This window comes from Scaptodrosophila lebanonensis, unplaced genomic scaffold (assembly GCF_003285725.1).
Source record: "Scaptodrosophila lebanonensis strain 11010-0011.00,11010-0021.00 unplaced genomic scaffold, SlebRS2 tig00001418-arrow-arrow-pilon, whole genome shotgun sequence".
NCBI classification, from domain to species: domain Eukaryota; kingdom Metazoa; phylum Arthropoda; class Insecta; order Diptera; family Drosophilidae; genus Scaptodrosophila; species Scaptodrosophila lebanonensis.
Window position 1 is genome coordinate 591,691 of NW_022060744.1, and position 71,875 is coordinate 663,565.

Genomic DNA, 71,875 nt, shown 5'->3' on the forward strand with positions numbered 1-71,875 from the left:
CATAAAACAGTCGTAAAATTTATTAAGTGACATTTTGTGAAATTTGCTGGTAAAAATAAAAAAATAAAACAGCAGAAATGCTCTGTACGAGTATGTGCGTGCGTTACCCACACACATAGATACGCACACTCAGACATTTACAGAAACTCATTTCAAGTTAATTAGACGCTTGGGCACAAAAACAGCAGAAGCACAAATATGAAAATTAGGAAAAAAAAAAGGAATAACAAAAAACACGTTACTTGTACAAGCATTTGCCAGCAGGCAATTAAATGGACAAAAAATATTAATAATGAATAGAGAAGGAGGAGCATACATACATACTATATACTCGTATAGTACATAGGGAGAGGCAAACAGCATAATAAAATTGTTGGCGCAATAACTCAAGTTTTAACTTAAATATTAATTAATTTGACGCGCTATCTGACAACAACGATGAATGGCCCACTCTCTCTCTCTCTCTCTCTCTCTCTCTCTCTCCCTCTTTCCACTGACGCCGCACAGCCCAAGGTCATCAACGACTTTCACGATTTTCACGTTTCCCGCATTTCTGTTTTCTTTTCCATTTTTGTTCACTGCTGGCGCTAATTTTGCATTTTGTAATTGCTCATCAGCCGCTTGATTGTTACTCTCAGCACGACCTCCCCCCGAACCCCAGCTGCCAGCTGCCAGCTCCCAGCCGCCCGCCCCCACCATCCACTGAACCACTCGGCAGGCCCACCAATCCCACCAAGTCCAAGCAAATTATCACCTGAGCTACAGGGACGCCCATTCCGCTTGTTTAGTTGTTTAATTGCATTTCATTTAATTTTTGCTTTTTCCTTTTTTGTTTTTGCCTTATTGGCAATATTTAGTTGTCGTGACGATTTGGCTGCGAAACTTCTGAAAGTTTGTCCTTCATTAGTGGGGAAGTGTCAAGCGACAAGGGCCGGGAGCTTGATTTTATAGTCGAGGCGCTGATTTGCAAGAAGAATGGCAAGCATGTTGAACTTTTTAGCTGTTCCATGAGGAGTCTATCAGCACTAAGACGACGCAATGCATTAACCACGAATCCCGATTTTATTTTAGAGCCTATGTATTTCCTTTTCAGATACTAATGGTTGCTCGATCATATTCTAATAAGGTATTGTTCTATTTCATTTACTTACAGTACCTGCCATGGCTGGTGATGATTTGTCAACAGCAGTTATTACAAGTCTCACACTTCTCTTGCAATTAGCCTTCCTCTAACATAATATTATTTTAGGTTATATTTAAAAAAGAAAGAGTAAAGTGAGAGTGTTCCCCACTTGATGCGCTTCCTTCAAAGCACTTCCCTCAATAAGGAGAGCTGTTCCCTCATCGAAGAGTGCACAACTTGCGCGAAAGCTAACATCTCCATACCATATAATAAGCACATTTATTTATCATCGTGTCTTTATTGAATCTTTGCAAGTTCACTTAACTCCGAAATTTGGGCTAGAAATATGTGTGGCATTTGTGGTTCAGATTCAAACATTTTTACAGATCCATTTAATACAGCGACCAACCTTCACTGTAGCTCTGCGTAGCCTCCACTTGTTCGTTCTTCACTTCCAGCTCGGACTCCGGCTCTGCGCCCGACCCCTGCCCTACAATATGCTCGACAAGGGTTTCATTTGATGGAGCACTGCCAGCATTTTGCAGCTCGGGGTCTTCCTTTTTCGAAGCCAAAGACATTCTCAGCTGCTCGATCTCGGATCTAAGGTCCCAAGGATAGATGCCGCCCTTTCGCTGCATGAGGCCACCCTTTGGTGTGGGACGCTGTGGCATGACCCAGTTCTGCTTGAGAAAAGTGGCCCGCTTCATTTCGCTATTAAGAGCGTTGTAGAGCTCGATCTTTTTGCGAACAACCGACTCTGTCGTCGGCAATTCGAGAGCCAGACGTGCCCAAGTGGCTCGCCACTCATCAAACTCTTTCGGTAGGAAGGCGAGGTTGGAGAGGGCATTGATCTCGTATTGTGCTATGGCATCATCGAGACGCACCAGCAGCACAATATTGGTGGGGGTGGTGTCCACGTAGTAACCAACCATAAGCTCCGCAACCCCCATTACCTCAGCCACATGGAACTCAGGCCTCTCGCCCTCGCCTTTGATGTTCAGCCGGACAAAGCAGCCGCGAACTGCCTGCTCGAAAAGCGGATGCATGAGCAGCTGTTGGGCACGATGTCGTGTGAGCCGCAGCTCTTGCAGCTGATCGAGGCTTGTCAAGGGACGAGGTCGGTGTGATGTCTTGGTTTGACCCGACCAGCGGTCATCTTCATCGACTTGAGGCGACTGGGAATGCAAGCGCTTCAGGGCCTGCAGAATGCGACTGGTTTCCTCTGGAACACACCCACCCAGTTAGGACTGATGCTACTCGCTGACAGCGCTACTTACGTCGGCTCTTCTTCGGACTGGGACTGCGTCCATGCACGTTAATATTATGCATCGTATTCACAATTGGAAACTGTTCAATGGTCTCACGCCCCAACTCTTGGTGTTGTCTTTAAAATACGATAAATTTCTAAGCAAACTTTGTGGTACCTTTTGCCTCGCCTTGCTTCATGAACTAAACAATTTTTTTATTCCCGACAACTACGAATAAAATCAAACATATTTTGTGTTTTCTAACTACGAACGGCCCGACTACTAAGATAGGGCCTCCAACAGGCTGATCCAAATTCAAAGTAGATAGAACGTTCTACTTGTATTAGAGCATTTTATTCCAAGTCCGAGTTTGTCTATAAAGAATTATATTTTCTGATGCTTAGGAGTGGCGCTGTCAGTCAAAGAAGGGAAGAGGCATTGCTGTCAATTGTTACAAAATTCCAAACACGTGCTAATGGGATAAAAAGAAAACTTGATGGTCTAAGAGGAGGGCAGAAACCTGTGAGGTACACCCATAAGATTTGATACTCTTATACCAAACTGTTATGACGCAATTCTCAACCGAACGCTATAAGTACTTGTATATATAAGACCCAAAGGAGAAACGAACGAAAAGGTCGTAGACACAATTCGCTAAGTGTAATAAAAGAAAGGAATAACAATACGACTAGAAATTATGGTGGGTGGGGAAGGCGACTGTTGGAATTATTAATTTGGCATTTTCAATTGCCTTTGAATGGCAGCCAAGAATGGCAAATGTTGGGAGCGTTTAGAGTTTGGAGTCTGGAGTCTGGAGTGCACGCCTCTGAGGTAATTAAATAGTTTGAAACCTTTTTTGGCAATTGCGACGCAACCTTTTGCGAGACACATACTCGTAAGTTTGCCAATGCATGGAGGAGGCAGAGGAGTGCTTTTTACGACTGCCACATCTATGTGTGTGTGTGTGTGTGTGTGTGTGTGTGTGTGGGTGGGTGCCATAAGCGAGGGCAACTATAAATGTATATTAATTTGACATTTTTGGCTACAATCACTTGGCAGAGCGCACAACCAACCGCACCCTTGTCCCCTGTGGACGATGCCAGATGCTCTGCCACTGCCAATGCCATGGCTCCACATCTGCCTCTGTCTCCATTCTCTGCCAATCCGTGCAACCATTAAATTGTCAAAGAGATTTATTGCACAATAACTTTAATTACTGTCGAAATTAATTGTATGCGACCGACCCTCAAGAAAAACTCATTAGATAATTGAGGGCGCTCGCATACCTCAAACTATTGGCAGCAAATTACTAGAAGTTCATCCAAAGTTCTCAATTTTCTGGCGATTTTGATCATTTTTGATGAGGCGGCACATATCGAATATAGGAGAGAGTCTGATACGAAATATGAATCGATATATGTATGTATGCATACTATGTACACAAGATTCTGTTTCTGATTTCTTAATTGAAGTGCAGCCTAACTTGGAAGCCCCGTTGATCTACCCTCGCAGATCTAGCCTCGTCATCTATGGCCATCCCGTCATCGTCACGTTCATAGATCGATCACCTTTTTAGGAAAGGAACATTCTGGCCAAATATTTACAAACATATGAGGACATTTTGATCTGTCTAGCTGTCAACCCTAGAGTAAGCTAGTTCTTGAGTAGCAGCAGCTCAGGAGTCGAAGGTGTTCAACTGTAGAGGAGGATCGGGAGAGTGAACTGTAGTTTCAAAAGTTTTCAGTTGGTATCCGATTGTTATTCAGCTAATAATTTAACGATGCACTTACACGTTTATTCTAATAAAAAACTTGACTTACTCGTACATGGTCTGGCTTTTAAATTGCTTCATTTCAGCGATTTTCAGTCCACAATTCTACCTTAAATAACCCCGCTAAAGCTGAAACAAAACTTCTAAAAGTTAATCAGTCCAACTGTTATAAAATTGTTGCAAACAAAAAATATGTATATATATGTACTATTATATATGAGTATTAAAATGTCCATTTCAGGCTGTGATTGATGGCTGAGTCAGTTCAGATTTCAAATTTAAATTAAAGGGACGTTAAAACTGCAAAAAAGCAGCTCTAATAGCTCCGCCCGAAATCCCTTTGCCGACCGTTTTACGGACAATGCCCGCAAAGATTTGGCAGTGCAGTCGACAGGACAGGGCTGGGGAAAAGTTTGGAATTGCAGCAACAATCAGAACGGGCAGCCAGGACATGCACACTTTTCTGTCAGACGGGCCGCAGCGGCCGTCATGGCAACTCCAGCCTACAACAACAACAACAACAATCCTAGCGACACAGCAACAACAGCATTACATTACAACAATTATGCTGCCTACAACCATGTCAGAGGGAAATAATAAGCGTTGCATTCTAAAGTTGTACAGGCAAGCCAACAACTGCGAACCGTGCAAATGATGAGCCAGCCAGCATTGGCAGAGGCAACACAGTTGGCAGAGGCAGCGACGCCGACGGCAACGGCGACAGAGTGCGTGTTGTTGCCTTGGACGACCGATGAATAAAAAGTATATACACAAAAAATTGAATCTGTGACGCAATCATCAAACACCTTTAAAGGGGAGTTCAAAAGCAACTGCCGCCTAGCCTTTGCAGTATGCCTCTGCAGTCTTCTCGCATCCCACTTCTCGCCTCTCGCCTCTCGCCTTTCTCTGTCTTGCCTCGCCTCGCCTCGCCTTGACGTTGACAGCCACAGCCGTGCAGAAAAGTTTTGTACGCTTAGAGGGCAACACAACATGCAACGGCCCTGGCACCCTCATCTGGCTGACATGCCAGGGCTCTGCTTGGCGGGGAAGGGCAGTGCGAGGGCAAGAGGGTCGAAATTATAATGTACATATAAGTATTTAGCAGTGGGGCTAAGCGAAAAATAAAAACTAATAGAACAGCCCGCCACCTAACTGAAACACAAGTAAATAGGCATGCTCTGACACTGACGCTGGCGCCGACGACGACGCCGACGACGCCGAGGCCGGCGCAGTTCGCTGCAGCAACTTGAAAATGAATCTCGGATACCCATGTCAAAAAATAAAAGTCGTGCATGGGAGGGGCCGTCGGACACAGTTGGACTAGGCCAGGGGCAGTTGAAGCGGCTCGTCGTCGTCGTCATCCTCGTCCTCGTCCTCGTCCTCCGCGTCCTCGTCAGTTGCTTTGGTGGTCTAAGGAAACTTGTTTGTTGCACAGAAACAAAAGCGCTTCCGCTTTTCATGTAAAATGACAGAAACAAGTGTTAATGGTTTTGGGCTTAGGTAAAGAAATGAAACTCGATGGGAAAAAGGCAACAAAACAGCTATGAGAGAGTTAACTCGTAGAATGGCATGCTAAACGAAGCAGCAGCTTCATCAGCGAGAAGGCGGCAGCAGGGAGGGGAAACACAGGCGACTGCAGCAGGAAACTACAGATAGTTGGGCCATAGACGATCCAATTGGCACGCTGTAATGCGTACACAGAATAAAAGTACCGCATAGTCTGAATGAGAAAAAAGGGCAAATATGATTCAAGGGGATATTTCAAAAGTAATTGCCTGTACTTTTTGTTTACATTGAACACATTGTTGTTGCCTGCCTAATCATTAGTTTACACAATAAAGCCAATTTTGAGGTAATAGGAGAATCACTTATCACCAATTAATGCCAACGTGTAGCTCTGCGCAATTTTTTCCCATTTTTCAACTTTTTATTTTTTAAACAGTTTGAAAATATTTTTTTTACAAATTTTGAATGGGTTCCATTTTCAATCTGTTTATTTCCTTTTATGTGCATGCACTTTTAAAGCAGCGAACAAATGCCATAGCCTCAGACATGGAATTGATTTGCAGCGCAGTCAGGTGACTGGAAAGCTGAGACCCCGATGTCAGCAGCATTGCATTTATACCTTCAGCCCTTTCCCGCCACCTCCTGGTATCGCCTAATTTTTGAGCAGAGTTTTTTACAGTTTGCCACAATTTTTTGTACGAGTATGAATGCGCCCCATGCATATGCAAATGCAGCCTACATGCAGGGTAGCAAGCGACTCTCCTCTGTCTGTCTCCCCTGCCCCAGCTCCAGCCCCTGCCCCTGCCCCGACCCCAAGTCATCTAGCTTACCACTAAGAGTCACAGCCGAGCATGGCGGCCATGGCATATGTAAAACTTTGGCAGAGCATTGCCTACTTTTTTGCGCTGCCTGACTTTTCACATGTGTGCATGTGTTGGTGTGTGGTGTGCATGTTTGTGTGTGCGAAATTACAATAATGAAAATATATTTGCAAAGCTCGGCTAATTAGTTGAATATGAGGCATGATGGCCTTAGTATAGGGGCGCCCACAGAAAAGAGGTCAGATAAGAAAAGAACAGAAAAGCAAAATACGAAGAAAAAAAACCGGAAAAGAAGGAAAAGGCAAAAGGATATGGGGGGGTAGTCTATAAAGATGTGACAGTGCACATTCCAAGCAATCCAAACATTCTCACAGCCCGCTAATTGTTTTCCTATTAACCTTTTTGTTTACGCACAGCATTAACATTAAACGTTGCTCAATCATGCCGCAGGCGGCAACTTCTTTTCCCACTTCGGCCTACGCCTGTTACATGCAAATGAGCGTGCCCCGAAAAGTTGCGACACGCTGTCAGCCAACACCGAAAGCAATGGCAGCGTGATGGGGACGGGACTGTTGGCGGGTGATCAAAGAGCGAGGAGCCCAGCTGTTTCAATTGTTTTTGCCACTTTTGGCTTGACTGATTCGGACTGATTCGCGGCCTCAAGAATAGCAGCAAACAAAATGCAAACAAAAGAAAGAACTCGCAAACTTTTTGGCTTCAAGGTCCAGAAACGTATATACCCTTGAAATATTAGCTACTCTCAATATATTGATGTTTTTGGCATTTTGAATGCATTTCATCAGAACATTCGCAATCAATAACCAGTCTATATAGCAGCCTTAATCAATCTGAAGTTGAAGTTTCTATATTTCAGTTTTCAATATACCCGTACATATATTAATCTGTGAACATAAGCCACTCAAGCAATTTATTGTCTATAGTGATGGAAGAATGTTTTGCAATTTGAATAAAAGTATGTATATAGTATATTATAGATTCCTCTAGATTTATGATTTAATGTTCCTAATGAGAGTTCCTCAAGTACTTAGCATCCCTGCACCTGAGTTCCAAATGAGAACTTCTTCAAGAGTATTGGGGCTAACGTGCATGGATGGCAAAGGCACAATGTACGAGTAAGTAAATAAACTCGTCTATTCGTTTCCGGAGAGTATGAAGGAAAACCAGAGGGAAAGAAAGGCAAGGGCGTTTGTGAGTAGAGCACAATTTCTCAATTACTTAGAAACGCAATAAATTTTTACGCTTTACGCAACGTCGCACAAAAGCGACGGGAGATCGCAGAGGGTGGGCGGTGGGCGGGGAACGGTGTGAGCGATGCGGGGCACTCATTTCAATTGGCAAGTGTTAAAGTTGCCGAGCTGCTAGAACACACCTGCTGTCTGCTGGCTGCTACCTTCTCCCTACCTCCTGCCTCCAACCTCCCGCCTTCTGCCTGCTGCTAACTCCGGACTCCTGACTCCTGATTCCTGATTCCAGTTTGCTGGCTGCTGCTCGCTTGCTTGCCACTGCTAAGCTCATTTGACTGTTGCTAAAAACTTTTCCCAAAAACAAAAACAACAAATACAAAAAAGGGAAAACGTCGCTAAGGTTGTTGTTTGGTTTTGGCAGCAAATTAGGGGCGCAACAGCAGGTGAGGGCATAAATTTGCTCGAGGGCATGGGCCAAGAATTAAAATTAGGCAGGCCAGCAGACTTATTGTAATTGCAGGCGGGCCACACGACGTATACTCAATGCGGTAACATGCAAAACGAAAGCAAAAAAAAAACAACAACAACAAACTAATAATAAAGCCAATAATAAAGAATATGGGCAAGCCACGGAGCCAGCCTGTCGAACATTAACAAACATAATCGACCGCATTTGACAAGCAAATTTACACAAATTACCACATCAGCATTCAGTAAACAGGGAGACAGGGAGGACAAGGAGGACAGGGAGGACAGTAGGCGGCAACACAGCAGGTCCTACGCGTGGGTTTGGGTGTGGGTGTGGCTACGAGCATGTGAGATGAATGTAAACACATCCACACACGCACTCCCTAGCATATCATAATCACAACACATCAAGTGACAATCAAAACCACAAACAGACAAACTGCATGATAAATGCCCGGAGACGCCAAAGTCCGTGTCAACGCTGACAGCTGCCGCTCCTCTCCAACAGACGTTACTTGTCTGCTATTGCCAGGCACAAGAGATAGACTTGCCTTGTGCTTTTATTTTTGTTTTTCTCTTGTATTATTATTAGTCGCAGGCTGGGGCGTTTCAGACTTCAGACTTCACGAATGTTCCACGAGAACAGCACAATTCACGCCGCCACAAAAGTTCACAAAACCACAAAAATATTACGAAAATTATTCAACCCCAAAAAGTTTCGCCCCCGCCCGACTGCAATGATCGCATGTTGATTAAAAGACTTCAGATGTAAATATAGTACATAAAAATATATACAAGTATGTATCGGCAATATTGTATATCTAAGAGTAACGGCTTAAGAAATAATTGCCTGCCTATACAATTTTGGGAATTCTTTTTTTTTATATATACATTATATTATTTTATTATTACCTCTCGAGAATATCTGTACAACAATTATGAAATGCTTGAAGAGAATAATACCATCAAGTTATCTGTTAAAGACTGACACGCCAGTTTAATGAACAGCGTCCCCGACCAATTATTAAACGACACAACCTCATAATAATTATTTAATGAAGGGCCCAGTTCTAATCACTCTTTCTATGCGGCATTATTTTAAAAAGCTATTAAAATGTTGGTTCTGTTGTGAAGAAATTAAATAAAGCTTTTGGAACCAGTTAGATCTGATAAAGGTGACAAAACATTTGACAGTTTTATATTGCAAGAATACCTCAATAATATATGTAGGTTACATTATGGATTTTAAGGCGTAAGTGCGCACAAGGAGCAATCATTTCTTTAAATGATGTCAATTTTAAAGTACTTAGAGCGCATTAAATAGATGTATTATTAAACGAATAAATAATTCACTTCTAACTCGTTAGCTCCACCCAACCTTCACACCCTCAATAGGCCAAGTAGGCAGACTTAAGGACTTATTGACTGCACTTTTCACAGGAGAAGTCACTCAGGTGCTAGGAATTGATTGCAACTGAATGCGTTTGCTTACTTTCAAATAATTCAGTTCTTACCTCATCACAGCCTTCTACAAGTTTTAGTTGTCTTGGAGAGTCGACAGAATAATGACAAATGATTAATACACAACAATGGCTTAGCACACACACACTCACAAACACGCACACGCACATACAACACATGCCTGTGCAGACACTTCTAACTACTTCTGGTGTGTGAGGGCAACTAACAAATGTGCAAATAAATTGCGAAAATCCAAATGACAGCTAAGCACGGCGGTCATGTATTGTGGCCACCTATCCATCTATTTCCCAGCCGCTGTCTGGTGTCTGATGTCTGTCTTCTGACGTCTGCTATCTGTCGTCTGCATAAGCACGCACTTGGTCCGTTTTGACAGCCCCAAAAGCCAAAAGCCAACAGCCAACAGGATGACAATTGCAGCGCATATCCGCTTCCGGTTTAAGCCACCCCTCACACTTCGAACCCACATCCCCACACCCACACCCACACACCCACACCTACAGCCGAAGCCTAAGCAACAGCAATGGGCTGAACACAAAAGAGAGTCACATCAATTTAGACGCGTGCACATTTATCCTAATCACACACACAACCAAACACAGCGGCACGCACACACACACACACACACACACACAGACACATAGGCAAAGCTTATTTATGTGCTTCCTTCTTTTGATGGCCTTTTATTATTTTGGCCAAGCAACCTGCCAGAGACTGTTTCTCCCCCGCACCGCGACACTCATTTTTGTCGCAATTTAGCTAAAAGCGTCGTCTAAAAGGAAGTCGTTTTTATATATTTTTTTTTCTTCTTCTTTCCCTGACATTCCCTTATAAAAATGAGATGCAGAAGTGTGCGACACAGCGCCCGCCCGTGCCAGGACTCGTCCCGCCGTGCACGCCTAACGATGTGCTCTAAAGCCAACAAGGGTCAGAGGGAATATTAGCATATCGGTTGTTTTTGTAACACCCAGAAGAAGCTGCCACAGATCTTACAAGCTATACAAGTAGGTGCCAATGCGACTGCTATGCAAGTTCACGTTCAGATATAAATCTCCCCTCTCTCCTCGTCTAATATGCCTCTTAATGACCTTTTAACACATTTGCTTTTCATTTGGTTTTAGCAAGAAGAAAAAACTAAAAACCAAAGCCCCTTCTGAGACCGGTCCCATAGGCTGGGCTAGTTCAGACGTATATCTACATCTAAAATGAACAAAAATAAATGCTTATCAATTACCATTAACTTACATACCGTTTTCTTTTTATTTGATTTACTGAGCACCGGGAAAGGACTCCAAAATCTTATCCATAGGGAGCTCATATCGCCGTTAAAGCTCGTTGCACTTTCTTTTAAGACCACCATTGCAATTTTGAATTCATTTTCTGTGAATTCATTGACTTTAGGCTCTGTTTTTAGAAATACTCTAAAGTAATCAGTTACGCACATGGGTGCCTGCTAGCTGTCTGTGTTTTCTATTCTAAATAAATTGCTCAAAAAAGTCAAGGATCTGGAACGCATGTCTATTTCTTTTAACAAGCGGAGAAATAACTTTTTGCAAGAACAAAAGAAGGTTCTTTGATAAAAACAGGGACTGCAAATATTAATTATTGTGTTTTTTTTTTAAAGCGAAAAACTTATTCACTCATCGTAGCTTTAAAGGAGAATTATACCAAAATCCTTCTTTTAGGATTACCTATGCATATTCACCATCATTTAAAAATATACATTTTTATTCATTCTCTTACAATGTAATGATTAATTTTGAGTTTTATTTTAGAGCTCTACCAATATTCAATTTTTTTGAGCAACAAAAATAAAACTCATAAAAATGAATATTCTGTTTTAAAATGTAAAGAATCAGCTTAGCAATTACCTGAGTTGATGTTTTTAATCACCCCAAAGTGTAAAGAAATATTTGTTTGTCAGGAAGTTCGCGGCAGAAGCCCAACACCCATTTCTTGGAATACCTTCAGCCCGATATTATAGCTTGTTACACAAATACTCGAATATTCCACATTCATTCGAAATGCATCTGACTGGAGACTTGTCAATTAAAGTGTATACAGATGTTTAAATATATGTATGTATGTTTGTACACTTTTTTGTCGAAATATGTATTTAAGGGTATCCCATGATCGCAGCAGTGCGGCTCCAGACGCGGTTATGGGGTCTTCCTTTGTCTTAATCCCGACTTTTACGCATCCCCACATCAGACAGCGTCGAAACAACAACTGCCGAAAAAAAGTTGTGCGCTGTGTGAAGCTTCGGTTGTACTTGTGTACTCGTCTGTATGTTCTGTGTGTATGAAGCAACTACCGGGGTTGTGTGTCTGTGTGTGTGTGTGTGTGTGTGTGTGGGGGGGGGGGGGGGGAGGGGCAGCATGTGCACGTGTGACGACATGCTTTAGCCATATGTCGCCATTACGGTGGCTCAAAACCGCGCGTTGTCTCCAGTGAAAACAACTGTTGCTTTTGTCGTGAAGTTTACGGGCGGAAATGGTTGCAATGTCAAATTTGCTGCCATATATATATACTATACACTATATATGTAACGTATAGGTATTGCAGATGTGTGAGCGTGTGTGTGTGTGTGTGTGTGACTCTTTGCGTGTGTCCCCATGTGCGTTGAGGTTCTATAGCAGCACGTTTATGTCTATGGCTGGCTTCCACATGCTCGTTTACAGTCATTTATCATAAAAATATTTTGCACTCGCACTTTTATAAACTGTTTTGTTTCACACCCACACCCACACACACTCACACCCACACACACTCACACCCAGAAACGCCAATGACAACGCACAACGGTGACGTTTTTATGAAGCTAATTTGATGTTGTCATTCTTCATTTCTCATTTTTGTTGCGCCATTTCCTCTTTACAGCTCTGCTCTTCCCATATGAATTTCGAATGCATTGCATCTGCAGCCGCATAAAGCGACACCTAACGGGCCCATTGAGAAACTTAACGAGCATCTTACACAGCTCATTTCTATTCTATCAGCGAGAAATGGCCGCTCCAGCTGCTCAGAAAATCACTTTCATTGATGGATGTGCTTCCCCAGCCCCCAGCCCCCACCCCAACTACTCACTCACTCCTCAGCCAGTTTCTGTACACATACAAGTATACATACCTATACGTACATATAGTACTATATACTTGTAGTATGTGTGCAACGCCAATTCGCAGATGACTTCCAAGCACCCGAAAGCACTTGACGACTTGGGGAAAATTATAGCGAAGAAACCATTACAATTAATTGCTTCCCTTTTTGTATTTCACGTTTGAGAGCATTGAGAGCATTCTTCGTTCTCTAATTTGAGAGCAGGGCAAGAATTGAAAAAGAATTACCAAACAACCAAGCATCCCATCCATAGGGAAAATTACAAAAATTTGATTTAAAATATAAGAAATTAATTAATTGAAACCAGTGGACAAACTGATAGCCTGCACCTCCTTAGGAACTCGAAATGGGATTGCGTCAATGTGTGCAGATGTGTGCAGTACAGAGTTGCGCCAAAAGAGCAACAGCGTTCGTTTTTCTGCTACAATATATACTTGGATTATTTATTGCTGGAGTTTTTTCTCCCATTTTATAGAGTTGGGTTTTTGAAAAGGAAACTTTCTCTAAACTCTATCTATAACAGCCCAGTTTATAAACAACTGACTGAATATGTTTACGCCAACCCTATAGATCGCCTTATAACACCTGGAACCGCATTTCAAGTCTTTGGGACCTCTTATTTAACCTTTCAGAAAGGCCAAGCACGAATCGTACGCCTCCCCCCTTCCACAGTGGGCCGACTCGACGTTGAGTAGAACTGCTCCGGATGGCTTCAGGCTTTGGTTTGTTTGGCTGACCAGAGCTACAGCGCACACAGCAGGCCCCCAGTGTCTGCAGGGCCTGCTTCCTGTCTGCTTTCTGCTTTCTGCCTGCCAGCCGGCCAGTCGGCCAGCATAGCAGCCCGCCTTTGTTATTCGTTTAATTAGATTTCTCAAGCAACCACAAAAACCGCACATTTTCTTAAGAAGTCAGCAAAGTGAGGCGGACAGCAAGCGATCGGACAAGAGATGGGTCGGGCGGCCGACTAAACACGATTTACCAGCCGCCCGCAGAGGTGGCTGTGGTTTATGGGAATGTTTTGCTTAGCTGCCACAGGGTGGTGGATGCACATAACAAAAATGTCATGCAATTAAAACTCTGAGTCGAAAATCAAGGCATCCAAGTCCAAGAATCTGGTAAATGGCAACAATGTGCAATTCAATTCGAAACGAGCTCATACAGCCCACACAATTATTAATTTAATTATTATTCAATAATGTGGATATAAAGAAGAAGAAATTGTTTTTTTAATCAAATAATTTTGATATAAGCCATGAATTACATGTGTGTGCTTGATTTCATTCTTGTCACAAGATCGTCTTTAGATTCTTAAGACCCTACTTTAGAAATCTCCTACACTAATTCCTGCCTTCGCAAAGGAAATTATTCATTGAACTTATACAAATAGGAACCGCAAAAAACTGCACTCACCAGCTTATCGTTTATTGGAGGTCATTTTGGAAGTCATAACGGACTTTAAAAATTAGCTGGTACCCAAAATTTAAACTGAAGTATCACAGATTCATCTGGTCAGATGAAATACAATCGGTCTATGCAATTAATTTATAAACAAAATGTCTCTAATTTGTTTGCTTTAAATGTGAATTAATATTTCTGTTACATAGCTTAGGAGTCTATTCAACTTTTCTCACTCTTGTGGGACCAAAAAAGACGTGGAAGCTTTAGGTGACGAATATTATTCCTGTGCTGGTTTTCGCAGTGTAGACAATATCTTGGCCGGCCACACGGTTCACTTAGCTCGAGTGCAGGCAGACTGCAATTTTTGAGCTATTGGTTTGGCAGCAGCAACAACAACAACAACAACAACAATACCAGCCAACCAACAACCACAAGCTGAGCTCCCTATCTTATTTCGTTATTGGAGAATGGTTATTTTGGAGTAGAACGGAACAAAGTATATACAATATACTTGTATATAGTAAAGCGACCATTAGTTGTTGTTGTTGCTGCTGATGCTGATGCTGATGCTTTTGGCGACTCCTGCAGCGCTGTCTGGCTAGCCATCGTAAATTGCAGCACAAGTTTTCTCTTATGCGCTCGAAATTTGGCGTTCAGCACACAAGGACTGACCACATCAAAGGATCGGGAAATTTGGAGGCATTGCCTACAAAAGCTGTCTACTGTGGCACGCAAAAGGCGGCTGAGAAAACGTTGCATCTCTGGGCGTTTCCGACTGCAGCTGAGACAGACAGACAGACAGACAGCAGCAGCAGCAGACAGACAAACAGAAGGAAAGAAAATTGTTGTTTATTTTTAATTTTGCTGTCTTTGCCTTTTGCAGCTTTCTTTTCTTTCTTGTTTATTTGCCTATCGTTGGCTGGGTCCAAAGAAAAACTGACGCTAATGTTAACAAACTCAATTAAAAATTACTAAACGAAAGATAATAACTTTGTGAAAACTGCAGCACCAGCGACAGAAGGAAAAGAGGGGAAACGAAGAACTCGCTCCGCCAGGCGTAGCGGTGGTGTTGTTGTTTAATTTGTTCCTTGTTTTTTTGTACTGCTGGCATTGTCACAATTTTGGGCAGCACTTCGAAAACAACGCTACGGAAAGCTCAAGGAAAGGGGAAGGTATCTAAAAAGGGGCCGTCCCGCTGCCGCAAGCAACAACTAAAAACTGTAAATTATGCAAATTGAATAAAGCTCGCATATCCCCACAAAACCATTCAAACACAACACACACACACACACACACATAAATACACAACACCAACTAAAGCAAGAGAGAGAAGAAGGTAAGAAGTAAAAATATCAACTCCACAATGAAGTCCATATACTCTGCCCAATGGTGGTATGAAGACAAAGTGCTCCATTGAGGGCGAGTATGCCATGTCAGTGTATTATTAATTGTTAATTGTCTTGCGCAAAAATCAAGTTCTAAAATTCGGTTTTGTAAAATAAATAATATCTAGTATATACTGTTATAAATACATATCGATATATTGCTTGCTAGAAAACAGCCCTCACAAAAAACATACCAGAGTCGAACGTCGAAGGCTGTTGCTCAATGGGGAGAGCAGCGATAAAGATGATGCTAAGAAATTTGAATGTTGACCAACACAACTGAAGTGTAGGACCCTTTATCCATAAAGAGTACTTCAGCCAGTTGGCGGCCTGGCGAATGTTGTGGCTTTTATAGAGCCAGCAAAGCAAACGCGATTATTTTTAGCTGTTTTCCTGCCGTCCTTTCTTCTTCTTAAGCCGTACACATCTGCCCACCTTGGCCTGCCTGACTGACTGACTACATTGAATTGCCTTCGGCCCCATTGCTTGCCATCCCCCTCTCATTCCCCTCTCATGCTCCCATGCTCCCTCTCATGTTCCCAGAGCACCAACGCTAGCTAAGCTTACGTTACGTTATTATGTAGCATGTCTTTTTCTTTTACTTTGTTTCTTTGGCGCCTTTTTGTCATCTGCTCTGCTGGTATGCTTTAGTCATTAATCTTGTTTGACGCGCTTAAATCACATGAATATCAAATTAGTTGGCATATTAGTCGCAACCTCTGCAGAAAGGGCTGCGCAGCGACCAAAGGCGACCCTCACCATCACCATCACCATCATCATCTCCACCTCCATCTCCATCCACACTAACACATAAGACTGTGTGGGAGTGCGAGTGGGAGTGGGTGAAGGTAGGAAGAAGAGCTCCCCTTCATATGACAAAATGTCAAATGTGAAAAAAGTTCATAATAAAAACGCTTGTTGCCATTCTTGTTGGCATTTTGCATAATTCATTGCTGTGTCTAACGTTGCGTATGCTTAATATGCATATACGAGTACACACATACAGAAGAACAGACATTACTAACCGCACGCTCCTTGTCCGTTTCTGTATATGTACATATGAATGTTTGTGCATGTGTGTGTGTGTGTGTGTGTGTGTGTGTGTGTGTGTGTGTGTGGGAGAAAGAGAGAGAGAGAACTGCTAATTAGCTGCGCATTTTCACAGTTTAAGCTCGCTTTTCATATGCATATTTGCACACACTTTTTTAATACAATTCATTTATTTCATTTCAGAGCTATTGTCGTACGCAATTAACAAGCACACATGCACACGCACACGCACATGCACACGTGCACACATACACACACTCGTACAGGGCGAGTGTGTCGGTGAGGGTTGAAATACATTGCTTATGCCTTTTGGCTTTGCCATTGGCTTATGCCTGCTGACATATTGTAGCCCATTTTGATAAATTATATGCATTTTTAATCAAATTAAATTACAGGCAGCGGACCAGAAAATGTCACAAGTAGTTATATTCTTATTATAAATGTTGCTGTTGTTGTTGTTGTTGTTGTAATTGTTTTTGTGTGCATTATAGTTGCTTGCTTACCATGAATTATCGTTATTTCAATTATCTATAATGCATGCAATCAAATCAAAATTACACACATCGGCATTATCGGCAGCAAAAAGTTACAATTTTCAGTAATCGTAGTTTTTTGAACACATGTTTTTTAATTTCACCTTCAACTGCTATGGTTACAGAGAATATTTCTCTAAATTGGGGCGCGATGAGAAACCTATTGATTACTGTATTTAAGAATCTAAAGTGCCTTTTTTACTTAGGTATATTATTATATATAGTATGTAAGAGAAAAGTACAATAGGCAGACAAACTTTCTAGATTGAACAACATTTTTTGTTGTGAACCTTCCATTATTCAATTAATATACTTATATCGTGCATTTTAAAACTCAGGCACACTTGCAAAAGAATAGCTAAAGAAAGTAGCCTACATAGTGCAATATTAATACATTACACACAAATTCGTATATACATACTAGTAATAACAATAATAATAAAGAGCAAAAAACTTTAAAATACAAGTATATATAAATAAAAATGTAAACAATGATATGTTATGTTAAAATTAAAATATAGCAATAAAAAAATATATAATTAAATTAAAAATGAATAATATTTGTTCCTAAGGTATCAAAGGAAGAGTAGAAAGCAAATAAAGTAGAAAGCGAGTCCACATATCTCTATCGACCTAATGCCATTCCTATGATCAATTTTCGACCCAGAAATGTAGTCTCATTTTGTGGCATAGTACGGCAAAATTGAAGTAAAGTGGAAACCAATCCCCAATCGGAAAATTAAGTTCAACCACTTCTTAAGTTACTTTCCATTGCGACCGCCACTACTTCTCTTTATTGGACACTGCCGTCCCCAGACTTATGAACTCACTTCCGCTCTGTGTGCTGTGCCCGGCTGTGGGGCACTCTGTGGGGCGACTCTGACAACTTACTCTTGCAATTCATCATAATTAATTTTCTTTGGCTTGGACTAAGAACACTGTTACGTCAAAGTATATTACGGACAATTTCTTAATTGATAGACGGTACAAGCGACAGAAAGGCAATCAGGAATTTTCTTCAATTTAAATAGCGTGAAATACTTTTTATTACATTTCTATGAAATTAATTGTATTACAACCATATCGTCTCCCTGACTTAAATCAAAATTTAAGGCCAAACAAATTAACTTCAAAAATCTGTATAGATTTGAATTAATGTCTTCAAAGGCCCTCCTTCATTTCGATTTAATTTCTTCCCTTCAATTCGCACTTAATACTATTATATTTCTTTCAAACAGTTCAAAGAGAGGGAGAGAGAGAAATAAATCAATAACATATCGAAAATTAATCATATATCCAAAGAGTACATGGACTTCGGCACTTTATAACAAAGGCATTATATCCATATGTTGTCAGCTCTAACTGCCTCCGAGATACCAAAACGATGGGCTCAGAATTTGAATTGGAAATGGAGCATATTGTGGTATGACAGCCATAAGCACGATCTGCGCACATCTCTAACCTCATCTGGGCCTATGCCAAGTTTTAACGAGCAGCGGCGTCGACACGCCTTCTATCACACCAGACATCAGTGGCATCGCCATTTCGGAGGCCATACTCTAACTCGCATACTCATACGTACTCGTATAGCACGCGCGCGTCTCATAAAAACGTATCAAAAAATCCGCTGGGAGTCGTAAAAATTTTGTACTTTGGCCCGCAGACCGTGGCACGAAACTTTTGTCTAGCGGCAGACGCGGCGTATGTGTAATCTAATAAAATGCGCTGTTTATGTGGCAACAAGACGTTCTTCTGCCATCTGTATGTACGTGTATGTGTGTGTGTGTGAGTGTGTGTGTATAAGTGTCTGTGCATGGCAGTGTGTATTATATGCCTGCTAGTTAGCCGCAACTAGCTTCAAAGTGGCTATGAGTCAGCCCCAAAGGCGGGCTAAAGAGACAGAAAGACTGAAAGAGAGGCCACCGCCCTTCGAGCCACTGCCGTGCAACAGTTGCGCTGTTTTATGGGTCTTCGCTCTTAGCTCGCTGTGTCAGTGCAGCTGAATTGTTGGGCCACGCCCCCACGCCCACAATATGGCGCATGAAAGTTGTGCAGCCTATGAGTCTGAAGTTGAATTGTTTTAAACTGAGCCAAGCTAAAGTTAACAGCTTGAGCCTAAATTTGCTACCTAATCTCAGACCGCCACCACTTCCCCTGCCCCCTGCCCTGTGCCCCATTGCCCCTCATCTGCAATGAACAGAAACTTCAACAGCATACTTGAAGCAAACACACGCTTACTTTAGTCTACAGTAAGGCTTCCAACTTATAAAGCAAACTGATGCAGCCACTTATAACCCAAACTTTTCGTTTCTCGAATCTATAAGAATTGGGATGCCAAGTTTGGAACTTACCAATTTATGGCATTGCCGCTGCATCAAAACTAAACAAAATAAGAGTTGCGCAAGCTAAAATACTGAGAAAAATATGCAACGCTCCCGCTCCCCAAGGTTGGCGATGTCATTCAAGTGCACGCAAGCAATTACGAGAAGCGACTCGGCCCCAACGCACTAGCGAGGCGGCTCCTGTCCAAACCTAAGAAGAGAAGACTGAAGAAGTGCCATCCAAAGGATCTCCCCACAAGATCCCTTGTATAAAATATAATATATATCATAAAATATAATTTCATTTTTCATGTAAATCATTGTAAATATTGTATATACATAGATGTAAGTTCGTCCTATAGATGCTTACTATAGACAACTTTTGTATTCCCCAACTTTCAACTAGCTTAAGCTGCCATATTGGTAGTAGAAAACTAGTTTAATAAATTGTATATATGTAAATAAAAAATATACTTTCTGAAGTATACATACATACATACAGAGTCTTGTCATACTGAATAAGAATATAGTAGTATGTCCTTGGCTGACAAAAATTCTCTTATTTTCGTTCTCTTCCTAAGCCTGACTCAATCGACTGTAGCTGTGATAACCGAACTAATAATACATCCTATGTAAATAAAAATATGTAACCACTCACCATCTTTTGATTGTTAACAAATCAAGAAAAAAATGTGAACATACCAACCAACAATTTGACTCTTTTTTTTTCAAATATATTTAAGCAGTACTCTTATATACATAGTTTATCATTTAAACAGAAGAATGGGAATTGTAACACAAAAAGTATACTTCAGATAATTCCCTTGCCAGACAATACTCTCAACCCATCCCTCAGACAAAACTATTTTATTCAGTTTTTTATACACATAATCCATAATAGCTATTCTTTCCGATCGAGAGTTGTGCTTTCGAGTATGACTTTACTGTCGCAGCAAAGGCGCAGTTCGTGCTCCTTTTTCATAGCATACTTTTTGGCGCTGATTTACTTTGCAATTACTGGCAGCTGGCTACGGCGACGATGAGGGCGAGGGCGGCGGCGACGACGACGGCAATGGCAATGGCGTTGTGATGGGGCGATTCGCAGGAGAAGTGAGCAGATCGGTCAGACGCGCTATCCAATGAACTAGAAAGCTGGCTGATTAGCGTGCCTCTGGCATGAAGTTAGGCGTCGAGAGCGAAGTGCAGCAAAAAGTCAGCAAAAGTTGCTCCACTCAGACTCACAGATTTATTGGGCAGCTGTCCACGTCAATAATTTGCATTGTGGGTACAAGGACGACGGGTGGGGGTGTGCGTGCGTGTGTGTGTGTGTGTGTGTGTGTGTGTGTGTGTGTGTGTGTGTCTGTGTGTGTGTTGCACGCATTAGCAGACACACACACACGCATGCACGGGCACCAGCACACCCACGAAAGTTCCACAAAAGACAACTCGGCCAACTCTTAACTCGATTTCAAGTGTCAATGGCCGTTTGGCTGATGCCGTACCTGTGTGTGCGTATGTATGTATGTGTGCAAATAGAGTGTGAGTGTGTGCGAGTGCGAGTGTGTGTGTGTGTGTGTGTTTCTGTGCAAGTGTAAAAGCGTGTTAGCAAACTTTCAACATTTTTGCTCGAGTTACTTCTTTGCACTTTTTTCGTACTCTGCCGCTTGCTGCACAAACAACATCAACAACAACAACAAATCCTTTATGCAACTTTTGTTGCAGCCACGGCGAAGGCAGCGGCAGCGGCAACGACAACGACGTAAGCAGAGTGACAATAAATTGTTAAGTGTAAAAAGTTTATAGCATTTGAGTGAGTAAATGATGGCCATGCGTTGGTTTTTTTTGTGTGTGTGTGCATGTGTATGGGTGCTGTTCTTCTGAATGTGTGTGTAAGTGTGTGTGTGTGTGTGTGTGTGTGTGTGTGAGTGTGTTTGTGTTGGTGGATGTGTGCTCAACAAAAGTTCAAGACGGATTTAGTGTTAGGGTGCTTAGTTTTAGCTCAGCGCTTATAAAAACGCCAGCACACGCACAAATTTGTGACACTTGGCAGCGCCATTTGCAGTCACAACAACAACAACATCAGCAACAGCAAGAACAACAACAGCAACGGCAACAACCAAACGACCAGAACCGAGCGACAATAACAGCTTCGACTGCAACGCCAAGCGAAGCAAGAATAACTCTGATGCAGTTTGAGTTTGTTTGCAACAAATACTGGAAAATGTCAGAAGCGCTTTGAGCGAAGCGGTTGCCATCGAAACTCAAAACTCAGGCAGAAGCCGTAGAAATGCAGCAGCAATAATAACAGCAACAACAACAACACAGATAGCTGACAAATGCAGCTCAGAAAGTGGCAGCTCATTCAACATTTTTGTTGTTGTTGTTGTTGCTACCGACAGCCACAAAGCAAAATATTTGCGTAGGCGTGGCAATAAATTAGTTGCGCTAGATAAGGTGTTAGTGACCCATATTGGAGGAGTAAACGATTGTCAGATCATGGAACGTACGAGTAGGAGTATTGCTGAATACTTATTTAGACCCACGACAGTCCGAGCTCCGTATTCAAAACAAGTTAAGGTATTTAGGATCACACCGCAACCATCATGACACAAGCATGATTAAAAAAAAAAATTTCGCAGTTATCATAAAATTTAATAATTGCCCCATCTAGGACAGATCTTATATAAAGATTAAAGATTTCCCAAAAAAAAAAAAAAAAAAAAAATCTTAAAAAATTTAAAAATAAAAATAATATCAAACGATTTGTTTCCATCTTTAATAACTGCTTTTTAACATTGCTTCTGCTTCGACAATTGTTTGAATAATACTCTCTCTGACATGCGAAATACTTGATACTCTCCTGGACCAGATAACATTTCTGCTCCAACCATTGCAAATGGCTTTCAATTTATTCTTCGATTGTGTAATCTTTTCTGCTATTAGGAAAGCATCCCCTTTATGCTGCACAATATGTACTTGTTTCTAGTTTCGTGACAGATGTGTTGCTTCAATTGAATTTTGTGCCACAATAGCTTCAATGCCTTTCTCTCAAGCCGTTCTTCTTCTCTTACTATTCAGTTGGGGACTAAAACGAAACACTACAGTGGATATATTCGCTCGGATATTCTATGTCTTCAACCAGCACTGTACTAAGTACATAATGCAAGTGTAGGACGGAGCACTTCGAACTCGACCACCGAAACTAATCCACCTACAAGGACCAATCAAAAGTTGATACTAAACGTTTGTCAATTGAAATGCTTGTGCTGGGCAAATGTACTCGTAGTCTCCAATATGTGTTGCTTGCATTGACACAACGCAGAGTCAAGTTTGATGACGACGATGGAGATGGGGACGATGATGGGGATGATGATGCTGTCGCAGCTGCTTGATTGATAAAACGACAGGCTGTGGCCGCCGCAGGCTAATGATAAGTCAACGTTAATGGGTGTGCGACCAAGGTGTAAACGATGTTGACGCGTCTGAAATGCCGGTGATAAATCATGCATGTAGAGTTAAATCTGGAGCTGCACACCAAACACAGCAACAACACCAACGACAATGAAGCAGAAAAGCGATAAGACCGCATGGCCTCGCATGCCATCCCATTCCATCCAGTAGCTTCGCTAGCCTGACCTCATCTTCTTTGTATCTGGTCTGCTTTTTATCAAAATGCAAATAGCAGTTTAACAATTTTGTGCCCGGTTACTATTATACTACGAATATATTTATGTTTCTTCTGCTTCTTTTTGTTGCTCAACTTTGCGTTTTTATCTCTCCCACTCATCAAATTTCACTCATCACCACAAACAGCGACTTACTGCTACCGTCCAAATCCACTAAAACGCCTTGAGAATCTTGAGAAAGCAAACTCCTTTTCACATTTGACGAACAAGAAAGTTAGGCTGCACATTACTCTGCTTTAATCGTCCATGATTCTCTCATCTTTTTACATCTCCTCGAACCTTCGTCCACTTTTCAAATTATAATACTGCGATATGAGGAGCACACCCTTCATAATAGACAAGGAATTACTCACCGAGCCATTAGTTTCAATTTTCAATCCAACAAGAGACAATTAAACAAAAATCATAGAGTTCCTCAATGGAGAAAATATCTTCAGAAACATTCAAAAAATTCAATAAAACAAAATTATTTCTTCTATTTAAGATTGAACATTTTAAAATGCCTTTCTTTCCCTCAGGCTTACTGAAGACAAAACTCAAGTTGCATTATTTTGATTTCATATTATTCATTTTCATTTCATTTCACGTATCCACAAAAATTGGCATCATAAATTGGTGTGTATCTATAATTAGTTAATAATATAGAGTTTTAATATTATTTAATTATCACCTGGGCCCTCAGACGATGGATTTTTCCATTCTCATCAACCTTGTAGTATTTAAGAACAGCTAGCTTTAACGTCTACCTCTTAGTCCGGCAGCAGCACAATAGCGAATTAAATTATTAATTAATGGTAGAGCAAAAGCTAAAGCGTTACAGTTGTTGGTCTTAGCCATTATTTACTGTATCATAATAGGTTTCAGTGCATAGCGTTAGGTTGGCGCTGTCATCGTGCCAATGGCCGCCGCTAGAGCCAGCCAGTTGCCTAAGTCAGTTGCGTTTCGTCTGCGGCTCGAAGTTGTTGCGCATTTGAATGCACCACAAAGCAAAGTCAAAATAAGCCAACAAGTTAACCCGCCCGAAGAAGAGGAATACATTTTTGTTTCTGTTTTTGTTATGTGCTTGTGTTTGTGTTGATATACTCGTACATATGTGAGTGTGTGATCGATTTCAAAAAAAACAAAGGAATCCAACTATAGAGTGACGCAAATTTGTTCAGATTTTTTTAACTGCCTGTCAAAATGGGCCAAGAGGATCAGGAAGTGCTAATACGTGGCAGCAAGCATGCGTCGGCGGAGCATTTGCAAAACGTAAGAAAATTCAAATTCAAATTCACTTCACTTTGACGCAAAGAGAGTGTGTGTGTGTGTGCGAAAACAAAAGGTGCTGCATACTTGAAGGCGACGGCTTTCGAAAATCGCACCAATTCCCAAAAACAAAACAATCAACAACAACAAAAAAGGAGCGTGAGAAATTGAATTCCATTTGAGTGCAAGTGAATGTGTGGCTGTCAGTCTGGCTGACTGCTTGGCTTGGCTTGGCTCGACTCGGCTTCTGGGTGCATTCAAACAACAAATTACATGGCCAGAAACCGCAGTCCGCAGTTGCCAGCAAACCGCAATGCAAAAAGCCAAAGCCAAATAGCAAATCCATAAGAGAACATTAAACAACAGCAGCAACAACAATCACGCTCACCAGTGAAAAAAAAAAATAAAAAATATAATACTATTTACAACTACAACAAGTCAATGGCAAATGTTAAGAATTTATGGCATTAACGCGAACACAAGAAAGAGACAGACAAACAAACAGTCAGCGCCAGCTCAGCCATTTGAACTAGTTCAGTTTTATAGTGTTACTTTAAAAATTCAATGGTGTTTATAGTCCCTTAATTGCAAAATGCAAAACGTTCAAAATCCAAATCTCTGCACAATACTTGCGTTTAGGTATTGTCCCTATTGTGAGCATTGGGGGAGCTCCTTTTGTGAAGTGAATACTTTCCTTCTTCCCCTTCCTGCAAACTTAACAGCCAGCACTTTCGTAGAGTAACTTAAGTCTCATTTGATTTTCTCTAGCAATTGTTAAGAAATCTTGAATTTCTTGTAGACATTTCGCACTTTGCTAAAACAATTAAAGACTTCCAAACTTTAAATCATTGCATAAGCCCTTAATTTTTTTTTAACTATTTGGTTGCTAGCTTTAGAAATTTAATTAAGTGCTTAAGATTTTTTTAAGGACACGAGCTTAGCATTTTCGAATAGACAAAAATTTAAGAACAAAAAAAATACCAGTCCTTTTAGAATCAAACCAACTGCGAATTTTTGGAGGCTGTTTTTTAGGAGAGATAAATTTTGATGACATAGGAATGGCAATGCTTCAATATCTTTAGATTTGTAGATTAGAGCTGATTAGAGCTGCAAAGAGAGCTGCTATCTATGGTGTTGTGGCAGCTTCGTAAGAGCTTCAAAAGAACAGCTCGCATGCAATATTTTAAACGGTTAAATATTTGAACAAAATATTTACAATTTACCTCAAAAATGCGTATCCCAGTATTAATACGTTCCAGCAAATCCGAAAAAACCAAAGCCCTATTTAGTTTGTATATTGATATTTTTAGGCTAAGTATCTACGAAGAACTGTCACTCTTCACGAGTTTTTTAAGCTGTGCGACTTCATGGAGACTTTACTTTAACTTTACTTTGACTTCATTTTGTAAAGTAAACCATTTTTTATAAGTGGAAGTACCTTAACGATAGTTGCGGTGGCTGCAACGAGCTAATTTTAGTCACTTCTGCGTGTACCGCTTCACATTGTGTGTGTGAAGGGGATGGCCAGCACTGACCCTTGCCCTCGGGGTGCAACTGCTTCGCCATTTCGCGCGATATGCGTTGTGACATGTCAGGGATAGTTAGTCGTGTTCTCAGTCAGAGGGTTTAATGGCCGAACCGGTTCATTGGGTTAGACGCGAGCATAGCTCCCCAACGTGCTATGCAAAAAGTAGCGCTGTAATTGGAGTAGCAGAAGCAGAAGCAGAAGCAGCAGCAGCAGCACCAACAACAACACCAAAGTCGAATGCAACAACAACTCTTGGCACAGTTGCAACTAACGAAGTGAAGTGAAGTGAAGCATGCTTCAGAGCTAGGAACGAAAACAGCAGCAGCAACAAGTCACGGCAGACAAAAGTATCTCATGTCAAATGTATCTAGAAGTTGATGCGTGTCTATAAGTCGTACCTGTTCCTACTTGTATTCCATGTACGAGTACTCGTTCTTCGCGAGTATCTATGTAAATAAAGCCGACAATGTGTGTACTTATATCGCTTAATTCATGCTTTTAATGCTTATTTACTTCTCGCAGTTGTTTCTGTTTTCCCGCCCTCCCTCTCATCTGTGCTGTCGTCCGTGTCTTTATCTTCCCCCTGTCCGTGCAATCACAATTCTAGTGCTTGTAGGCGTTTTTATTGATATTGTATAATCTATTCTTATCTGGGTCATTACGACGCCGCATGCCATGCGTTTGTCTCTCTGTCTGCCTGCTTGTCTGTTTGTCTGTTCGTCTGTCTGTCTGTCTGTTTATTTGTACTCATGTGTCTCTTGGCTCCAATCATCCAAAAACTTTGCACCTTAAATCAGAGGGATAGGGAGAGGGAGAGGGAGAGGGAGGCAAGTGGCCGGCATTATATTTAGATGCTGTTGTTCTGGCTAAGTTTTATACGACCGCCTAGGCATGCAAATAAAAATAATACTTGCCAAAGTGAATAAAATAAAGGAAAAACGAAGTAAAAGACAAACAAAGTGTAGTTGTCAAAAGTTTTCTTTCTGTCTTGGAACATTTGTGTTTTTTTTTTTTTTCTTGGCTTGATTTTCTGTTATTCTTTTTTTCTGTCAAGGCGGATGGACCTCAGTAATCTGGTTAAATGGGGCAGGTCAGAAATTGAGCCAAAATACAATTTCATGCTTGTCCGAATTGTTGGGGTCCAAAAATTACCTGAATTAAGTGCAACTTTCGCCTACTTGGCTGCTCTTGCTTAGAGGTGTTGCGTCCTGCCAACAAAACAATGATGCAAACAACAAAGGATGTCCGTCACTCACATTTTTCATTAGGTTTTGTGGCTGAAATAGTTTTCAACTGAACTTTCAGAACAATCGAAAGCATTTCTAAGAAATATCAGACCAATGGCCAATGTAGTTTCAAATAGTTTAGAAACTATTTTCCACGCAGGCAATTGGATTCAACATTTCATATAATTTTTTTTTTTTTTTTCGTTACTTTTCTAAAGTGCAGCCTCAGACTGGCTACAGTAGTCTAATTTTTAGAGATTCTAGATAAAACATTATCATTTGATTCGACAACATTTTCACATATATGTACTCGTACAGTAACTGATCTGTCTATGAATAGCAGCTGTTCAGGAGAGCAAAACTATGGAAAGACACCAGATTACTAAGTAAATAAATAAATGAAACTATTTAACAAACGTTGCTCATTCATTACCAATTGCAAGAGTTTCTTTCTGGGGTGCAGAACTCTCTTAAATAGTTGACCAAGTCATTCTCCTTCTGTTCTCTCTTTAAACTTTACGATTGACATCGACTGTGCGAATTTTCCAATCTAATAACCGACATTCAATTCTTATCGCTCTGATAACTCCTTTAGTGTTAACAGAACAGTACTGTACTTTCGTCACTAAACCGATTGCTAGGCACTAGCGTTGAAAGCTCTTAACATCTATTTCCCCCTTTTTGAAAGATCTTATAAGCCTGAATTATTTTTTAACAGGTCACTATTTACAATATTTATTAGGATTTCCCGAGCACCAATCTCTTTATATTTGACGCCAATCATCTAATGCATAGTGTTAACAGAAGAAGTACTGTACTTTCTGGACTAAACCGATTACTAAGTACGATTAGCGTTGAAAGCTTCAACGTGTATTTTTCCCCTTTTTGAAAGATCTTATATAGCCTTAGTTCTTTCTCAACAAGCACTATTTTTAACTTTTTATTTGCATTTCCCGAGCACCAATATCCTTAGAATTTAACAGCACTCCGCTGACACATAGTGATGACAAAAGAATTACTAAATCAGTACTAGTGGTGTGACTAAATAGATAGCTTCTCAGCCCACCTATAAGCGACTATTTGAGCAAGCGTTCATGATCGTTGCAAGTGCTTCAAAGTACTGGAAACATTTGGTGAAGTAAGGAAGTAACTATTCGAGCCTGAAATGAAACACAATTTTTTGGTTATTTGCAAAAGGCTTCCTGTTACTACATTAAATTGTTGGTGGTGTTTTAATAGCCTTAAGTGATCTTTATGTTCAAATATTTTTAGATAAATACTTTTATTTTTCGGATGCTGTTTTAAGGTTTCCCAAGAGCGGCACGCTTGAAACTAAAGCTGTGTCCCGCTGGGCTGCGGTCGTATGTATATGGGAGTTGTTGTCGGCTTTGTTGTTGTTGTTGTTGTTGTTGTTGTTACTGCTGTTGATGTTGTTGTTGTTGCTGCTGTGAGGTTTCACATGGCCTCTTGGGCTGACCGCCTTTAGCAAAACATAAATAATAAGCCGCTAATTGGCCCAAGATGCTAAGTACATACAGATTTTGGAGTGTGGGGTGAGCTGAGGTGAGGGTATAGGGGGTAGGGGGTAGGGGGTAGAGGAGTGCTTTGCTCTGACATCAAATGATGACAACGATAACAACAACAAAAACAACAAGGACAGCAACAAAAACTGCGGCACGGCAGCAACGACTTAGAGGACCCACAAACATTTTCCATAAAAATTTGTATAATCATAAAAATTAAGCAAAATATGCGAGGGACAGCAAAAAAGTAAAACATGAGGCAAAAGAGAGATAAAAGAAAGAATGAGAAAAAACGTTAAAAAGTAAAAAGCTGCCATTTAATGCAGAAAATGTCGCGCAGGTTATTAATAACTGCCCCGCATCCGCATTCGCTTCGACTTCTACTTTTGGTTCTGGCTCTGGTTCTGTCCAGCTCGGCAGCTCGGCAGCTCCTCGCTTGACTTTTGAGAGGATACCACCGATGTTGAAGCGCCTATTTTTGTTTCGTTCTGTTCTGCTCTGTTCAGTTTCAATTTCGTCCTGTACATCACTAAAAAAAATTGGCAGCGTTGTCGACAACTTCACGAGGTAAACGCGAAAAATTTAATATCCGTAACATGCGTTGAAGGGGACGTTGACGTTTGGCGGTGGATGGAATTGTGTGGGAGTGGGATTGGGTGTGGGTGTGGGTGTGGGTGGGAAGTGGTCGCGGTCGGCGTGCAGTGGAGTGGAGTGAAGTGGACCTGGACGAGCCGCGCAGTCCTGACGAAATTGTTTTCACAACAAATGAGGCCGAAAAATGTTATTAAAAAGTTTTTCCTGTATTTATTTGCTTATGTTGCGCGATGCTTCTTTAGTTGTTGCTCTTGATATCTTACAAGTATACTGCTTCTCCTCCTTTCACTTCGCGTGCGCGCCGCCCCTCAAATGCAAATGTTTATGGGTGTACTCTATATACGAGTATATGTATAGTAGTATATGCCTGCATTATCTGTCTGAGCTTCCTTCAGCCGACTGGTCTGTCTCGTGCTTTGTATTTCATATTTATTTAATTTTGCGTACTTTCTGCATTGCTCCCGATTTTCGAATTATACGAGAAGCATTTCTTGCGTACTTCTTTCGAAGCCGAGCTTTATAGTGACTGCCTCGTTTCCGTTGTAGTACTCGTATACGAGTATGTATTCTAAGGCTCATGGGTGAATTGTTTGTTTCTTAGCTGAAAAACTCTCATTCGAAGCGTAGTGACAGATCGCACTTTTTTAAAACATATATAATCAGGATCTGTCTTGGTTAAACCCGAAGAGGGCAAGAGCTACGCAGAAACTTCAGGAAAAAGCTGACAGCACAATTCGCTCGGTCAGGCAAACGAAGTCATGGGATATGCTCCTGTAACTTGCCAAAGGACAGAAGCGACAATCGAACTCATTAAGCCCACAGCAAAGGTGGCTGCGACTTGGGATAAGGAATCTGGACAGCCTTAAGGAGAGGATGAAGTCGTATCCGCAGAACGACAGAACTTCATATACTTATACAAAAGGCGAAGACAATCAATAGAGGCTGGATCGATACCCACTTTGTTTGGTTATCCGTTTGCTAGACAGTTGGAGACACGCAACTTGTCTTCTCCATAAACATTCAAGGTTCCAATCCAATCCTCACTATTTTATCGTCTGTGCTAGAAATTATTGCTCTTCAGCTTTTAAATTTATTGAACTATTTAAATGCAATTCTCCGCTATATTGGTACGAGAAATGCATCTTAAGAACCGATTAGTTCTTTCAAAGAGTTTTGATTCCGATTTAGGAACCGTTTGAGCACGATTTTCATTTACTTTTCCTAACTACTCGTATTACTGGCTACAGCCAATTTACAAGTTACGCAAACAACTGGCAGGGCTAGGTGCATTAGGATGCTATTATCCTGTGAGTCGCGCCTAAGTCTTTTGAAAGTGCTGGAAACTGTTTGGCAAGCGCCGTTATTGTCTAGCACCTTAAAGTTTTATATTTAATAAAAACAAAGCTAACGCTAACGACATGCAGCCAACAGACCGGCCCGGCGATTTACACTTGAAATTGTCTTATGAAGTGCCAACACGACCGGCTGCTTAGCATGGCGCGTCCAACAGCCAATGCCCAACTCCTGCGACGGTAATGGTGGCGGTGAAGGCGATGACGAAGACGAAGGCGGCTTATGGCCACCCTAATTTGCACATTTTAAATAGGCGTGCGCCACTTGAGCGCCATGCGGGCCCAAGCTCTCGGGCCAGCATTTTTATTAAAACGGATTAGGACGCGGCGAAATAGGCGCACGGATTAGAGCGCAAGATTTACTCGCGTTTTCCTTTTTATGGGTGGGTGGATGCTGGCAGAAGTAATTTATGGCACAGCCTGTGCAGAAGGCTAAATTGAAAAGTTTTCGAACCTTTTCTGAGCGTTTCCCTCTTCCCTCCCCCCTTCACCCAGCACTCTTACTCACTTCATCGTGAATTCTCTTATTGACAGAATGAGACTGGAGCCGAACAGAGTTGCATCAATCAGGGCTTCGGACTGAACAAAAACTACGGCACGCTGACCCCCGGTGGCGGCGATGGCGATGGCGGACACGGCTCTGCACAGCAGCTGGCCGATAATCTCACCTACTCTTGGTATAATCTGGACGTATTTGGGGCCGTGCACCAGCCGGGCTCCACTTGGCGACAGCTAACGAATCGCGTACGCGGAATCTTTTGCAATGAGCGACACATACCCGTGCCCCGAAAACATCTCTTGAAGAACGGTAAGTAAACAAAATTGGCTGTTAAGACATCCACTTAAAGAGACATACGAGTATACATACATTTAAATAGTCTACTTGTATTATATACACAGCTGACAGATTCAAGAAAACGGAAGTACGAAAGATAATTTAAATTAATTACAAACAGGTCTATTCTATATAAAATTGTAAGTTCCATTTCCATTTTCCTTCACATCAACCTTTTGGAGTCAAGCAATGATTACATGCAAATGATTTGGACAGTCGGCGTTGAAATGTGAATTCCAAAACAATTTGATATGAATGTACAGTGAAAACCCTCTTAATGGACACCTCGTTTATCCGGACCCTCGCCTTAGGCGGACATTTTGCGAAAATTCCTTCCATCTACTAAGTACTTAAGCAAACACTCCTCTTGAGCGGACAAACGTTGGCCAAGACAGTTTCCACTGCATTATACAATTCGTATCGATTTTTATTTTATTTTATTAATGTCACATAATTATTCGAAAAATGTATGTATGCTTACAACCTCCATTTCTTCCGTTATGCAACAGTTTGTGGCGTAGCTTATCCGGGCGAGTTGCTCGCCGTTATGGGCAGCTCCGGTGCTGGCAAGACGACGCTGCTTAATGCGCTGGCATTTCGCTCTCCACAGGGCGTGCAGGTCTCGCCCTCGACCATGCGGCTCCTCAATGGCCAACCGGTGGATGCAAAGGAGATGCAGGCACGCTGCGCCTATGTGCAGCAAGACGACCTTTTCATTGGTTCATTGACGGCTCGGGAGCATTTAATCTTTCAGGCCATGGTGCGCATGCCGCGCCACATGTCCTACAAGCAGCGCGTGGCCCGTGTCGACCAAGTTATTCAGGAGTTATCGCTGACAAAGTGCCAGCACACAATTATCGGTGTGCCTGGCCGTGTCAAGGGGCTGTCAGGTGGCGAGCGTAAGCGGCTGGCATTCGCCTCAGAGGCGCTAACCGATCCGCCGCTGCTCATCTGCGACGAGCCCACCTCGGGCCTGGACTCGTTTACGGCACATAGCGTAGTGCAGGTGCTGAAGAAGCTCTCGCAGAAGGGCAAAACCGTCATCCTGACAATACATCAGCCTTCGTCGGAGCTCTTCGAGCTCTTCGACAAGATACTCCTGATGGCCGAAGGTCGCGTCTCATTTCTGGGCACGCCCAACGAGGCCGTGGACTTCTTCTCCTAGTGAGTAACTGTTTCCCTTTTATTGTGAAGAACTTGACACATTCGTTTATTTACAGTGTGGGTGCTCAGTGCCCAACGAATTACAATCCAGCGGATTTCTATGTCCAGGTGCTTGCCGTCGTCCCGGGACGTGAAACGGAATCACGAGAGCGCATCGCCAAAATCTGCGACAACTTTGCGGTTAGCAAGGTTGCTCGTGAGATGGAGCAACTACTGGCATCCAAGGTGCAGACACAGCCACTGGAGCAGCCCGAGAATGGCTATACATATAAGGCCACTTGGTTTATGCAATTTCGTGCCGTCCTCTGGCGCTCCTGGCTGTCGGTTCTCAAGGAGCCGCTGCTTGTGAAAGTCAGACTCATACAAACGACGGTAAGAGGAGATCGAGAAATACCTTGTTGTATGGGCAATAAAAATATTATGAATTCTACTTAGATGGTTGCCATACTTATTGGTCTCATCTTTCTTGGACAACAGCTGACCCAGGTGGGCGTGATGAACATCAATGGCGCCATCTTCCTGTTTCTCACTAACATGACCTTTCAGAATGTTTTCGCGACCATCAATGTAAGCTAATCAGAAGTGCCTAAGGCAAAATAAGAATAAGAAAATCCTATCATTGCTTCTTCACACAACTGCACAGGTCTTCACCTCGGAGCTACCGGTCTTTATGCGTGAGGCGCGAAGTCGTCTCTATCGCTGCGACACCTATTTTCTTGGTAAGACCATTGCGGAGCTGCCACTCTTCTTAACCGTGCCGCTGATCTTTACTGCCATTGCCTATCCAATGATTGGACTGCGAGCCGGCGTCATGCATTTCTTCAACTGTCTTGCTCTGGTCACACTGGTGGCCAATGTATCCACCTCATTTGGCTATTTGATTTCCTGCGCCAGTTCCTCCACCTCCATGGCGCTGTCAGTGGGCCCCCCGGTCATCATACCCTTCTTGCTTTTTGGCGGTTTCTTTTTAAACTCCGGATCCGTACCTATCTACTTGAAGTGGCTATCGTATTTGTCCTGGTTTCGATATGCCAACGAAGGTCTGCTCATCAATCAGTGGGCTGACGTGGAGGCAGGCGAGATAACATGCACGTCCTCGAACACCACGTGTCCCAGTTCGGGCAAAGTCATACTGGAGACACTGAACTTCTCAGCCGCCGACCTGCCGCTGGACTATATAGGCCTAGCGCTACTAATTGTCGGCTTTCGTGGCTTTGCCTATTTGGCGTTACGTCTGCGGGCCCGCCGCAAAGAGTAATACAAGTACACACATACACACATGCACTTCTGGGATGACACTTAGTTAATTTTTTTGTAAATTATCCATAGACCACAAAACGTTATGAAAAGCTGCATTTATTGTTACTTACTATATATTTAATAAATATCTCGCTTTTTTTTACCAAATATCAAAAAACTTGACGATATATTTCATTAAATATGTACATTAAAATCCTGCTGGTTAGCAGCAACTATTTTAAAGCATAAATCAAAAAACAAGAAATTTTAATTTAATTTTTTAATTGCTCTACACCCACAAAAATTTAGTTTCTCCAGCTCTTATAGTGTACAGATCTAGATCTCTGAGATCTATGTACGTGTTCGTGTGTACACACGGAGAGACAGACAGGCAGGGCTAAATCGACTCGGCTTTAAATTTATGTACTGCTTCGATTTTTCTAATATAAAATATCAAACCTACTAAAACATGTGTAATTAGAATTTTTTGAAAACAGAAGGCGACGGCAAAATATGCAAAATCATTTGAATTTATTGTTTAGCGAACTACTGAAAAATATTGAACACTTCGTTAATGCAATAGCTTTGATTCCATTCATAACATATAAAATCCCATTGTCATAATAAATACAATTGAATTCCGAGAGTTTGAATGCGCGCCAAATAAAATTCAACATTGCACATACAATCCACCACATTACAGAGAGCGCTGGTGAGTATAAAGCCCAGCTGTATGGTTGTTAGAGGAGGCACGCGCTAGTGCTTACATGCTATAGCTTAAGGTGCGAGCGAGACCACAGTCTAGCAGTAGGGGCCAGGTAAACGCAACAAGCGACGTCGCGGACGTATTGTTCAGAGCGTCGTCGCTGTTCGTAGTTCGTAGTTGCTGAAAATAAATTGAAATTTATTTTTAAACAGCAACGCTGCTTTATAAACTTGTCATATTCATATTCCAAGTACTACGTGCAAAGTGTAAAACAAAAGTGTATCGCTCGCTACCGCCACCGCTACATCGTTGTGTCGCGTTCAACAAGCTGCGCGTGTTATTGTCGTTGTTGTTGTTGTTATTGGTGGTGCGTTCCGTTCTCACCTGCATACGCAAGCAGCTCATTATACTTAACTTTTTTTTTGCTATTTCTTGTTGTTTTAAGTGAGCAATTTATGTTTATCATTGTTGTCAGCAGTCGCAAGAAACTGACGGCCGAAAACAACGTTCGCTGCGAGTAGTTTTTTTTTGTTGCGTGTGCAGCGGCTGCGACCAACGAACCAATTGATTTTTCAACAAACCAACCAACGTGCTTTGGTTTTGCTGTGGATCGCCAGGGAAGGGAAGGAGTGCACATTGGCGCGCGTAGCCGGCAGCAGCAAGCGGCAAGCAGACATAACCTCAACACACCGCCGACGCACAGCTGTTGCACATACTGCAACACACAACAACAACGAAGCCGAAAAACGCTGATACAATACACGAGTACAAGCTGTTTGCTATTTGTTTGTTTCCTACTTCTAAAACCATATACTAAGCCTGACAACAAGTTAGTAGAAATAGAAAGCGCAGTAAAATGAATATCGACACACTGCGCAATGAATGGGAGGAACTTAGTCGCGAATACACGGAGCTGGAGGTAAGATTGATATTTTCCACACAAACATACGAGCACACACACACGCACACACATAACATGCAAATGTTTAGTTGTTTGCTAGCAGTGGCTATAGTTGTAGTAGTCGCCGTCGCCGTCGTCGTCGTTGTTATTGTTGTTGAGCACGCTTTCACCTTGAACAGCAGCAACAAAAATAATGATCAGTCGATCAGCTGCTGTGGCTATGACTATGACTGTTGTGAATATTATGACTATCACTATCACTATGAATCGCGAATATAATTGAATGATTAATGTTTTCCCCTGTCCTCTGTTATTTATTCATTTTGCAGACCTGCAACAGACGCTATATAGAGCTTTTGGAACAGTTGCACAGCCATCAGCAGAAATGCTTCAACGAGATCAAACACCAGCGATATCGCATGAATCAAATAACAGCCTCATTGCGACAGTGAGTATTCAAAGCGCACCATTCCCCTAGTCCTATCAGCACCACCACAACCACCACCACACTCCTCTCTACCGTGCTAGCTGCCAGGGTGGTTGCCACCCTGCCAACGAGCTAGGCAGATGTTTCTTTCTTCTAGAGTTTTGCTTCTGACTGCATTACGCATTGAAAACCGATTCAAGCATACTCGGAAAGAGTGCAAAGAACACTAGTGTTTGCCATTCAGTTGCGAATATGGGGCAGCCGCACCCTATAACCAGCCACATGGAAATGATTCACTGAACATCAATATCAAGATCTAGAATGCCACGAGAGTGCAGTCGCATAAACTCGACTATGCACACTCTGTAGAAATAAAAGTTGGGGTCACTTTTATGCTATTCGACAATACAAGCTAGCCGAGATCTGTATGGTATGCCAATAGCTTGGGTATAACTTATCATAATATGAGGATTAATGTGATTCGTCTAAGAACCAATCACGCTTGCCGTATACCATAACGTACAACTTAATGTTCTACAAGGTGCAGGGTACTCGATGACGAGTTTACACTAGACGACCATATCGTTCCTATTTGTTCACGCTTCAAGGGATCTCTCGCTTTCGAGCTCATTGGCAGTTGGCGTCATTCTGAGAGCTTTTGCAATTACACAGGCATGTAATTATTCTTTGTCCGACTCACTAATTGACTGGCTAACCGAAAAATAAATCTTTATGCATATGTACATATGTATGTATGTCTGTATGTGGAGGCAGACTTTGACTGGCATTCCACGTATGTAGCTATACTATATACAAGTACTGTATCTGTGTTGCTGCGTTTTTCCAATATTCCAATTGGAATTTGACTTTAATCAATTACGGGCGCGTTTTGTAATCAGCCAGAAGCTAGCCAGCCAAAGTATTCAAACTGACAGAAATACAACAGCAAAAATAACATAAAACACAAAACAGAAACAGAAGGAGAATGTCAAAGAAATTTAAGACACGCATTGTCGCACTTGTTGCTCGCTTATCGCACTGCACATGTCTTACGGCAATTAGTTAGGGCGACCCCGCACCCCGAGCCCCGCACCTCGCACCCGCACCACGCCATACCATGCCTTCTTATCGCTATTGCCCGACTAGCTGCTCATAAATGCGGGGCCGCGAACAGAGGAGGGCAGAAGCGGAAAGAGAAACAGGCGGGCAAAAAACAAAAAAGTTGTACAAATAACTTTTTACAACTGTTTCTTGTGATAAAAACGTCGTAGCGCTCTCTGATAAAAACTGCCTCAAGCTGTTTGTTTGTGTGCGTGTGTGTGTGTGTGAGTGAGTTTTTGTGGCAGGTGTGTGTAGACTTTGTACACCTTCAATTAAAGATGGTCAACATTTATTGAAGCCTGCCGTGGCGCTAGGTCTAACGTCTAGCTAACATCTTGGCCGGCCATCAAACAACAGCCATAAATTGTTTATGTTGCAATTGAGGCAAACCTTTGGGCATGCCGCCAAGCGAGAAACTTCAAAAGCTGCTGCAATCTGTCGAGTGTTTACTTGGCCCCCACTTAGCTGACTGGCCGGCCAACTTAGCCGCCCTTGACCCTGTGCGCTACAAAGCCAAAGTATACGTATGAAGTATAAACAAACAATGGGCGCGCGCGCGTGTTCAGCACGCAAACAAAATAAACAAACCCGCAGTCACTGCACAGTGGAATTTAATCCATGAACACGCACATTTTTGTATGGTCACGGGATAAGGGGAGGAGCAATGTAGATCGTGAATGCCTAGCTTTTTTGTATGCGCTTGTAATATTTAGCTTTCCCCTAAAAGACAAATAATGCAGGAACTCCCTCCCCTATATAGTATATCTTTATCTTCTTCACATCTTCCCATGAATGTGAATTCACAAATACTATGTGACTTGCTTGTATTGCTTCGCTCGTTTTCACAACTGCTTGTTATTACAAGTATTTTCGAAGCATTTAGTCCACTTGCGAACCATGCTATTAATTTCAGAAATATAACTGCACAGGTGTGCAAATATAACAATTCACTGGCAAAGCTGTTTTCGAAACTTTTTCTGAAAAACTATCATTAAGAAACAATTCTACGAATTCTGATCTAAAGTTGACATTTCGATAAGTTTTTGTTTCTAAAGCTATATCATTCAAATGAGCTAAACTCTTGTTACAACAAAGTCAAGTTGCACTGCACTCATCGCTATATAAAGATGAGGCTAAAACAAATATTTGGAATTGGTAGATCGCAACCAATTTAGATAATGGGAAATTTGTTTGTTGTGCGTTTATCATACCGCTGTCATCATTCAAGCGGAGAATTTTATTCGCAAGCCTCGGGCAACTAGCGTTACTTGCTTGGAAAATCTTTCGGATTCAAATTAACTTGAACCCACTATACCTACATACATATGAGTAGGATGTGGCAAGGGAAAGTAGAGCTTTGCGTGGTCAGCAGACAAGAAGACGACTGCGATGTTGGCGCCTGCGCCGGTCACTTAACATGTTCTGGTCGGTCTCTTTGCCACCCGCTCCCTCTATTCTTCTCAGCATTTGTGGACGCTTGAGTGGACAAGCCTCCTCACCTCGTCGCCCTTATCCACGCGGCATGTTTGCAGTCGCGTGTCCAGCCTCAGATTACGACACCTCTTGAAAAGCAGTGCCACTGGCCGAGGCAACAACGAGTGCCACATAAATTATGCAAGCGTAAAAATGAAATGGAAACAGCGTATGGCGTGCTTTATTTTTATTATTTATTTTTATATTTATTTGTTGTCGCTCAGCTGAGCACCTTAAACTGCAGCTGCAAATGCCAACTACTGAGCTCTTGATTGTTTTTGCGAAATGTTTTTCAATGAATTTCAATTGAGATGTACACACTAGTACGAGTATGTTCGTAGATACAGAAACAGATACATATACAGATGCATGCCTGAAGAGATACACTGCGTACATATTTTCGTTATTGTGGGGTCTCTTCTCCTCTCGCACCTACCAGCTTATTGGTTCGTTTTTATAGCCTGTACCCAAAAGGTGAAAGGCTATACTAGTTTTAAATCTTTTTGTGCTGATGTGAAAAAATGTTTAACACTGATTCCTGATTCTTTTTTCGCAATCTTCAAAAATCCTTCTTTTTACACAAATGGAAGTAAAATACGCCTAAAATTGTGTTCAAGAGAGTTTCCGTAGAACAAAAATAAAAATTTAAAACAAAACTAAACTAAACGGGCGTAGAAGAAAAAGCACATAGAAGTATAAAACCATTTTTAAATTTCCTGTAGATTTAAATGTTAGAGAAGAAACTTTATCTCAACTCCCGACTTGCCACAGATGTTTCCCTTTGTGGCAAACAGAATAGATTATAAAAAGTTTAACCTCCCACTTGGGAATATTTGTACCACCGTTAAAGAACGTAGATCAGCAAACAAACATACTTTAGATGGAATAGGATGAAGAGTATACAACAGGCTATAAGTAACGTTATAATTCTCTTTGTTTCTATGGCAATTACTGGTGTTTTATTGTCGACTTACTCTATAGAGCGGATTACGCCCACCAATTGGCTATTTGCTTTGCTTAAAGTCGTGTGAACAGTGAACGAACAAGCCTATTACATTATATGCTAGATTCGACAAAATAAAAAAATGCCCATTAAAAATGATTAAGATTCAAAAATTAAAACAAACTAACTTTCAATCAACTACTATGTATTTGAAGCATTTAAGCAGTTCCGCAAACTGCAACGTTCGGGGCATCATCAGGGTTGGCGAAGCATGCAAAACTAACAAATGGGTGTGTATATCCTACACTAAGACTTACTTTACGATGCGTTCGCCCCTGGCAACAGACTTTAGAACTTGCGCTGAAATAAAATAGCTCATAACTTTTCGAGCCCACTAACCAGCTCTTCCATTGAGGGGCTTTTTTTCGTCCGTATCAAAACTTTCGCCCCTTATCAGCTCATACATTGGAACATTACTTATGGCATTAAGTTGTTGTAGCTGTGTTAAAAATAAAATATGAACTATACCAACCACGAGCCAGCGATTGCGTTAAATTGCGATGTTGGCCATGAAAGCACATTTTAATAGGGAGTGTGGTAGCCAGAGGAGGGCCATAATTGTCGAAATAAAACTTTATAGCGACATTAGGTGGAAGACTACAATCTACGGTGCTCTCTACGCTTGTCTCTACCTATCAATTATCTCCAATTGAACTTTGACGGCCATTGGGAACCGCATTAAACGTCTGTCTACTCTTAGTAATAAGTGCATGTCATGCAGGCAGTTTAGCTGCAAAGTGGATTACAAACGGGCTTAACAACATGATATACAATCAGATGGGTATACTTGTATAGAAACTAAACTCTGACCAGTCGCCCTTCTTATTAAACTTATAATGAAAATGTTAGACAAATGGAATGCAGTCCAACCAAAGAATTGGTTGTTCTTGTGTACACTTATCTATTTCAGTTCCGCCGATTTCATATTATCATTTGTGAACAATATTATACAAGCTGGAAAGACCCCATGTTATTGGAGCTTACTATTTGTATGTGGTCAGCATGACGAGTATAATCGATGTACAGATATCCGTCGATCAGTCCGCTTCTCTTTTCCAATGTTCATCCGTATGAACGCCGATAGCTTTTGAACCATCATAGTTAGGGAAACCAAACTTGACAATGATTTATCTATACACATTACAAGTTTATTACAAACCATATAAAGCTTTATCATTTTGCGTAGCTACTAACTTTTCAGTGTGTGAAGAGATAAGAAGAAACGTTTTTAGTTATGAGTTATTTCTAGCCTCTCCGTACAATGAAGATTTATAAAAATCTGTTAATAAAGCTGCTATAATACTGATTAGTACAATGAAGTGTATTTCAGTTGAAAGGCTGGGTACACAGGGTGTTGAAGAGTCGGGTTGGCACCACTTTAACGTTCTGCTCATTACATGGTATTTAAAGAGTAGGCCGTGTACGATTTTTCCTTTTCATTATGGCTTTATACCTCTTGCGTGCAAAGAAATTCAATCGAAATAAACACTCGTGTAAATCCAAATATAAAAAAACGACTTTCATGGTAAGATAGACCGAATAATGGGAGCAATATATTTTATTATAGCAAGCAATAAAGGGTGTATAACTTTATTAATGTTGATTTGCACTTTACAGATTCAAAGGACCCTTCGACCCCGAAGAGAAGGAGAAAGTCGATGATCTGCAACGCATGACGCTTAAGCGAAAGGCCCAACTCCATGAAATCGAACAGTCGTTGCCCGCCAAATCGGGTCGATATCTGCAGGTGAGCTCAAATCGGCCAAATATTTGACAAAACTCGAAAAAGAAACAACAACAACAAACTGTTTTGTTATTTAATTTTTTTTTTTATTTGTTTTTGACCAGATAATACTCGGCGATGTGAACGTTTCAATTCTTAACAGAAATGACAAAGTACGCTACAAAGATGACTATGAGAAGTTTAAGTTAATACTCAACGTGATTGGACTGATAATGGCGTTTTTCAATTTGATATTCAACTATCGGTAAGTCGGAATCTGCATCTGAGGCTCTCAAAAACCAACAACAACAACAACAACATTGATTGCTTGCAGAGCCCTGGAGCTGACGTTCATATTTCTGCTGGTCTGGTATTACTGCACGCTGACCATACGCGAGTCCATACTGAAGGTCAATGGGTCGCGCATCAAGGGTTGGTGGCGCGCCCATCACTTCATTTCGACGGTGGCAGCTGGCGTCCTTCTCGTTTGGCCCCAGGGCGAGCACTGGCAGCTGTTCCGCCTGCAGTTCATGTATTTTAACGTATACATAAGTAAGTAATAGTTGAATATGTGTAGTATATTTATTTTCCCACGGCTTTCGAAACTACACTGAAGCTAGAATTCTAACCAGTTCATACTAGGGTTATTGAAGCTATTTAGCGTGCCCCAAACACTCGTACCCATACCCCGCCATACATTACTCGTTGCAGGCATTGTGCAGTATCTGCAGTTTGGCTATCAGAAGGGACTGCTCTATCGCCTGAAGGCGCTGGGTGAGCGCCACAACATGGACATTACCATCGAGGGCTTTCACTCGTGGATGTGGCGCGGCCTCAGCTTTCTATTGCCCTTCCTCTTCATTGGCTATGCATTTCAGGCCTACAATGCCTGGACATTGTACAAGCTGGCCTACAACCCGCCCGATGCGCCGTGGCACGTGTCGGTCATGTGTGGCCTATTCCTGCTCCTGTTCGTGGGCAATATGACGACGGCGCTCCTGGTGGTGCCGGAGAAGATTCGTGAACGCGCCAAGGAGCGCTATCGCCTCCTCAGCATGGGCAAGTCCATGAAGCTGCGAAAGGAGATGAAGGTGGGTAGTAGTGTCTTGTGCCTCCCACTGTATTCCTAACCATGCTTGTAACCACAGAACAGCGCCAGTGATCTGGACATATCGTCCTCTACAAACGTGGTGCCGGAACCCGAAAAGAAGGAGAACTAAATAAATGGGACTATACGCCGGCACGGCCCTGCCCTTCTGTCCGGAACATTTAATTCTTATTTATTTTTTTTTTTTTTTTTTGTTTTATTTACTTACTAGTTTCTTTCATAGAACTATTTTTTGCCTATGTTTAAGACTTCATATACTTTTAGGCACCTTTTTGTTTTTGTCTCGGTCTTTCCCCTAACATCGGAACAAAAAGCCAACAAAATTGAAACGTTAGCAAATTTTAAGGTCAGATCAGATGTGCTATCAATTGTAAAAAATCACTAAAGGAAAATTTATTTTCTCGCACCACATTGTTGTTATAAGTTTATAAGGAACGCAAGAAACATTGCAATGGAGTTGAAAATGTTTTGTAAGAATGCAAAAAAAAAAAAAAAAAAAAAAATGCTGAAAAGCACACAAATTGATATTGGAATGGAAACTAAAAACCAAATGAAATAAAGAACGGAAAATTGAAAGTGAACTGAACGGTGTGTATTCATCGGGGGGTGGTTGGTGGTAGTAGTGGAGGTGGAAGGGTGGTTTTTGCAGCAACCTGATATTTCTCTGGCCATTAAATTGTGCGCCTACTTTTATCCAATTTTGAGTGAAGAAGAAATTTCCCGTATGAATGTCTATAATGGATTCATGACATATTGATGCTCTACAGAAACAATCTAGATGGCCTTAAAGCTCGACGCGAAAATTAAACAACTTGTTATGCTTATTAAAGCAATGTGAAGAGAATCGAAAGTACAGACAAACCTGGCGATTTGTAAAATATACAAGTATATAGGACTGACTGGAATATGAGATTATTCTTCGTTAAAGTTTGACAATAAAGAGTTTATTTCAGAAACAGTTCTTTGGTATACTCGAATCCAACATAAATAAGTATTGATATACATATATATATACTATATACATCCTTTTGCTGCGCATTGGAAGGAAACCGGGCGACTATATCAACTGACTTTAACATCAATCGCATAAAGAGTGAAAGCTGGATTTAAAGAGCAGCCAGCGGCGATGGTTTGTTCCTACTTGTATTTATTTGTATAATTCTATAACTTTTGCTCGCTTTGTTTTTGGGCTGCTCTTCATTTTTCAGGGCCGTACTGTACCTAGAATCGTTTTTAGGCGCCATTGCCGTCGTCCTCGTGGTTGGCCTTGTTTTACGGATGCCCATTAATGCGGCACACACAGGACGAACAGACGGACGGACGGACGAACGAGCGAACAGTCAGCCAGATGGATGTCCGTCCTCAACGTTTGGGCCATTTTGCAACAAAGGCTCTGCAATGCGGCAAAAGCGGCGGTTTTGTCCGCTCCCCGTACCCCATACCCCGTTCCCGGCCACCTACCGCCCCCACTCCACTCCTATCCTAACCACAACCGCAGCAAGCGCATTGGGGCAAATGGCTGCCGGCACGCTGAGTATCCTGTTCCTGTGCTCTGCCGGTCGGGTCGTCCTGTCCGGCGCTCGTCCACACCGACCTCGGACCTGGTTTGGCCTCTGCCTCTGCCTGGCCTGTGCCTGGCCTGGCCTTTGGTTGGGCCTATCGTTGCCGACGCGTCGCCGCAGCCTAATTTGGCGAGAGTTCATTAATTGCGTAAACGGCGCGCGCTTTTAATTATGTCGAACGGAATAATGCGGCGCGTCAGAGCGACGCAGGCGGCTGCACTTGGCCAGGGATGCACACAGGGACGCACACACACATCCAAACACGTCGCGTTTTTTCCGTCTGTCTGTGTGTTGGCGGCGACGTATTTTGTGCATTTGTGGCATTGTTTGCATTGTTGCTTCCCCTAGCACGCTAGATGATGGCGGCGGCAATGGCGGCGGTGGTGGTGGTGCTGGTGTTGGAGGTGGAGGTGGAGATGGTGCTGATGGGTTTGCCGGAAGGGTGGAGGGCGGCTTGACTGCCTGTTTTTCTGCGGCACCAATGGAATTTACGACTTTTGGTTTTGCAGCCGCAACCAACGTTTTGCACAGATGTGAGTGGTTGGTGGGTCGAGCAGAGCGTGTGGAGGCCAGCCGTCTGATGGAGGGAGTAGGGCAGTGGCATTTCATGGCTGGCGCGATTATCATTTATTGCAACCGCATATGGGAAATGCTGCCACATAAGGCGAGTAATTCGTCAATTTGATAAGCGTACGCCACTGACCACTGGCCTGCCAATTGAAAGTCTATGTAAACAACAACAGAGTAAAAGAAATCAGCAAACCTTTTTTGAGTAGGCGGGGCGAGTACAGTTCTCTGAAAAAAGGATAAATACAATCCCTATAAAATAATCCCAGCAATTCCCAATGGGGGCAAGTGACAAAAAGGTGACCAACCTAACTAAACTCTATCTAGGATAGAATAATCAACGCACCGCTTCACCGACTTCGTTAGTCGGACTTATTCAACATATAATAAGAATGTAAACTTGATAAAAATTGTACAAAACTGCGAAAGTTGTTTAAGCTCCTTTCAGACGCAAAGGAAGGTGAGGAACGGCGAGGTAAGGAAAAGTGCAATTTTTCAACTATGTTGTGCACTTGATAAGTTTAAAGTAAAGCTGTTCCCCAACTCCCGGGCAACACTTTACATTAAAAAGGAAAACATCGGGAAGTCAGCGGAACAATATTGACAATGCTCGAGAAAATAACAAAGTTAAGGTAACGATTCTATCGAAGACGTCAGCAAAGGAGCTGCAGAAAAAGGTTTAATAAAAAACAAATCTATCCAAATTAAAAAGAGTGTGAAATTAATATAATGAATTTCTTGACATCAACAAAGATAAACTTAATGTTCAGATCGATTGCAACTCCAAAAAGGGCTCACAGGACGAACATCCAAAAAGACTCAGTTGCTCTTTTATTCGAAAATGTAATCAACTCCATATCCTTTCTTGTGATGCGCAAACTCTTTTGCGATTTAATAAACCCGAATTTCGACAAGGTCTTCTCTACTCTCAAAAATAAAAAATGTACAAGCGAGAGCAGAGCCTTTGCAAGCCTTGGAAAGGAGTTCTCTAATTTGATTTTGGTTAAGCTTGATAGTCTGGATAACCCATTCAACTCATTCCATGATCTTTACAATCCCATGTAGATGAAATAGCTACCATTATGAAAAATTTAACTAAAGGATCTATGCAATTACAGACTCTCAGTCGAACAAATGTTTATCTTAATTGCTTCGGGAAATAAGTACACAGCACAGGCATATTATACATATGTTTCGAAAATAGGTTTCTGTATTTATTCTCAAAGACCCCTGAGAGGGTGTTGTATTTAAGGTTGCTCGTTCAACTATTTTTACAGCTATGGCGTACTTTGTGGCCAAAAACAGGAGCCTATGCCGGATTCCTTTGTGCATCGCATCCCCTTCCCATCCGCCCAGCTACCAAAAAATAAATCAAACAACAGCTGGTGATTGGCAAAAATTGGGTAAAAGTTTTGCACAAAAGAAATAAAATCACATTAAAACCACATCACATAAATGCAATCGTTATGTGTGAGAGTGTGAGTGTGTGTGCGTGTGTGTGTGTGTGTTGTACACAACAATAACAACAGCAACGGGAAAATAAAGTGAAATTAATTTAAAAATTAAAATAGCAATACCGAAAAAAGGAGCAAATACCAAAGCATATAATGGAAATGAATTTCGGGTCAATCGATGGTTGAGTGCAATACAACAACAACAGCAAAGGGAAAACTTTTCAGTGTCTAACCCAACGCGAGCCGGGCCGGCCTGCCGTACAATAAAGGGCATTGCAGAGCCACGTCAGGATAAAGGCAGAGCACAAGGCACAAGGACAGGCCAAAAGTCATCAAAGAAATTCAATTTGAAAAAGTCAATGAAAATCACAACGAAATGAAAACTTTGGCGCGCCTTGGAAAAATGGCAAATTAAATCGAGCAATCAAATGATCATAATAAGTTAATCAAGAACATGCAGACCCAGAGCAGGTGCCCCTTCCCAGCTCCAGCTCCAGCCCCAGCCACACACACAGACTCAATGAATAAATGGACAGAGCTCGAAAGTTCTGAGGCAGAACTATAAAAGAATGTTATACTCTACAGCCACCGAGTGGTGGAAAGGTGGAACTTGTTTAATGAAATGATGAAAAATTATTAAATTCAATGCAACAAAAAGAGGGCGGCCATACGCCAGGTATTCAAAGAAACCCGATGGTCCGTTCATCTGCCGCTACAACTAGGTGGATATATTGAGAATCATAGGATCTAGCACTTAACCAAAGGTATGTATCAATCCTCTGCACTTCTCATTCTAAGACAATGGCAATATGACTTTTGGAGACCTCCTCCGTGGTTCTCAAGCTGTAGAATTAACCAAAACGAAGCTATTCCAAATAGGTATCTTTATTAAACTCACGCAGTACCGGCCTCATCTTTGAAGTATCTAATTGAGAGTATAGTTTGCAGATATTTAAACAATCTGCAAGCTGAGTGCAGGGTACCCGCAAGTCTTGTCTGCAGCCGTTGTGTTCTTTGTCAAGAGTCGGACTCGGCCGTAGTCATTTGGAAGAGGAATGACTTGGTGGCTCGTCGTTTGTACAATAGACAAATTGAAATCGCAAAATAGAAAAATGGCTGCACACACCATACACACACACACACATACAGGCACGCACATGCCGTTTGACATACAAGCAAATAAATAAGTGCACTCAAGTATGTAATATGGGCAACAAGCAGCGACATGGCATGGAGCCAGCGGCCAACGCATCGCCAACTAACCATTTCCGTTAGCCTGGTCAGACAATGTCTGGCTGGCTGGAGACCCATGAAGCACCCGTTGTTCCCGTGCCAGTGCCAGTGCCGTACCCGTCCCCAGCAACAGCAATAACAAGAAGAACAACGCCATGACAATCGTGCGTCAAATGTAGCGTAAAATCGGCAACATCGTCAGACTTAGGAGCCACCCCACCACCAACGAAAATTTCTTGTTTCACGTTGCACGGCTGTAATCAGTACGCCCTAGCTTGACATCCACATGTACATATGTACACAGATATATAGATGCCAGGGCGCAGCTGATTTATGAGCAAACATACACACATTTGGCCCTAGCATTTATCCACTGACTGCACTCGCAAGTATCAGACGGCAGAGCCAAAAAGAAGAAGGGGCTTAAAGCACCGACTATGCAGTCAAAAAAGAGTTCATTTAAACAAATTTCCATACACAATTTTCCAGCAACGCATGTGGTATTACAATGACAACAACTTACAACAGAATGATTCTTTTCTGCTGTCATTTTGAGATAAAAAAAAAAAACAACCATTACAGTATTACAGTTCTTTAGCCATCCAATTTTGTGTGAATCTTTCGTCTCGATCTAAAAACACTCAGTGTTATGGTAGCATTACTCTGATGACCAAACGGATTCGCCTAAATAATCTTCAATGAATATATTTGTTTTTCTCTTTTAAAGAAAAAGTCTTTAATATTTATTTAAGATTTGTCCTAGGTCGGACAGTTGCTAAATTTTATGATAACCTTGACATTTCTTAATCATGCTCCTGTCATTTGATATTTAAGGTGTGGTTCCGAGAGCCAACTGCTACCTCGTTGAGCTATGCCAGGCCCCTCAATGAATAATAATAACATTTTCCGTTTCTTCATTAAATCTCTTGATCCGCAAGAGATCTCAGCCAAGATACAAGTATGTTGGTATTACAATGACAACACCTTACAAAAGCAGCACAGCATTATTAAGATCCTTTATCAACAACATCAACAATTATAATAATAATAACAAATTTTTGTGTTCTCCTCCCAGCCACGGGCATGACAATGAAAAGTGAATGCCAAAAGAATGTATTTTTATGGCATCTTATATGAAGAGAAACTATATGAAGACTAACAATACTATTATCCTGTTTTGTGTTCTCACATTAAACTTTGTTACTTTCTAAGAACTAGAACATGAACTAGAACATCTAGAAACAATTGTTCCACAGTGCATTTGTCCCTCCAGCATCCACACAAAGTCAAATTTTATGTGACTTTTTGGGTATGTTGCGGCGATGTCAAAGAGCTTCCATGCGACTTGCACAAAACCAACTAAACAAACCGCGCACCACTTTGACAAAGCCCGCCAGCTCGACAGCTCGGCCACCAGCCTGTTCCCCACCAACCAGCCCGGCCATCCGCCCATCCGCCTATCCGACCATTCGGCAATCCACCGCCCCTCAACCACCTCCACAACTCTGCATCGGTTCCCAAAAACTCTTTCTCTCATTTCGGTTGAACTCTTTGCTCGCAGCGGTCGCCACGCACTCGCAGTCGAACAACTTTGGTGCAAATTGAATTATACATTTGGTAGCAGCGACAACGGCGACTGTGCCACCCAAAAGAAAAGCCAGCAGCCAGCGCCCAGGAGCCAGGACCCCGTACCATGGGCTACAAAGGCATGCCATCGAGTCGGGCGGTAAACGTTTGCCGATTGCACCACAAAATATTTGAAATGGTCGAATCGGAACACAAGCAAGTAAAACAAAAATTCATTTTAGGGGAACTAATTGCACTGCTTCTCAGCAACTACAATATGAATACACAAGAACATAGTTCTAAATAAGAACAAAGCATATTTTACCTTATTTTCAGAAGAAAGGGACCTGAAGAACGCCTTGGCTTCTACCACCAATGCAGTTGCAAAGTACTGGCAGTTGATTCCTTGAATTATGAGATCCTACTTGTATATGAATAGTAATAACACCTTTTCCCTTCGAAAAGATGGAAGATATTTTTTGTATTTATGTCTAAATACTTAAACAAATATTGCACAGCTTAGACAACTATTGTAACTTTGGAAATTAATTTAGAGAATCTGATTAAATTGTCTTAGAAACTGATTTAAATTAAATGAAATGGATGTTGTGAGCTGCAATTATAAACATTCTTCGCACCAGAATACGCCCAGTAATTAGCACAAAAAAAACAATATTTCTACCATGAAGACATGAAGACAATCTCAATCTGATTAATGAAATGGATCTGAACATGATTACAATAAATGGAGCTTCAATTGTAAACATTGTTCGTACCAGGATAAGGCTAATAACTGGGAATATTTGAAACGAAAATCTATGCTTAAAGTTCCAAAATCCCAGTCATTGAATCTGATTGATAGTTTATTTATATTTATGCTGTGTTACTAATGAAGGCATTCTGGTTATAATAATCTATTCAATACAATTTTGGATTGTGCTTTAGTTCTACCACCGGCAGACATGGGTGTTTGGGCCAAGAGCAGAGGCCAATGGTCGTGTTAAAGTTATGATCAAAATTTTGGACATTTATCCCAGTGCGGCGTTGTGTGGGGGGGGGGGAGGGGTGGGGCTATTAGGCAACAACCCAGAGCGTGATGCGGCGCGACTCCTCTGCTGGCAAATGTAACTGTAATTTATTGAAATTTGTTGCCGGTGCCGCCGCCAGCGACGCCAGCGCCGTTAAAGCCGCAACCCGCCAGCTAGCAGAAAAGTTTTTGGCACGTTTTTGTTTTATTCCACACATACACACACACACATGCACACACACACACACACACACTTACAAATACATATGCATACTTTTCTGTTTGTCGCATATTTTTTGTTTTGAACGCTGTGTTGCTGGTCAGCAGAAATTGCGCCGGCGGTCAGGAGTCAGGCAAGGACGTTGCCTGCATAGTTTCCGAACCGCACCCACCAGTCACTCAGCAGCGATCCCACAACGCTCGCGGCTGTTGTCACTATTGTTTTGGTTTTTGTCGCTGTTGCTCCTTTCGTCCTTGTTGTTGTTGGTGTTGCAGTGTTTTTAATTGCCGGCGGGCGGGCGTTCGAGCAAAATTGTTAGCAGCAGCAGTCGGCCAACCTAAAGTTTTAAACCACGCTCCACAAATTCCCAAATTAGGCAAATACTCGTATAATGTCGCACCCCAATACTCTCATCGATATAGTAGCCCCTGCAATGCGGAACTACCAGTAAAATATTTCATTATTAGGCAGCACTTTTTCAATCAATTATCGGGGCTTATTAGTCTGTTCAAAAGTTGAACAGCAAAACAATCCACTATCTAACAAATATTCCCCCACCATGTCAGACATATATTTTGCATTTTTATTTCCCATTTAAATTCATCGTACACATTTGTTTCTTTCAGCTTTTTGCATTGCTATTTTACAAATTACAAATATTAGATAAATAATTATTATGATCTTTACCGAAAAGGTTGAAAGGCTAGAAAGCTAGATGGAGGTATGGTAAATGCCGATAATCGATCCAGTCCCTCTGATCGTTCGAAGTATCGCTGTTACTTTATATAGCTGCCACATAACCGACCGGTGCACAAATCGTCTTCTTTTTTTTTTTTGTTGATAAAAATATCTTAAACAAATTTATCATTATAATAACACCCAAGTATATTCTAGTTGGCAGTCAGGCCTATACAAGACATTGTTAACACAAATGCTAAGTGCTATATGTTCTTGGATAATATTTGACTTTCTTCCAAGTGACAATTTAATCAATCAACAATTGCTGGCTGCTTGGAAAAGAGGCTCTTCAAACCTTTCGACAAACACGATATAGTAGGCCATATACTGGTTTAGCAGTTCAGAAGCCATAATCATAGATAAATTTGTTCAAAATAGTTCCCACATACGGGCAAAGAAGGAGGAAGGTGTCGTCCTTCACAAGTGCAGAGTGCAGAGACAAAATAATTTGTGAGAGCAGCGCACGGATCCCGACACTCTGCCCAGCCCAGCCGGTCATTACGTTTCACACGTTTTCTATTAAATATTTGCCACCCAGCCGGCTCATTTGTTGCCTATTTGTCCGGCCGCCGCCATCGTAAAACTGCCAATGAGCCAACCTGAGCGGTGGCGTTAAAAACTTTTCTCATTTATCAGACGCGCGCACGTGAAGGAAGGAAGCGTCGCGCAAAAAATATATAAAGTATGCGAGTATAGTATACGTTTAAAAAAAGGAGCGAGAAAACTGGCCTCGCCAGCAGGTAAATTGATTGTTGCCAACGCCGACGAACTTCGACGTCTGCCGCCTTCGACCCGCCCGCCTTTGTCCCGCACCCGCACCCTCATCATCGTCCACGTCCTGGGCCTGGACCTCGTCCCCGTCTCTTTTGTTTCCAACACTTTGCAGGTGGCGTCTGCGACACTGTGTGTTTAATTGTGTCAGTTTTCGCTTATTTTCCCTTATTTTTTACGAGTCGGTTTCTATGCTCCCGTGTCAATTTTCAAATAACGCCCAAGTGCCAAGTTTTGTCGAGCTGGCAGTCTCGAGTTGGCCAACTTGGAGCTCTGGCTAATGGTCAGTCTAATCGGCAGACGACCGTCCCTACAAAAAGGTGTGGCTACATTTGTAAATACTTGAGCAAATTAACCCTTTCACTACACACATTAGCAAACATTAAAATACGCGTAATTGTTGGAACTATTCATCGGTGGCTCCCACATACATACATACTTGTATATGCGTACAAAAATTAAGGCACGTAATTACTAATGTTTGAAGCATCATTTGAAAAGAAGTGGGTTTTTTATTATGTATTGTTATTTCTTAGAAGCTGAAGAGAGTATGAGGTATTCATTTGAGGCTGGACTTAGTGTTAATGATAAAGCAAACTGAGATATATCTAATATCATATCAGGTCGCATAATTCTAAGCCCCTGTCTTGGCCATTCCTCTACCTTGCCACAATCTCACATACTTCTGGGCGAATACGAATATGCTGATCATGAGAGACCTATTCTATCCGACAAAGAAACGCTTCATGAAACCCGTCTTGCACCTCGTTGCTTTAAAGGTGAGGAAATGACCCTTCATCGAAATATGTCCCATTAATAAGCCACTTGTACGATTGACAGTATTTCATTGTTGCTCCTACATACAGGTATATCGGCAGTCAGAGATCTTGGTATTCTTTTTGACTCCAAATTGAACTTCAATCTTCACATCTCCATTCCTATAGCAAGGCTCATGCTCTACCTGAATTTTCCAAACGTTGCTAAAAGAAATGGTCTTGGTATTGCTATGGATATAAAAGGTATGGAAACACATAGCTCTTGAAACTATCGTTTGTTTTTAATGAGACGCAGGTTCTATCCTGCCCCAACTCTGCTTCTGAGGCAGCCAATGTGTTGTCTGTCAAACTGACTGCCACGCCCACTTATATTTAATGAATATTCGCACATTAACGAAACGCTTGGCGCTTGGCGCTTCGCGCATTTGCCTCGCGCTAATGGCAAAAACAATAAATTTTCAGTAAACAGGCAGAAACACACACGCACACACACACACACACACGTAATCGTATGTATATGCAGATACATACACATAACGCGCTTTATGCAAAATGCCAGATGAGGCCATTGATGTGACCTCGACAGCGTGTGTACGAATGTGTGCGTGTGTGTGTGTGTGTGTGCGAATGTTTGTGTTGATATCCTTTTGATCCTTTTTTGTAAATGACTTTCAGCATTTAAAATGCGGCAAAATGAATTGGCAGCGATTCCCAGCGCTTGCCGTCGCTTTAGTTTAATTATTTGCCCAGCCCAAAAATAACAGTAAATACCAAGTGTTGATGGGCGGGATGGTTCGAGACGGAGACGGAGACGGCGACGGTACAGGACGAACGGAGGCGCGCTGCGGCGCATGCATCAATTAATTATAAAAAAGCACTGACATTTATTTTTACACACATGGAGCCAAGGCGAGCCGAGCCGAGCCCTGCAGAGCAGAGCTCGAAGCCGCTGAAGCAGTCCAGCAGGCGTAAAGCTGCGGCAGCTTATAAACTACAACACACACATACTTATACACACACACACACACACACGCACACACGCACATGCAAATACATAAACACACAGCGAGAGACAGACACATGTGCTGAGCATCAGTCTCAGTGAGACACTCATACATTTTCATAATAAAACGTTAATCATGTTGACGACGGCAACAGCGACGAGCAGCTGCTTTTTACTTCATTTTCCGGTTCATGCCGCTGACCAACACTGAAAGCGGAAACGACAACAACAGCAAGTAGAAGTCGGAGCCGGAGCCGGAGCTGGAGCCTGAGCCTCGTCATGGAGCCTACGACTTGGCAGCAGCAGCAGCTCCAAGTATGTAAAGTGTTTGTGCATACTCGTATGTGTGTGGTTGTTTGTCTGCAGAAGAAGCGCTCGCTGAGATATTCCCACAATTAATTGAATACTGTGCTCGATTCGGAGGCCCACATGTGTGCTCTGAGTGCTCCTAAAAACAAACGCACACACACACACACACACACACATGTGTATACATATATTCACATGCGTAGTCGTTGAACACTTCTGCGGCCTCGAGCTGCCAAAATTGAAGCTTTGATAGTGTGGTTCTTGTTGTTCACAAAATGCGCGTTGCGTCAAGAGTTTTATTTTCAAGCGTCATTGCTTTGAATTAAATTTGTGACCATTTCTTCACAAATGGTTTCCTTCACACATTATTGAGTTTCTTTATTAAATGCGTCTAAATTTTCGGCCTGCTTTTAGCACACATTTTTGGCCACATTTTTGTATTTCATTTTGAGAAACAACTTTAATAAAACGGCATAATAATTTCAATTAAAAGCCTCATTTTTGTATTATAATATTCTAATATTTTTGTAACCACTTGAAATAAATGTGAAGGAGTAGAATTATAACAAGCATTACATGTTAACATAGAGTAAGGAAGTGGTTGTATTACATACATAGATTATGGTACATAAAATAAAAAATAAAAAATTGTTAAAGAACGGAATAGGTTCTAAAATAAAATTAGAATCAATTTGGAACTAAGCGAATAACTTTTATTTACTTATCATTGATTTCTTATTTAATTTTCTATATTATCCAATGTAAAGTTCTTTGCACGCTTTAACGTTGCTCGTATCTTTTTTTCATTTAATTTTTTAATTTTTATTGGCTCCAATAGCTTATAGAAGAGAACATTTATTATATAATATTTAATGTCTTCTAAACCTTACGATACCCTTTGTCGTACCTATGTCCATAAAGAACTTCTCATTTTTGTTGATAAGTACATTTTAAAGTGAACTTTTTTAGGATCAAACTCAAACACCGGCAAATACCGTTCAACTTGTATGGTACGCTTTCGACCATATTGAACACCAGATGCCTTTGTTATTTAAAATACATTTTTGTATTTAAGCGCAATTTTTTTCTCTTTCCCTTTCCTTGGTGGTGCTGAGTGTGAGTGAGTATCCTTTGAGTAGCTCTTGAAGTATTTCCAAAAGTCATTTTGACAAGAATTTTAGCGGTAGAAGAAGCAGCACACACTGAGAAATTCATTGCTGGACTAAATGTCCCAAAAATGAAAATCCGACAACAACAAAAATAAAAACTTCTTGCGAATGATTGTGACGGATGATGGAACGTGGTGTTTTGAATACGATCCTGACACCAAGCATCAAAATGCTGAATGGAAGCAACCAAGAATTGTTTGGAGAAGTGTCAAAAAAAGTGACGACAATGTTGTTTAGAACTGCGTTTCTTGTACATATGTAGATATGTATCACATTTTCAAATTGTTCCTCCCAACATGATTAAATAAGTTAACATGCGACAAGACAAGTTCGTTCAAGCACACAGTTACTCCTAGGTATGGGATTATGCCATTTATGCATTGTTGTTGGTCTCCATTCCGATACATTGCACTAATTTCGTTGTTAAAGAAAAATAGTTGCGATTCTTGCGCATCACGTCGCTCGACTTCTCCCTATTCGGGCAGCTAGCTTCGGAAGCTGAGGTAAACAAAACAAAGACCAGCACAAGAATAAAAATAAAATAACAGAGACAAGAAGACTGGAGCAGAAGAAGACTGGAGCGACAGCAGCCACTAAAGCAAACAACAAGACATGTTACAGAAACAACAACCTAGAAGGCAGCAAGAGCAAAAAAGAGAAGGGGCATTGCGCTGATAGCTTTTGATAGACAAGCGGCGACCGCCCCGAAAACCAGAGCCCCATCAAAGAGGCACCTGGTCACACTGGATGAGAACGGGCACCAGCACGAGCACGAGCACTTTGTTGTTGTTGGCGGTTGTGGATGTGGGGAAGCTGCAGCACAATGTTAATAACTGGCAAGCAAAATAAAGTACCAAACAAGCTGAAAAAAGGAACAACAAACAACAAGGCAGTAGCATAGTGGGCGCACTACAGCACTGGAGCACTGGAGGGCGGGGCACTGGGGGGCGGGGCACAGCCAGGACAGTCAGCGCTTTGTTGTTTCCGCTTAAACATGTTTTCCTACTCGGGGTTTTTCTCTCACGTTCGCTGCACAGTACGCGAAAAATACTTTAGTTCAAGCGCCCTGCTTACCCTGGCAAGTTTTATGAGATTCTGAGGGAGTGGGGGGGGGGGGGGGGCAAGTCTCAGGAGAGAGCTGCCCGCTTTTATTAGCCTTTGTTTCTATCAAATATTTTATTGGAGAACCGCTGAAAAAGTGCTCCATATGTCACAAAATTTAAACTGTTGGGCCCCAATTTCAATCAGAGACAACTCCAATCAATTGGGAAATCGTCCTCAAATTTTGATGGATTCAATAGTGGACTGAAAGACCTAGAGAGCAATTGAGCAATGGACTGAATCTATATGGAAGAAATGTTCTTAGTCTTTGTTTCGCCACTGAAGCAACCATCACAAAGATAACATCTACGACTTACAAGTATATGGAACATAAATTTTTTGTTACTATCGTTAAATCACAGCACCGGAACGTTAAAGAAACTGCATCGCAGACGAGCTGGCCAGGGAGAACATTGCCGCAAACAAGCTTCCTGGCAAGAAACCAATCGTTATGCTGTTAGTCTCCTGTAGACGCTCGCCTACTCTGAACATCAAAAGAACCACAGCGCTTCTACGAGGTACAAGAATAAGTACTGTCTGGTTAGCAGCCTTGGTATCCCATCTAATGGTTTCTGTAGAAGCTTAAGAGATAAGGCAGAGGAGGGTGACATCAAACCCTTTTGTTACTCCTCTCGGAAGAGGATCCTAGACGATCTAACAGATACGGCAATCTAGAGATCTGGTGAAAATATGTTTTACTACGGAGATCCGTTTTTTCCCTTTAACCGTTAAGATTAGTCTTAGGAGATCTTTGAAACGTTTGTAATGTTTTGTTATAGTTTAGAGAAGGTTTTTGAAACAATCTCTGAAGAACACTTTAAACAGCCGACAGATTCTGATTGGAAGAAGCTGAGATCTTCCAGATGATGAGGCCTCAATGTTATCTCGTAAATATTATCTTTTTACGGTTCTAAGCCCAAAAGACACGTCCAAGGGTATGTTATCTTCGTCACTATATTTCTGTTTGCGTTGTTGTTTCACAGGCGGCCATTGCTGTAGTTTTGTTTCTTTTATCTTTGGTTTTGTTTTTGTTGCTGTTGTTGTTGCTGTTGTTGTTGCTGTTGCCATTATTGTCATTGTCGTGCAGTCTCTCGAATCGTCCAGCTGGCGTTTGTCATGTGTACAAACATACCTATGTACACATATATTTAGGTGTAAGTGTGTGTGCCAGATATATAAATATGTTCCACGGCTTTACGCCATTTTTATACACTCGTCGCTAGCCGTTGCCAGCCGCCCGCTCCTCATCACTATCGCCAGGACACGTCGGGCACATTTCTTCCTCTTCGTGCTGCTGTTCTCCATCCTTCCCTGCTGCTGCTGCTGCTGCTGCTGATTTTTTTTTCAACTTTGTCGCGTCGTCGTGTGTTTTCTATGTGTTTGTGTCATGCAGTTGACGTGCGCTTATTTTCTATTCCGCTCCATATGTTACGCCAGCTCTTTTTTGCCACCGCACACTCACACTCTCTCACACACACACACACACACACACACATTGCACATCTATTTATACACATGCCAAGGCAAAAGCCGTTGCTTTGTTGTGCACAATTCGCCGTTCACTTTTCGTTCTTTTCTAGCTGTCTTTTAGCTATTTTTTACGTTTTTTTCTTCTTCTTTTTTTTTGGCCAGGCCTGCCTCTGAATTTGCTGCATTGTTGGCTTATACATCCATATATTTATGTATGTATGTATACGTGTGTGTGTGTGAGTGTGTGGATCTGTTTGTTTGTGTGAAGTTTTGTTGTATAAATTGCGTTGGGAATAAGAATTGAGTTCTAAAGAGATTTAATGGCGTGCGCCATCGCTATCTCTTTCTTGCTGCACTTGCGGCATTGCTTTTTACTCTTTCTGTTGGAACAACAACAACAACAACAGCAGCGATAACAACACAACACAACAACAACAACAATGGTCAAATGACTGCCTTTTAAGCTTGCTCATATGCACAGCTTCATCTTCTGCTTCTGCTGCTCTTGCTGTTGCTTCTTCTTCTGCTTTAGCAGCATCGTCATGGTCGTTGTTCCTGTTGTTGTTGTAGTTGTTGTTGTTGTTGTTGTTGCTGCTGTTGTTGCAATTCCAAATAGACTTTAAAGCATTTTGGCTTTGTCAATTTTGCATTTCCGTTATGGTCCCGAGCCCCTCAGCACGGTTTTGTGTTATTAATGAAGTCAGTTTGTGTGTCTTTCTGTATGTGTGTGTGTGTGTGTGTGTGTGTGTGTATGTGTCTGTGAGAGTGTCTTTGTGTATGCATGTGAATAGCGGAAGTGCCAACAAGGCATGGCTTAATTTGATCATTTTGTATGGAAATGGGAATGGAAAGGACAATGGCAATGCGAGTGCGAATAGGAATGGAAATGGGAATGTGAGAGCTTTACATAAAAAGAAGAAAACAATCTTGTGTGCGACAATTTGATGGGCCTGTCAGCAATATGTCTAATAAGAATACTTATAGTATAACAACAGTTACGATTCTACTTGTTGATAAGAATTATAAAAAGTAGCAGCAATTATTCCAATTATGGAAAGTAATTATGGAAAGAAAGAAAGTTAATCAACACACACTAAGCCTCCAACGGAAGCAAGAATTTTAAGTTTTTATTACTTGTATTATCAGGAAATGCCGGCAAAACTGGTCTAAAACCAAACTTAAAAGAAGAGCTTAATTAAGCTTAAGATGATTAACCAGTCTCCCGAACTAAACAATATTCCAATTACTGCTTCAGTCCATAGATTCGATCCATTAATGTTGTTTTGGTTTTGCTGAAGCATGCGATTTATAAATAATCCTAACAAATGAATATTCTACTACTTATGTGAAGATGATTTCTTTAATACGAGTATCGTCTACAAGTACTCTTAAAACATGCAGAACATCAGTCTTGGATTACAGATGAAGTAAAAACCTTTGCCACACATTTGATAAATTTGACAAGTACGCTTTGATTATAGTGTCACTTGAATTATATTTGTTTAGAGACATTGTTCCGCAGCTTGCTTGTGGATCTTGAAACAAGTGCTTTAATTATTAATAATATTCCTTTCTACTTGTATTTCAAATAAGTGATTTTTAATAAAACATTTAATTTCGTATTTTTCTGAGTACAGCAACAACGTTTACTGCATACGTCAGGTTATACTTAGTATAGCTTGTACAACTGTGTTATTGGACTTGATTGCAGTGCACCTAACGAGTATAGTATGCATGTCTTTGGTTCCTCTTCTCACAAAAAAGCTCAACTAATGTCTAACATTTAAAAGTTCTAGCGAACAGCCATAAATGAGAAAGCGGATGTGATTTGGATCGATAAGGAGGCACCTTTTGAGAGTTGTATTGAACGCATCATAGGCAGCTGTTAAACAACTTTCACTTCAACCAGTCACATTGACATCGAAAAAACATTGAAAAATATAATTCAAACAACGAGAAAGGCAAATTGTCCACAAATTTTCTCAATAGACGACGAGCTAAGGATTGAAAATGGCCGCAAACTTTGTGCAGAAGCGCCTGCAGTTCGATGAAGATGTGGAAGATGATGGGCAGCTGGAGGAGAATCAAGAGAATGTGGATCCAACACGGTTCAAGAAAGAAGGAGCCCTCGATGGCGGAAGCTCAGTTTTGTCTCCGATGGCGGTGCTATCACAGAATTTGCAAGTTGCCCATCTAGAGGGAGGCAAACTACCCCTGCAGGACATGCGTGGTGCCAAGGGGCGCCAATCGCTCAAGCAGAAACCATCTTCGTCCAATCATGATAACCGAAATGCCATGAAGATGAGGAACGAACAGCCCGAGAACAATTTACCAAATGATGTGGATGAGCCCGATGATAACTCTCCAAAATTATTGCGGAACGAACTTTCGCGTTCCCGTCGCTGCCTCAACTTTGCCAAAAAAGCAGAGCAGCAGGGGCCGGATAAGTTGTCCAATACCCTGAAGAGGCCCCTGCCCATGGACAATGCCGACATAATGAACGCTCTTGCCCGTGACACTCATGCCAACGGGCCCGCTTTGATTGGAGACTTGAGCAAGCCTTGTGCCTTGCCCGTGCTTCAGAAGGATGTGCGGCATCGGGATTTGAAGACCATTTCCTCTGAAACTTTGGCGCACCTGTTGCGCGGCCAATTCAAAAAGCAAATAGGCAGCTATCGCATCATCGACTGCCGCTATCCGTACGAGTACGAAGGCGGCCACATTGAGGGCGCTCAGAATCTCTACACACAGGAGCTCATTAGGAAAGCGTTTCCAGTTTTGAACAAGACTCGCAGTCCCAAGCGGGAGCTACGCAATATTTTTATATTCCACTGTGAGTTCTCCTCGGAGCGTGGTCCAAAACTGATGCGTTTCTTGCGCACCAGCGATCGCACCCAGCACGCACACAGCTATCCACATTTGGATTACCCCGAAATCTATTTACTCCACAATGGCTACAAGGAGTTCTTCGAGCAGCATTCCGAGCTCTGCACTCCTTCCAACTATATACCAATGCTGGCGCCTGCACACAACGAGGAGATGCGCCATTTTCGTGCCAAGACCAAAGCCCAACAGACTCCGTCCACAGATCAGAACCACAGCAGCAGAAGAAAATCCTGGAGGGCAATGAATCTCGATAATACTGGCGGCAACAACAACGGGAGTGCACCCAAAAAACCACGCTCGCGTTTGCCCTTTGCGGAGATGTAGGAAATCAAGTACGACATATGTGCGTGCAGCACACAGCATACAACTATACATACTATATGTTCAATTTACAAAATTCGATTTAAGTTTTAAGTGTTTAGAAAAACTTGAACATTTCTAGTTTCTAGAAGACAGAACAGTTTAGCTTTTGGTTTGGTTGCGTTAATTACAATTCCTTATTGAGTTCTGTTAATCTTCGACCGGAAGGGGAGAATCATTTAACCACTTCTCCTGTCTGGAAAATTGCCAAAATTGAAATGTTAAGTTACGTTAATGTTTAAGTTAAAGCCATCAATGTACAACACCTAGAGACAACACCTGTAAACTGTGACTGTATTTGATTAGTTTAATGTGAAATACGTTTTTTTTTATGGAATAAAAACTGTAATCCGCTGTGACTGTTTGCGTCTTAAACATCTGGTAGCCAAAACTATTTCAGAAACATAGCAGGGAACAGCGCCAGAGCAGAATAATGGTATCCGCAATAAAAGATAGTTAAGAGTTAAGTTAAGAGCGCCTTTTTAAATAAGTATATTGATATTTTTCTTAAGAAAAGGAGCTCTCTGATCTCTTGAGTGTGTGTTGTGCTTCCACAATTCGTTAGCCTTTATAAAACGAAATAAAACCTAAGCCAAAAAATGTCTACTGCGTTCGACGCATTTGGAAATGCGTTTGGTATTTTTTGACTGATAATTATATGAATTAAATTCTCCAGAGTAGCTTTCTCTTTACATAAAAATAATGTATTTCATTGAATTGTCAATTAAATTTTAAGCGAATAATGTTCACAGCCGAGTTCGAGCGAAAGCGATTTTTAAATCACCTGGGAATTGTATTTTAGCTCGGAGCGAATGTGTCAGATATATTTGAAGTAATTCCAGAATTGACATTTTGGAGAGTCCAAACCATGCGGCCTACGCATGTATTAGTAAGCCCTGCAGGCAAAACACCGAACATATTACAACAATTTAGTTTAAAAGCCGAGTCGATGGCCAAGGTAGCTAGCACTAGCACTGTCTATGCATAGCAACTAATGTATGTAAATAAATGAATAATTTGCACTAAATGAATGCAATGCATTCTGTATTTTCTGATGCTTGAGAGTATGTGATAATAAAAATCTTGTAGGTGTTTGAACACTTAAAGCAACCAGAGCTGTTCTGGGATGTTCTTTATTGTGTTTTCTCTCATTCTTGACGTACCTTATATTCCAGCACATTTGTTCTTATGTTGTGTTTAACTGTCGCAATCACAGTCAAAAGCGATGGCAGTGAAGAAATGGCCAGGTTGGAGCACTAAAATGGAATAGAGTCATAATCAGACTCCAAGTGTCACAAGCTTCAGCCCAGGGACAATTTTCAAAGACTCTCAACGAGCACGCATATGCACTTTAACAAAAACAACAAACAGCAGACAAATGAACTCCAAGCGCTGAGATGGAGAGCTGGTTAATATGAAAATTGCGCTGGCTGTTAACCTTTTTGCAGATTTTAGCTGAGAGTTCAGTAAATGCAGCCACAGTTGAGGCCCAGCTCGAGGCAGCGGCACTGGCAGAGGCAGAGGCAGAGGCGAAGGCCTGCGAATAGCAACAGCCTCAGCGCAGTCACAACCTCATTTCTGTTGTTGTTGTTGTTGCTATTGTCGCTGTTGTTGTTTATGCTGATTTCGTATCATCAGAGATTTCAGCTTGATGGCCCTCTGTATATATATGTATGTGTATGTTTATGTGATTGTTTGTGTATGTGTGTGTGCGCTGCACTTTGAAATGCAAGCTGGCAAGCCAGCAGGCCGGCCTACAATATTAGAGAAAGAGAGTGAGAGAGAGAGTAGGGGCTGTGGTGTATGGCAAGCCAAAAGCGTAGCATACATTTCAGCGCTGTTGCGTTGCTGATTATATGCGCTATATTGCTCCCAGGACATCATAGGCAAAGCAAAGTAAATGCAAGCCAAGCACAAAACTGAGTCTTCACACACAAACATGCCTGATCTAGATAGTGGTAGCAGAGCAGACAGACCAGACCATCTAAATGAATTACTTGTAGTTCTAAGAAAATCCACAAAATGAGTTTTGCATCACAAGGTTAAATAGCTGAGGAGGAACATTCCAGAATATAACATACGCGACTCTAAAACTAATGAGAGATTACAAATAGGAGACGGCACCCCCATTGTAAACCCCCTATAGACCATAATGGTTTAGAATGGAAATAACGTAAACTGCTGGCCGCTGTTTCATTAGCATATTCTAAGAATGTTAAAAACTAAGTACTAAAAACATACAAAACAGCTTGACTCTAAACTGCGCCAAGTTTTTGCAAAAGGCAGTGCTTATAAAGCACATTTCAATGTACAAGTATAAACGGGTATATACAAAATGCTAATGCCACAACATTTTTATTATCAGCTAAACCCAACCAAATTCTAGACTCGAATAAAGCATTTCAAGTAGCTTTATTGTCTAAATACAAAATATACAACAAGAATGTCACCAAGGAGATTTCTCATCATTGTTCCCTTTTCTGCACTTTCTACATTGTACCCCATCATCGTATTTCATATAGTATATGTATAGTAGAAGAAGAAGAGCTATGAAGGACATGGGACCTATGGAAATCGGGAAGTTCCGCAGACATGAAATGAATCAGTTCGGAGTTGAAAATCGCACATCTCGCTAGCAAGGCAGTCATGGCTGGATTCGCTCGACAGTATCCTGAGCCGCAGTCGCGTCGTTGACAGGCGCGGTGCCGCAAAATGTTGACAACCTGTATGTGTATGTGTGTTTGTTGGTTTCAGTTCAGTATAAGTGCATGCGGGCGTGTGTTTGTCTGTACAAGTATGTGGTACGAGTACGAGTATGTGTGTATAATGGATAGGGGCTCGCGGTCTTGCGATTTTTAAACGAACGCTCGCTCGCTTGTATTATTTTTAGCCAACGGCGTGTAAATCATTTTGTATGCATTAAATCGTCTTCCTTGCTGCAACGGCAATGGCAGCGGCAGCCACGCCCCTAAGCTCAGACCAAACCTTGGCGCCCACGAGTCGCCCAGACCTCTGACTCCCGCACGAGCTTTGCTTTGTTGTTGCTCACTCGCTCCCACTTCCGCTCCCGCTCCCGCTCTACATGTATGTGTGAGTATGTGTTAGTGGGCGTGTGTGCACTGCTATTTGTTTTGTTTTTAATATTTTTCCCTTTTGCCTTTGAGCTCACAAAGGCCAAAGAAATGCGCTGCACGTGACTGCCAGAGACCTCCACACATTCCAATGTCCCCTCACACATACACACACACACACACGCACACACAAACACATAGATAAAAACGGAAAGCATGTGCTTGTGTGTGGGTGTGCCTGTGTATGTGTGTGTGTGTGTGTTAGTGTGTCTGGGCAACTGATTTTTAAGTTTCGACGCTCGCTCATGTATCCAAATTGCTTGCCAAGTGAAATTAGACACGCATGTGTGGAGCCACAACAGCAATGGCAGCAACAACAACAGCAACATGGAGGGAAGCGAAGGAGCTCAGGTTCAGGGTAAGAGGTGAACCGAACCGAACCGAACCAAAGGTAAAACAATATGGTGCTGGTAATTTCATTAACTGAAATAACAAAACATTACCTCCAGTTACATTAAGCATTTACCTCTCTCTCTCTCTCTCTCTCTCTCTCTCTCTCTCTCTGTGTGTGTGTGCATGTGTATGCGTGCATGCTAGTGGCAAACGAGCAACATGAAAGCAAAACGAATACGTGTTGATCTAAATAACAAAGAAAAAATGAAGAATATGACTACATACCTATACATACAAGTATGTACATATGTGCCATTAGGTATGTACGAGCATATACTACACATAGTGTATGTACGTATGTACACATATGGGTTTGCAACACGAAGCACATGCTTCATTTAGCTTTACAGCTAACCATCCATTAAGTGCCCCCTCTGATGTGCTGAGATCTTATCTCCGCCCTTCAAATCCTAGCCCATCGAAATTATGGTATGTTTCCAAGCAACCTCTTGTTTGTGTCCGCATCTTTTTTCAAGCCAATTATCTAGACTTTGAGCTGCACTTCGGTAATAGTATGGATTTGCCAATTTGTTCCATGGGAGATTTGGTTAGAATCGCAGAAGATAATAATTTTTCGTAATTTTTCTAACAAAATAACAAATTTTTTCTTTCAAAAGTAACTATATTTTATATTTTAATTTCAATTTAGTTTACTGAATTTTTTATATTTTTATATATATATTCGAAGAGTAAAAGTAAGGAATAGCTATAGTGTTATGAATATCATTTTATCTCCAACAGAAATTTTGAAAATCAAATGCTAGAAGTTCAACACTTCTAAGTCATTTTTGTGGGCTTTTAAGACCCATGCTATCGATACTGGAGTCGCTTTCTGGACACTAGTCGCTTTCTTGCGTTTAATTTCCCATTCCTGAGAGATTTTATTTAAAGTTACAAATGTTTCAAAGTACTTTTAGATCTGATTTTTGAAAATTAAGACGCATGCGTAATAATTACGAAAAATTATGAAAAACTGCCCTCCAATGACTGCCGATCCAGCACTTACATATGCATGGACACTTCCTCTAGCAATTTTACAATTTTATTAATTTTTCGCAACAAAAACAACAATAAGAGCGACAACAAATAGTCAACCATTTGCTCGGTCTCGACTTGCCGTCAACTTTGCTGCTAATTTGTCTCTGAGGAAATCAGCTGTGGACTGGCTGGAAAACTTTTTTATGGTTGTTTCGAAATATGTTTTTGGGGCAAGTAGAGTCCCTCCACCTATGTGTAATTGGGTCCGGCCCTTTGCCTGACAATTAAAACGGCGGTTTGCGGGCTCGAGGGTCGGCGTCGCATAACGTTCCATATGGCCAACTAATATTAAAAATTAAGTGCACTTTCGGGTGGCCACAGACAAAGCACAGGGAGGCATAATTTTTAAGCAGGGCGGTGGTGGGCGGTCGCAGCTTATTGGATGACACGGTACATCCAGAAGTCATTCAAAGTAATGCCAAATAAAAAATTAAAAAAAAACAACATAGAAAACAAACAGCAAAAACTTGTCAACAAAGAGGCGCAAAAAGAAATGTAAACAGTGAGCATTTCCTAAATAAAGCCATAAATATCTTGGCTTAACACGGCAGTAAAACCATCTCGATTACGATAAACTCATTAGTGAGGACACAGCCCGAGCAACGTGGCTAGCATTCCGAAGAAATCTTCGGGTAGGAGGCGGGTCAATAAATTAATCAATTTTTAATAAAGCTTAGTTTGTAAAATATTAATTCCATTTGTGAAAAGCAACAAAAATAAACTTGGTTGTGCCAATCATTCCTGTGGCAGCTATGAAAGATATTTCACCGATGTGGATAATACTTCCGATTGTTGAGTGGTACAATAAAAAATCCATCCATAATTTGGTAAAGATATATTTATATTTATAAACAAAAAAGATATTAGTACAAATCTTGATTCCTAAACCAATTCTTCCTACGACAACTAAATGACATAACTATACAAAATTCATAAATGCAAGATTTCCTCAAAATATGTAAACCACCGAAAATTGTATCCTACTCAGAGTGATTGTTCGGTGATGCGATATCTATCTAAAATAATGAGGCTGTACAAGTTTGTAATAAACTTATTCTGCGAATGGATGGGATAACTTGAAGAATAATGCTAACCATTTGACTCTTGGAAACTAGTTCTGCTAGGTCTGTGTTGTACTCGTATATTATCTATTGGGACTGTGTTAAAAGCATTGTTAGGTTTGTCTCTGGTGCCTCTGGGCTTCCCGCTCCTCAACGCCATCAGCAATATTTACGCACAATGTATGGAGGAGGACCCTTTAAAAACTAAGTTTGCTGCTCAGGAGTTTTGTACGCCGAAACGAACGAAGTGGTCCCAAATTTTCAATGAGAGTAAAGATAAATAAATTTTAAGCAGTTGTTCTCTGCCTCATTTACGCATAATACATACAGTCGATGCATAAGTATTTATGTATTGCCCCTTACCTTGATAATACTGATGGGGCTAACATTTTCTATTGCACATTTTAACCAGAGATCCCTTATTCCTAATTTAAGTTAATGTTATACGAGCATTATAAGAATAATAATAATAATAACAATAAAATCGCAATGAAGCAGTTTCTACTCTATTCGCACATAATTATGCAGGTTTTCCTGCAAATGGCGAATCGTACATGCACAGGAATGTAGGATTATGTGCGAGTATGTATGTATGTATATAGAAATATATATGTTGGCGTTGCTTCTTTTGTTGTTGTTGTTGTTGTTGTTGGGAGGCTGTTGGTGCCTCAATGTTAATTTATTTATTTATTAATTTTGATGGCGTTGCAGTTTTTGTTAATTACATGAAAATTGCCTCAAGTTTTTGCACAGGCAAATGCGTGGAACCTAGTGATGTGCGCGTGACAGCAAATATCTTTTTGTCACACTCACGAAATTAACTTTTAGATAACTTTTACATGCATTTCGAATTTTATGTGACAACAAACTAATTTCAATCTAACGAGCTGGCTTTTTACGAGATAACATTCAAATCATTATTTGTTGAAATTTTTCTTTCATTTTCTGTGTATTTAATATTTATTTATGAAAAGCTTCTCTGCGCTGAAAAGTCTAAGCTAAACTAGGTTTCTAAATAAAGCTAAATTAGCTAAATATGTGTAATATTACATTACAGCGAATATACAATCTAGAATCTCTATAGTAACAAGAGATAAGAAAAGACAAAATAAAGTCTTTTATGTAATGTACAAGTATATTGGATCCTTTTAACATTATATTTATTGATTAGGACGGGTAGGGGGCTTAAAGAAGCAAACTAATGTTGCGGTTGGGGTAGTAGCTGAGAAGAAATTTAGTGGTATTCTATCCATGCTAGTAAAATGTTTGGGAAACTTGTTGAATGCATTTATGGAACTGTAGAAGCAAAGTAGGATGAGTTCGCTGTACTATTTATAGCTTCAATTGAAGACAGGGAATCGGAGCAAATGCAAAACTTTTTGGCGTGGAAAGTTATCAAAAACTATAAATTTTTGGCAGATTTTGATTCAGATTCAGCAACATTTGTATAAATTCGCACAACGACTTATCGAGTTTGTAGACTTTTCGAAAGTTTGCCAATCGTAAAGACTCACCATGTTTGTCATTCACGATCACGCACAGGTCTGGTTAAGAAATTACCAGCTGTTTGCGTGCATGTACTTATGTGAGTGGGTGTTTGGGTGTGTGAGAGGCAGAGGCCACAGAATAACCGGACACACGCAAATGGCATTTCCATGCTGTAGCCATTGTTGCTGCTGCTGCTGTTGTTGTTGTCGCCTCAATATACATTCAACTGGCGTTGGCATTCAAATTGTTTCGGCTTAAAATTTTTGCTGTCCACACAGAATTGTGTGCCACCCATTGTACAAGTGTGAGTGTGTGTCGAATCAATTTAAATTTATATACTATATAAATACATATATGTATGTGTATACCCACATATGTATAGTATACGCATGTATTGGTGTTTGTGTGAAAGTATGTATACGTGTCTGGAGTATCCACATGAATATTTTAATGTACGGGTAGTTTATTTATGAAAAAACGTTTATACTTGTACATAAAACTTCCAGACGGGCAGCTAAGCACACACACACTCACACACACTCACATACACATACATACACACAAACACTTACTTTCAAACAAAGAGGCATTCAGATTGTGAAGCACTTGCAGCTGTTGTTTTTGGTTTCTTCCTTCCTCATATTTGTTTTTGTTTTTACTTATGCTTTAGTTACCCGTAAATAACATGAATAAATGACCAACGGGGAGACTGGGGCTCTCTCTACAAACAAATTCGCACATGCAGACAACTAAGGAGCTCTCTTAGCCAGCATTATGAAAAACTCTGATGCCAACACCCCATTCATTATAAGTGAGAACTTAATATATGGGTGCTCATGAAATGGGAATATAGCTTGATTTAATGGAATCGGTATCGCTCTTTTTTCTATCTGCTGGACGCAAGACCCGCGCCCTCACCTCGGTTAGTGCTTAACTACAATATTATCCTTAAAGATGAAGTCCTTACATCTTTCAGATTGTGTCGGTCGTGTCTATTGCTAGTACGTAAGTGAGCTAAAGAGCTAGCCTATCAATGCTCTATAAATATTTTGCTTTCAAGCCACTGGTTCATGACTCACACTACAAGTATATCCATTTATATGAGATAGGTTAATGGTTTGTGTATTGTATTGTAGACCTCAACTATTACCACCCTTTGTATATCCAACTCTGTAGCCTAAGTTCGCCGTCTAACCCAAAAATTTAACTTTCAAGGTGCTCGAAACTAATTATGTTGTTTGTATGATTACTTGTTATCAAAGGTCGACTTTCACCTCGCCGAACCAATGTCATAGCAAATTTGCGTAGATTTGTCGCCACATTTTGCATAAAGATGATAACTTAATGAAGAGTATTTCAGTTCGAACTTTCTTTCATATCGACGTTAATTCAATAACTCGCCAATCTATTTACATCAGCAGTGGACACGTAGTGGTTTCTGTTGTAATGCATCCGATTTTAAAGTTCGTCCCCACCGCTGGATCCAACAATTTCGAAAGAAACATTATACATATATGTACATATGTATACATATTTCTTATTCAGGCAAATCTTTTGGTTTTAATTAATTACCCTTTTGCGTTTGTTTCGTTTCATTTTGGAAGCCTTCAGCTGAGCTGTCATGGCCTCCATTTTACATACATATGTACTATGTAGTGGTTGTTGTTGTTGTTGTACCTGGTCGACCTTGTCTCTGGCAAAATATCCATGCATGAGCACCAGCTCGAGCCCATAAGTGAGCTGAAACATAACACTTATGTATCTTGAGCACCTCTACCATTAGTCCCGCAGTGGGTAACAACTCGGCACTTCAATTTGCAACACAAACAAACGCATGTAGTTGTGCCTGTGCTATTCGGTGTTCCCTTGCCCCAGACCCTTTTATTCGCATGTTCTCAGGTTTAGTTGTGTGGGTGGGTATGGATGTGGGTCTGGGTCTGGGTGTGGGTGTGGGTGTGGGTGTCGGTGAACGGTTGGGTGTATGTTGTGTGTTGTGTGGCGTGTTGAGTGCCTAATAAAATCATAAAATAGCAGGTGTTTAGCGCACCACATAACACCCAAAAGGACAACATACACCCTTCACCTGCACCCGACCTCACACACACACACACACACACACACACACACACACATACATTCATATGTACGTGTACCCTTCATAATGGCCGCCCAGCGTCAAATTTTATATTATTAATAACCCTTTTTCTAAATGAAATTTTGTGGCAAACATTTCGCTTGTCATTTTGCCAGGAAACGAACGACATGTATGTCGGCGACGGAGCCGGCGACAGCGCCTTTGTTCTACAGAGGGGGGTGGAGGTCGGTGCTTAGAGGAGTACATTGTTAGTTGCTGTTGCTACAGTTGCCACCGCCCTCTTATCGCATTCGCTCTGTCTTCATATGTCGTTTAAAGCCAGCTGCCCCCGAACAAGGGCCTCTGATAGGGCAGGGCAGTGGCATGGGGGGGTAATGGCGGTGCTGCTTTGATTCGTTTCGTTGTGTGAGTGGCACCATTTTTCGTGTCGAGTGGATATACAAATGTATCTACATATACTTATATGCTTATACATACTTACACACAACCGGGTGTGTGCGAGTGTGTGTGTGTCTGTGGCATGTCATACATATTTCGTTCGTTTGTTAATTGAAAAATGTTGCCTACATGTGCCTCTGCAAGCCTCTCGCTCAATGAACGACAGCACCGACAGTCTGGCTTCCCGGAATTCCACCTTCGCCCACCACCACTCCTCCTGAAACCCAGTCTCGAGCTGAGCTCGCTCGACACCAACAAAACGGGCACACATCATCAAAACTTGTCAAAGTCATGCACACCAACACACACCGATACACACGCAAACCTAAACACAAGCACAAACACCAATATACATATAAGCTTAGCAGCTCGCAGTCATTTGTTTGGCAGGCAAGTCTGGGCCGAAAACATGTCTTGAAAATTATAATTTATAGCTCACTCACTCAGCCACTCCATACACCATAGTCCATAGTCCACAGTCCACAGTCCAAAGTCGACAGTCCACACTTCTACTCTTGCGTTCGCTCTTTTTGCGTTCATCGAGTTCTCGTTTTTATTTCGGTATTTTTGTTTTTGCTCCTTCGTTTTTCTTTCAATGCGCCGGAAATTGAAAATATGTATATATAGTATGTACGTATACTATACGTGAGTATTAGCATCAACCCCAACTCCTAGGTAGTGCTTTGCCAGCTTAATTAATTCGAAATCCTATGCAGCAAGGCAAATTGACGACGGGCCCTGCAATTGAACTCTGTAGGTGTATGCATATGTGTGTGTGTTGGCCCAAAACACCAAAAAAAAGCATTTCACTTACTGTCTAACTCATATTACCTGCCACTTAATGCTGTCAGCTGCACTTGTCTGACATATTTAAAGGACATTTTTTTGTTTTTTTTTTGTTCTCTCCCTTTTTTGTTTTTGATACCCACACAAACATATAGCTTAGACTCCAGCATTAAAGGGATAGCACGATTTACTCGACCTTACCTCATGCTCATGTGTTGGCCCCATATTGGTGAGGGGGCCTGAATCGCAGACGAACTGGTCAATGGGGGTACCGCACACATTTTTCCCATTAAGGACAGAGTCATTATGTCTCAGAGCTAACTTTCCTAAAAAATCTCACAGAAATACCAATTAAATACTCCAATTTAATACTTCAGGCCTAGGCTAAGCTTGAAACATATACTTACATACATATGTAACAACAAAACAAACAAAATCTGTTTTTCAAGCTTTGCTTTGACATTGGAAGCTACATGTTTGCTAGATTTTCAGAAGAAGAACTTGCTACTTGTTCTATATCGGTAATCTATAGACTATCTCTTTTAATGCTCGCCATTAAAAGTTGTTTTCTTTCAAACATCTTCCCTAATTGCTGCTCTGGGATATTATTATGGAAACCAAAGTCCCATGAATGTTTGTGTAAAGCACAGTCCCACCCGAATTCACACTACACGAGCAAATCGTTCTACAAGGAGTTGCCCTTTTATCAAAAACATTTAATTGCATGTCATTGCAATCTTAAAGTTTAACTAAAACGCTGCAAGGCCAAAGATTCGGGAACGCCGTAAACAACTAAGCCAAGGCAAGTATCGGGCCGCCAGCCAACGAATCTAAGAAGCAACCAACCGCCTACCAAACACCCCCCTCCATTTCAATGAATGGCGTTGTTAGCGCGTTTTAAAAACTACGGCTGCAAGTCACTACCAATATCTCTCCCACACAGCCACATATAGTAGAGAGAGAGAGAAA

The 71,875-nt window shown here is 41.4% G+C and overlaps 4 protein-coding genes across 7 annotated transcripts; 3 read left to right on the plus strand and 1 right to left on the minus strand.

Annotated features, from left to right (window-relative positions):
- Window positions 1–1,401: 1,401 nt before the first annotated feature.
- On the minus strand, window positions 1,402–2,636 carry LOC115633219 (RNA polymerase-associated protein Rtf1). Its single transcript, XM_030530608.1, has 2 exons — window positions 2,401–2,636; window positions 1,402–2,345 (listed from the first exon to the last, which is right to left on the minus strand). The coding sequence occupies exons 1-2, from the start codon at window positions 2,450–2,452 to the stop codon at window positions 1,516–1,518; spliced, it is 882 nt and encodes a 293-aa protein (XP_030386468.1). The 5' UTR covers window positions 2,453–2,636; the 3' UTR covers window positions 1,402–1,515.
- A 21,448-nt stretch (window positions 2,637–24,084) lies between these two features.
- LOC115633216 (protein white) lies at window positions 24,085–33,990 on the plus strand. 2 transcript variants are annotated; one of them, XM_030530603.1, is made up of 7 exons: window positions 24,090–24,206; window positions 24,274–24,364; window positions 31,119–31,392; window positions 31,929–32,583; window positions 32,640–32,955; window positions 33,019–33,150; window positions 33,227–33,990. In XM_030530603.1, exons 2-7 carry the CDS (start codon window positions 24,296–24,298, stop codon window positions 33,839–33,841), a joined length of 2,061 nt encoding a protein of 686 aa, XP_030386463.1. In that variant the 5' UTR covers window positions 24,090–24,206; window positions 24,274–24,295; the 3' UTR covers window positions 33,842–33,990. The 2 variants fall into 2 exon arrangements, with proteins under 2 accessions (XP_030386461.1, XP_030386463.1); XM_030530601.1 differs by having other exon boundaries at window positions 24,085–24,364.
- Window positions 33,991–34,407: 417 nt separating this feature from the next.
- LOC115633218 (transmembrane protein 120 homolog) lies at window positions 34,408–42,670 on the plus strand. Of its 3 annotated transcripts, none has more exons than XM_030530606.1 (8): window positions 34,408–34,534; window positions 35,004–35,447; window positions 35,759–35,877; window positions 41,051–41,180; window positions 41,282–41,421; window positions 41,491–41,708; window positions 41,868–42,247; window positions 42,305–42,670. In XM_030530606.1, exons 2-8 carry the CDS (start codon window positions 35,385–35,387, stop codon window positions 42,374–42,376), a joined length of 1,122 nt encoding a protein of 373 aa, XP_030386466.1. In that variant the 5' UTR covers window positions 34,408–34,534; window positions 35,004–35,384; the 3' UTR covers window positions 42,377–42,670. The 3 variants fall into 3 exon arrangements, with proteins under 3 accessions (XP_030386466.1, XP_030386467.1, XP_030386465.1); XM_030530607.1 differs by having other exon boundaries at window positions 34,427–34,534; window positions 35,007–35,447; XM_030530605.1 differs by lacking the exon at window positions 34,408–34,534 and having other exon boundaries at window positions 34,686–35,447.
- A 16,491-nt stretch (window positions 42,671–59,161) lies between these two features.
- Window positions 59,162–60,763, plus strand: LOC115633217 (cdc25-like protein phosphatase twine). The gene has a single exon (XM_030530604.1). The coding sequence runs from the start codon at window positions 59,241–59,243 to the stop codon at window positions 60,438–60,440; it is 1,200 nt and encodes a 399-aa protein (XP_030386464.1). The 5' UTR covers window positions 59,162–59,240; the 3' UTR covers window positions 60,441–60,763.
- The last annotated feature ends 11,112 nt before the right edge of the window (window positions 60,764–71,875 follow it).

Excerpts from the sequence above, each read along its gene's own strand:
- LOC115633219 (XM_030530608.1), bottom strand. The coding sequence starts at position 2,452 with ATGCATAATATTAACGTGCATGGACGCAGTCCCAGTCCGAAGAAGAGC. Across the intron at positions 2,346-2,400 it reads CAGTCCGAAGAAGAGCCGAC|AGGAAACCAGTCGCATTCTG; the intron begins GTAAGTAGCGCT and ends GGTGTGTTCCAG.
- LOC115633217 (XM_030530604.1), top strand. The coding sequence starts at position 59,241 with ATGGCCGCAAACTTTGTGCAGAAGCGCCTGCAGTTCGATGAAGATGTG.
- LOC115633218 (XM_030530606.1), top strand. The coding sequence starts at position 35,385 with ATGAATATCGACACACTGCGCAATGAATGGGAGGAACTTAGTCGCGAA. Across the intron at positions 41,709-41,867 it reads GTATTTTAACGTATACATAA|GCATTGTGCAGTATCTGCAG; the intron begins GTAAGTAATAGT and ends TACTCGTTGCAG. Across the intron at positions 42,248-42,304 it reads AGCTGCGAAAGGAGATGAAG|AACAGCGCCAGTGATCTGGA; the intron begins GTGGGTAGTAGT and ends TTGTAACCACAG.
- LOC115633216 (XM_030530601.1), top strand. The coding sequence starts at position 24,296 with ATGGGCCAAGAGGATCAGGAAGTGCTAATACGTGGCAGCAAGCATGCG. Across the intron at positions 32,956-33,018 it reads TCAGACTCATACAAACGACG|ATGGTTGCCATACTTATTGG; the intron begins GTAAGAGGAGAT and ends AATTCTACTTAG. Across the intron at positions 33,151-33,226 it reads ATGTTTTCGCGACCATCAAT|GTCTTCACCTCGGAGCTACC; the intron begins GTAAGCTAATCA and ends ACAACTGCACAG.